The 72,089-nt window shown below is 33.0% G+C and overlaps 1 protein-coding gene and 3 pseudogenes across 1 annotated transcript; 2 read left to right on the top strand and 2 right to left on the bottom strand.

The window, feature by feature from the left end:
* Nucleotides 1-7,142: 7,142 nt before the first annotated feature.
* LOC120200179 lies at nucleotides 7,143-8,619 on the bottom strand (annotated as a pseudogene).
* Nucleotides 8,620-29,999: 21,380 nt separating this feature from the next.
* On the top strand, nucleotides 30,000-32,644 carry LOC120200168 (transcription factor ABORTED MICROSPORES-like). The gene is made up of 8 exons (XM_039201074.1): nucleotides 30,000-30,134; nucleotides 30,499-30,675; nucleotides 30,763-30,841; nucleotides 30,930-30,998; nucleotides 31,085-31,744; nucleotides 31,822-32,109; nucleotides 32,191-32,367; nucleotides 32,459-32,644. The coding sequence occupies exons 1-8, from the start codon at nucleotides 30,037-30,039 to the stop codon at nucleotides 32,642-32,644; spliced, it is 1,734 nt and encodes a 577-aa protein (XP_039057005.1). The 5' UTR covers nucleotides 30,000-30,036.
* A 2,529-nt stretch (nucleotides 32,645-35,173) lies between these two features.
* LOC120204870 lies at nucleotides 35,174-37,877 on the bottom strand (annotated as a pseudogene).
* Nucleotides 37,878-42,694: 4,817 nt separating this feature from the next.
* On the top strand, nucleotides 42,695-46,489 carry LOC120200157 (annotated as a pseudogene).
* The last annotated feature ends 25,600 nt before the right edge of the window (nucleotides 46,490-72,089 follow it).

Genomic DNA, 72,089 nt, shown 5'->3' with positions numbered 1-72,089 from the left:
AAAAACTAAATGTAAAGTAAAGAAATCCTAGGCTATAAATTGTTGTAAAATGAAAGCAAAAACAGATGGGAGATCAAGGAAAATACACTTGTAAACTTCGAAAAGAGAAGAAACAAAAAAAGGTACTTCCTTTCTTTTTCTGTTCATTTGCGTGTGTTTTTATGGGGTAGGTTTCCTTTTATTTTTTATAAAAAATAAAAAAGTCGAGGATAAAAAAGAGAACATTTTTTTCGAAAGATCTTTATCAGATCTAGTTCTCTACGAGGCTCTTTTGAGAAAACGAATCGAAGATTTGAAAAGAGGAGATAATAGGCTTTCGAACGGTGTAAAAATATTTTGGGTTCACCGTCGATGAACGGTAGCTGGCGCCGATACACAGTGGTTGGCGAGGCGGTGTCGACCGAAATCTGGGTTTGGGTTTGAATGTTCTTCGTGTTCAGGAAGAACACGAAGAAGAATTCATAGCATTTTGGGTTTTTGGTTTTGATCTGTTTTGAAGGGAGAAGAAAAATGAAATATGTTTATGAAACTTGAGCTTTATAGCCAACTCGAAACCCGACCCTTTTCACTCCAAGATCCGCGTGTTTTTTGATCGGGTAACGGCTAATTGCAGCCTCGATCCCTCTATTATTTTTAAAAATCCTTTTCATGCTTTAAATTTAATTTTTATTTCTTTTAAATTCGCCACCTGTTTTATTCCTTCTTTTAATTTGGTCCTTCTCTTTATTCAATTCATGTTTATTTAATTATATTTTTAAAGCCATTGTATTTTATGGGTTCTTGATCCAACATTTTTTATTTATTTATTTATTTTTATTATTTTTTATTTCTCTCATTTTTGTTTTAATTATTTAATCTTTGTCTTTGTGTGTACATGATATTGCAATTGATTTTTTAGTTTAATTATCCTTTTTCTTTGCATTATTTATATTACTTTATGTTTTTAATATGTGCGATTTATCTTTGTTCTATTTATTTATATTTTCAATTCCATTAATTTCTATTTCTCGGCATATATATATTTTTTATTTCGTTGTAAATATTATAATTTAATTTTTGTTTCTCTTTCTTTTGATCAATTTAGTACTTCATTTTTAACATCCTTTTGATCTTTTAGGAGAATTTTTTAAATAAATTAAAGGTAAGTAATTTGGATCGAATTTTTACTTTTTAATTTAACTTACAATTTTCTTAATTAAGATAACTGAAAATTAAATTAGTACCAAAAGGGTAGTACAAGGGTGCTAATCCTTTCTTGACTGTAACCGACTCTCGAACCCAACATATTTTTGGTAAGACGCGGATCAGGTAAGAAAATAAACCAAGGTATCCGGTCAGCCTAGTTTTTATTTTAAAAATAAATGATCGGTGGCGACTCTAACCCATTTATTTAAGTTGAAGCCCAATTCCGGGCCCAACCCAAAAGACGACCGCGACAGCTTGGCGACTCCTCTGGGGAAAGGTAAGTGAGTCAAGCTTAGGTTAATTTCCGGTTGTCTTCTTAGGTGAAAATTGTAAGTTTAAATTTTAAGTAAATTTTCCTATCCTTATTACTTACCTTTGATTACTTTTCAAATAAATAGTTGTACTGACGTTTTTAATGATTTCAAATTATTAAATATTTTCATCTTAGGCTCTATACCTGAGCTCCAAACATTTTCTTAAGTGGAGGTGAAAGTGACGCCTTCATGGGAATTTATTCTCTGTATAGGCCTAGCATGTAACCTTCGGGATTCATATACCTTAAGTCTTCGTGTGAATTTATTCTCCGTATGGACATAAGGGAATGTATCCTCTCGAGTTTAACTTGGTCCACATGAGCTTGTAATGGGCTTAGGACTGAGGGTCTAACAAGCCCAAGGGAGCACCAGCAAGAAGAACTCGAGTATCTTCTTTAGAACCTAAACCAGAAGACTACAGGGAACTAGAGCCCACCCCTAAAATCCATTTCAAAACCTTGGATGCTTGAATTATTTCCTACTTTACTTTCTATTCAAAACATGCAAACTAGAAAGATATGTGGTTAAGACTTGTTCAAAACCAACATGCAGGATAGAGATCATATCCAGGTAGGAATAATAAGCATGTGGGGTAGGACTTTTTATTTTCATTATTATTTTGATTATTATCTTTATCTCACTAACTTTTTTTCCTTTCCTTTCCTTTTTTTTCTTTTATTTTATTTTTTATCATTTACATCATTCAAAAAAGGTGTTGATACACAAAAACGTGTTCGTTAAACATAAATAGTTTGCATTAATGGACAAAGGGGTTGTAATGCAATAGGTGAAAAACGCAGAGGTCCGACTATGGTCAGAAATGACTCAAAAGGAAAAGAGAGATAGTCTGCAAGGCAACCATGTGTCAGATTGGGTCAGCTATGATTCTGTCATCCTTAAGCAAAACAATGTTCAAGAACTGTGGAGCATTTAGGACAGCTAGAAAAGTGACCAGAAGCGGAGATTCTACCAGCGGTATGGTTATATCGCACTTCTACTATATGTCAAGACATACGAGCCCCTAATTCGAGCCTTAATACAATTATGGAATCCGAGGTACAACTATTTTACATTTAACTACATCTCTGATGCATTGTGAAGGAATCATAATAGACCAGACTTACACCAAGCACATCAAAAGTTAATTTTTCAAAAATGGGATGACAAAGGTTGCAGGGGCAGATGAGAAAAAGGTTACTGAACTAAAGAGGTCCCTTCAAAGACAACGAGAACATGATGGCAAAATGATAGCTGAATTGGAGGCCATTATTGAAAAATTCAAAAAGAACAAGCAATTGAACTTTAGATAGTCCCTTTGATGGAGGATTTCAATGGTGTTTTTATTGGGAAGAGGTTCAGAAAAGGATGAAAGCCAAATATGCAGTCATTCAAGACTTCTTGGAATAAGTACAAAAAGCAGCTCGTCACTTGCACAGTTTAGCAAGAGAAGCTGGAGTGGTCTGACAGTGTATTCAACCAGTGACAGATGAAAGAAGAAGACTAGTCAACTTGTTAGAAGTTGTTCGAGGTCTAGAGGACTTAGTAAAATGTACCTTTAAGATGTTTTTGTCTCTTAAGAAATAACACTTTTGTCCCAATAAAGATTATTTATAAAAATAGACGGGTTTTTAGATCAATGCCTCGAACATTTCATGCATCATGCATTTATACATATTTTGCATTTGTTATTTTTCTTCATTTATTTACATTCATTTTATGTCTCATCAAAAAAAAGGAACAAACACAGGACATATTACCCCAAGCATCGGACACACCTCATCCTCACAATACTCGTTCAAAGAAGAGGAAAATGGAAGCTGAGATTACTCAACTCGAAGAGAATATGCTAAGGTTACAAAGGGGGCTTGAAGAAAAAATAAGTCAGAATAATCAAATCACTTTGGAATCAATTACTAAAAACCAAGAGTCTTTGGTTGATCAAATTGTTGCCAGGCTATCTGGCTTGAATCAGGCAAGCGCGCCTGAGGCAGGGTCATCTGAAGGGGTAGCTATGTCACAAGCCCCACAAGTGGTTATTTCACCTGGAATCTTACTAGGACTACAAGGGGACTCATCCACTACAAAAGAGAAAGCCTCGTCTGCTGTAAAGGTACAAACTTCTGTACCTAACCCTAAGAATAATCCAAATGATTACCATATACCGGATTTTGATTAAGAATACAAGGCAAAGAAAATGGAAAAAAAGATCAAACTGCTGGAAGACCAGATGAAAGTGGTTAAGGGGGACCATAATAATTATGGAGTCGATGCTCTAGAGCTCAGTTTAGTCCCAGATTTGGTGCTCCCACCAAAATCAAAGTCCCCGAGTTTGAGAAGTTCGATGGGAATAGTTGCCCTTCAACTCACATTACCATGTTCTGTCGAAAGATGACAAGATATGTAGGAAATGACCAACTCTTGATTAATTTCTTCCAAGAGGGTCTGTTCGATTCAGCCATCCGGTGGTACAACCAGCTAAGCCGATCTCATCTGGAAAGATCTAGCCAAGTCATTTTTGGAACAATACAACCATATAAATGATATGAGACCAGATCGAGTTATGCTGCAAAGTATGAAGAAAAAGCACAACGAAAGTTTCAGATAATATGCATAGAAATAGAGGGATTTATCTATGCAAGTTCGTCCACCTTTGGATGAGAAAGAAACTAGGAAGCTCTTCGTGCAAGCACTGAAAGCTCCTTACTTCGGGAACCTGGTTGTAATCACATCGGGAAATTTTTCTGACTTAGTGATGGTCGGGGAGATGATAGAAATGGCCATAAAATAAGGTAAGATCGAGGGAGGGGAGGTTAGTAAGAAACCTCCTATGAAGGAGGGGGATGGAGAGATAAATAACATCAATGCTTTCAACTAGCAAATGTGTTACGATCTCCAACTCAAAATCTACCACAGTTGTACCGTCACGTGCTTTTAAACAAGACTCATGTGAACCAAGAAAATAAAGAGAGAGAGAACATTTTGATCCTATTCCCATGACTTATAAGGAGTTTTATCAACAACTTTTTGACGCACTTGTGGTGTCACCATATCCAGAGAAACCTCTAAAGCCCCCATACCCCAGGTGGTATGACAAAAATGCACACTGTGAATCTCATGGTAGTGTCACAGGGCATACTATAAAAAACTGCCTCACATTCAAAAGGATCGTACAAAGATTGTGAAATAATAATTAGATCCACTTTAATAACTTAGGGGCACCGAATGTTGCACAGAACCCTTTGCCTAACCAATAAGAAGGTGGGGTTAATACAATTGTTGAGGAAATGAACAAGAGGTCAAAACAAGTCTCCCCTAGCCTGGGTATGGAGATAGATGATGAAAGCAGGGTTTCTTGCACCGCATCCTAGCACATTAGATCGCAAAGGTGGCAGTCATTGTTGTTATCACAATAAGGATGGACAAGATGTATAAGAATGTGCCGAATTTAGAGATTTGATATGGCTAATGATGGACATAAAAGAGATGTACTTTTATGATAAAAGCGAGAACACTCTCGAAGCGGATGTTTGTACAACTGGAGATGGATCCGAAAAGTGAATGTCGCAATCAAGGAACATGGTATCTTGGGATGAGACAAGAAGAGATCATCATTAATATACCACACAATTGTGTTGCCTATGAAACAATGTCTTGTTTGAATTTACCTTTTATATGCTTGAACCTTTTTTAAAAATAACATTTCTTTGAGTAATAGAGAATTATTTGAAATTCAGTGAATATCAAGTATAATGAAATGCACATTTTTGGGAAATGAGGTTATAGCCTTTTGACATATGCCGAGATCAAATTCTTTTAAAAAAACAAGATCCATATCTTTTACCCAAAAAAGAAAAAAAAATGTTATCTTACTCGTACAAGTATGGCAGTAGACAAGATGGGGCATCTCCGATGCGTGACATTACAAGACCATTTTAGTTTGTATGTCTATTAAGGATGTTCTGTGACGATATACAATTTTCACAAGTGGAATGGTGGAATAAACAAATTTAACTTAGATTAGTTTCTTAGAAATTGAGCTCTAAAGATGAAATTTTCTGATTTTCACTAACACTCGGACTATAACAGATTCTTCCTTAAAAACTTAGGAAATCGAAAAAATTAATGTGATAATTTTAACAATGCTGGGGGCACTCCGCTGAAAGTAGTAGGTTGTTAATCTTCGGAGGTAATGTCTGAAGTAACTATGGTGGTAATGTCTGAACTTTATGAAGTGAGTTTCATTTGAGTTTGTCAAGTCGAAGACTTTCTGACACTTGAATCCTTTAACTAAGGGTATTATACTAAAGTAATAGCAATGTTAAGTTCTCTAACTTTATGAATACAAGTACATTCGGATCATGACACTAGTATCTATGTGTCGAGATGAATCTCCCAGCAAAATCTAAAGTGATGACAACAAGTTTAACAGAGTATAATTTAAAGAGAGACAATAAGGCCTGAAATAAACATGGATTCAAAATTAAATTTTGATAAAAGATGGATTAAGAAAGTCAAGAAACATCTGTTATAGTTGACTACACAAAAGCACCTAGAGTTTTTGTTTTTAGATCGATATTTCGGCGCTATCTTTGCTTAAGGAGTCTGCGAAATAGAAATGCTCTCTAAAGGGGTCGTACAGTAGAATGTATCAGTTACGCTATTTTGTTTATGTCCTATTTCAAAATAATGAAAATCAAAACCAAATCGCATTGCCTTCCTCATATCACTCATGGATTTTGACACTTGTCAAAGGGCTATAACTTTTGAAAACAACTTGTGTGATTCGTTTATTTGATATTCAGTGAATTGATACTTTGGTCCAATTACTCTGACATCATTTTTATACCAATCAAACCCTTTTAAAAAAAGAGGAGATAATCTCAGACAAGACATAGTTTCTCGAAAGTCGGTTGAAGGGCCTGAAACCATGTGAGGCATCTCCAGGTTTCCAATCTCTTATCTTTCTACCACCTGTGCCTCTTGAGGTGATTCCTATCAAAACAAAGCTTGATGCTGAGAAGAAAAAGTACATATGAGCAATACATATGGTTGTTTTCTCCAGCACAGTCTCTCTTTACTATGAAGATGTTCGTCCAGTAAGGTGCAAGATACCTACAACAATGTGTTGGTTGAAAAAATTCAGCCTGTGATGACGATAAATTCATTCACTATCAGGTCCCTTCGGAAAGAGATGCCCTATCAAAGAAAAACAACATGAATGCAAGCTCTGATGATAATGACATCCCAAATGAGCGTGAAAAGAGAAAGCAAGACGCTTAACGAAATTTAGAGTAAATACATGATTTGTTACCAAGATTCCCATGCAAGAAATTCAAAATACTCTACAAATACAAGAAGCAGAGAACTCACAAGAAGCACTGAGATTGCTTGATGCATTCTTGTTCGTCGGTCTTTTTCCATGACAATTAGAATAATTTTATGAACATTGGGGGAGGTAGCCTTAACTGAAGAAGTTGCCATTTAAGCCTCCAGGCCACGTAAGGTAAGAAAATAAACCAAGGTATCCGATCAACCTAGTTTTTATTTTAAAAATAAATGATCGGTGGCGACTTTAACACATTTATTTAAGTCGAAGCCCAATTCCGGGCCCAACCCAAAAGACGGCCGCGACAACGACGTGATTCATTTCTTAAAAATAATTATATTTTTATGTTGCAGATACAGTTTACAACATCTTACCGGGTTCATCCCAACCCCGACGTAGCCCTTGGCGGATGTTATTGTCGTCGATATAAACACGATAAGGCCGACAACAACACCTATTATGGAACAAACCACGACTCGTCCCAAGTGCCTGGCCTGGCGTTTATCAAAAGCAATCCATATGGAGCCAAAGAGAAACACAAAGGTGCAAATTATCTCAAACCATAGCGCCTGGCTCATTCGGAGACCGATAACAGAAGGACCGGTTGCACTCGGGACAACAATTGTGAGTGTGCAGCCACCAAGAGAAAACGTTTGCTCAATGTTGGTGTTTACCACAGCTTGTAATGCAAGTGCCCCCAGTATGCCCCCAACACATTGAGCCAATATATAAACCACGGCGCGCGAAATCGAAATAACACCGGTAAGCGTCGCGGCGAGGCTGATGACAGGGTTAATGTGGCCACCGGAGATGGATAACGTAGCTAGGAGGAGAACTGTGATGGTGACACCAATAAGAAATGACATTATAAGGTGGGGCATATTTGTTTGTGTCTCGTAGGACTAGATGACTATGGTGTCCATTGCTAGGGGTGTAAACGAGCCGAGTCGAGCTCGAGTATTGGTGAGCTCGACTCGACTCGAAAACTCGCGAGCTTAAAATTTTTAAGCTCGACTCGAACTCGAAATCCTGAATGAAAAAAAATCGTAAACTTAACTAGATTGAAGCCTCAAAATCAAACTCGAACCTGAATCTTAAATACATAAAAGTCTTACTGTATTTTTAAAAAAATCAACACATAAATGTTAATATTATTAATAATTTATTTTTAAAAATTAAAATATTAATATATTATATTTTCGAGCTGCTCACGAGCTTTTCGAGTCGAGTATCAAACAGCTCGTTTCGGCTCGTTAAGAATTCGAGTCAAGCTCGAGCTCTAGTCGAGTTCATTCGATCCGAGTATTTATCGAGCTTTAACCGAGTTGAACTCGAATATCTCGCGATCTGTCTCGTCTTATTTTAAGCCCAATCCATTGCAAACACCAACAATGCTGTTCCAAGGAGCTCTGCCAAAGATGCTCTCCAAACCTGACAATTCAGTAGCTCTGTAGGATTAGACAACAATTTAAATAACGGTATGCTATCAGTGGAACAACCCCTATAAAACGATAATAATATTGTCTGAAATCGTTATTGCACGATTACGATCTTAGAGAAAAGCTCTTGGAGGTATAAAATATTGTTCAAGGTTGTGGGATTTTGCTTCTTCTCATGATCCACAACTCTCCTTTGTTCTACCCTGCAAATTTATTGGAAGAAAGGCAATTTGATCTTCTATATAGTGCAAAAATTGTAAAGAATTAGTAAGGCTTGCCTTGGTGTGGGGACAATAGTTCCAGTGTATACATTTTCGTCATCTTCAACAGCACTGATATTTCCATTTCGGGTCATCTTCGGTTTTTAGCTATCTTCCACCAGATTTTGCCTTGAATCTATCCTGTATATATAACCAAAGCAACTGTAACTGCATGAAATCTATACATTAATTATGTAAACATAGCTTTATCTTTAACCACTTAATTGGTGCTATTATCCCGCTGTTTATTTAGTGCGTGTTATCTCGGCTTGCTTTATAGCTTTTCAACCATAAAGATGTTGCCTTTTAAGATACATATATAAACTGCTGTTATTGATCCTTGAGGCCAATGAGAACAGATTCGAGCTACTAGTGAAGCCAGCGAGGGCAAGTATCTTGAGTAGGGTTTTAAATTAATCGGGCTTGAACAAATAAGGTTGTGTTCATGTTCGTTTGTTTTTTAAGGTGTTTATGTTCGACTCGTGTTGATTTAAAATTTTAAAATTTTGTTTATTTATTTATTTTTAAAAGTGTTTATGTTTGATTCATTTAGTGTTCCTCAACATGCTTGTTTCATTTAGTGTTCCTCAACATGCTTGTTTATATGATCACCACATATTCATTTATATAGCATGAGTCCCCTTAAGCGTAATTTGGTTTACAGAATGTAAGATTACCTTTAAAAATAAGACTACCGGAACGTTACATTATTTAACATATTACCAGGAATATTATATTATCTTGTTTGGTTTATTTGGTAAGAATGTAAGATTACATCGTTTAATTAAAAAAAATATAAGATAAGAAAAATGCATGCTTTATCAAATTGTCCTTGACATATATTTTATTTTTAATAGGTTGAATTCTCCATATTAAAATTAAAATATTTACATGAAAATTCATGTAAAAATAATTTTCTATTATTTTTAATTTTTTATAAAATTTATACACAAATAACTTAATATATATTTTTTATTATTTTTTATTTTTATTTCTTTGAAAGTGCAGAAACATACTTACACAAATATAATTATGTGTTTATTTTTACATACCAATATATTGAGAGATGTACATACTTACACCGATGTGTTAATTGTTACAATTTTTATTTTTGCTACTTGTATGAGTTGTACAACAAAATATTATATGAAATTATTTGAAAAAAATTAATAAAAAACATGAAAAAAATATAATATAGAAAATATTTTTTGACATTTAATCTTAAAAATTAAAGAAAATAATATATATATAAAAAACAAAACTTGAATCAAAGCACATGATAAATACTAAAAATAGAATAGAATATTTTTTACTGTTTATTATATGCATTGTATTATTTTACAATAAATATTAAAAGAATTTAGAACCACAATAAAAAATAAAAGAAACTTATATCAATGTAATTATACACAAAAGGAAGAATCATTTTAAAATAGTCTTATTATTTTCGGGGCATTCATGTTTTAAAGAAAGGGAATTATATATTAGCTAAGAAAACAAGTGAAATGACATTCTCGAGAAAAGTTTAAAAAAACTATTTAGGGAATACTTTATTACCTCTAAGGAGGTGTTTGGATGGGAGAATGTGGGATTTTCGGGGGAATGTGGGATTTTCATGGGAATGGAATGCACATTCTCCCGTTTGGTTAGCCCGGGAATCTCATTCCCAGTAATATAAGATTACCAATAGTGGATTTTTGGGGTATATTACCGAGAATGTCATTACCTCCATTTCCTTAGGTATTGTTGGATTACCGGTGTTTTGGACTAAAATGCCCTTAAATTTTTATTTTTTTTCAAAAATATCATTCTTCTGTCATTAAATAATAAAAATTCTACGAATGTTAAATTACAAATTTATCCTTAAATTATTTTAGATTTACAAAAAAAAAATCTATAATTAAAATTTTTATATAAAGTTCAGGGGTTAAAATAAAATTTTACCCTTTCATTAAATCTTTTTTTATATTTTTAATTTTGTAAAAAAATTATATAAATATTATAAATTTAAATTTTTAAAGAAAATATATAAATATTTTCCAACTTGTAATATTATACAAATATATAATAAGGACAATTTGGTCAAATATACATTCCAATAATCTTTTATTCCTTTAACCAAACACGGTAATCTTACATTCCTGCTAAGTCAACCAAACACAAAATACAACATTCCCAGTAATCATATTCCCTGATAATCTTACATTCCCACTGGTAATCTTACATTCTGTGAACCAAACGCACCCTAAAGAAATTTTTCTAAATTAAACATAAGTATATGATTTCGGAAAAAATCAAATTATTTCTGAAATGATTTTTTCTGCGAACCGCCCTCATAGCAACCAACACTTTCTTTGTCTTTTTTTATTTGCAATCCAAAATAAATAATGAAATTACACTACCAGTCTTTAAGCTCTTTAATTTTCACGATTTAAACCTTATGAGCTTTCGGAAATGGGATTGCCTGATAAGTTGGGAGAGTGCAATTAATGGGAAGTTGCCACATATTTGGTTGGGAATGGCTGCTCTATCCTTTTCTAGCAATAAGTAATAGTTAGCTAGTAGGCAGCATAATTAAATTCCAACCATAAATATGAAAAATGCATCTATATACTTATTTGCAGAACTGGGCTTCGAACATGATTGGGGTTTTCGTTTCATTAATTAAACTGATCATGACAAGCATTCTCAATCGCGGCAATTGCAAGGTTTAGCTTGAAGTTGTCATGAAGAAAGAATTTGTGCTAAAGGATCTAGTGGAAAATAAGATAAATAATTAACACTAACATTTTATTTTTTATTTCTCTTTTATTTTTGTTATTTAATTTTATGGCCATTTAATTTTCTACCCTTTGCTTTTTTTATTTATTTAATTTCAATCCTTTAATTTCATTAGTTTAATTTTATGTCTTTTTATTTTTCCCTTCATTTCTCAGTACTTTAATTTTAGTCTTTTAATTATTGCGCTTAATTTTCTGTTTATTCTTTTTTAGTCCTATGAATATATATATATATATATATATATATATATATATATATATATATATATATATATATATATATATATATATATATATATATATATATATATATATATATATATATATATATATATATATATATATATATATATATGCATGTTTCATATTTTATCACATTGATTGCCTTATTTTGCTATCTTGCATTATTTATGATTTTATTTTATTTAAGTACTTATATTTGTGTGATAATTATTTTTGGGTCTTTGCTTTTTATTGTGTTTATATTTTTGCCATTCCAGTTTAAACTTTCATCATCTAGCATGATTAATATAATTTGGATTAATTGGCTTAATTTCTTATTTTGGTCAAATCAAATTATTTAATCTCGAATTCTTGTGAGAAATTATTATATTCTTTTTATTTCAGTTGGAAAGAGAAATATTCATCCTAAAGTTGTAACACCCCCAACTCGTATCCGACCCGGATCCGAGTCCGAGGTGCCACATTGACTTTTCAAACTTTGACTCTTAAAGAAAATCATGGAAATTTTAAACTTTCATTAAAATAGATGTTGTTAATTTACACAAATTGGACCAAAACAATACAAAATCAATCAGAGCATTAGTAATTCACAATTTTGTTACATGCCAACACACTATATACAACCAAATACCTACATTCAAATACAATTCTGATCTGATCTGTGGAAAAGAGAGTCTGGCCTGTCTTGCTCATCTTCACTTTACTTCTCGCTTTCCAAAACCAACGTGTGAAACACTCACACGCTAAGTCGATGACTTAGTGAGGCATAAAACACGTTAATTTGAACTCTCTACAATCACTAATGAATGAACATTTCACAATTCATATCAAAGTATAATACAACATCATATGTCAATTCATATAACCAATTATAAACATGTACACATATCATCATTATTCTATTCACATTATTGTCATTATCACTATCATTAATCCATTTAAAACATATAATTTGATATGAATCCTTCAAGAACTTCATACTATACTTTTCACAACCAAAATGTATAACATCATATAATATATCTTTATTATATTTCTTTGTTTATCCCATGTAAACTTCTGAGAACTACAGGTATGTGAGTACATAGAGGTTGTGCACTATGTTGTCACCACAACTCGTATAATTCCAACTAGAGGCACTGAATATTTGTCCCGAATGACCACAATGTCCCGAAGGACCACTACTTAAGAACCATATAAATAATACAATGGACCAAATAAGTGTACCGAAGTACCACATATATGTTCCACATAATTACATATATGTCCCGAAGGACCACGTAGAACCCTCGACTCTTGGCATGCCAACTATACCCCTAGCTCTCATGACACATAACATGGGCATTATCATTTATATCATTTCATATATTCACATAGACACATAATTCACTTTCACATTTCACGTGTCTTATGTCACATAAATTGGATCATATATATATATAATCACGTAGATCACTTTACACAGTTATATCAACTTTTCATGCCATTTCACATTTCTTATATCTTATTATTATGTCTTCTCATAGACATATATTCACATATTCCTATAGTTCACCATTTCATCACATAAATATGTACTCATTTGATTTCACATATAGTCTCGTAACTTATCCTGTATAAATCATATAACATTCTTCTAACTCATAGTCATATATATATACTTATATCATTTTCTATACTTGTATTCACATGGTTTATGTTCTTCTTCTCATAATTACATATATCATATTTAATGTCATATTTCATATATGTATATAATAACTTATATAATCTCATATAGCTTAAGCTGCATTCCCTTATATTTACCTATATCATGTAACCTATGTCATACTTATAGACACATATCATTTCTATTATTTCATTTATATATATAAATCTAATCTATTTACTTAGTTCAATTTCATATAACCCATATGTCATAATTTTATTTTGGCACATGAATCTTTCCCTTATAGCTTATCTTATAAGTTTGTATCATCATTTATGTTCAAGTCTCCTAATTAATATACTATTCTCCTATCCTTCTATAGGTAAATCTTGTTTAGCTGATCTCACTTTTCATTTACTCATACAATTCTATTATACTAATTTACTGAAACACTCACACAATTATGTACTTGTACAACTTCGGTTCCTATTATTTATATAACCTTTACATTTGTTTACCTAATTCATATTAATTCTCATGAACTAACATTTATCATATTCTCTTATTATTACATAATTTATTTACTAAACATGTATTCACAATCCTTAAAATCATATAACTTATATCATTCACACATAGTCACCTATTTCAATATCACATGGTTTATATCATATTCACACAACATATATTCACAACAATTATATAACATATACAATATCATACATCACATATACACATATCAAACACATGCTTATAGTCATGGATTTATGCATTCTAATATAGGAAATAGACTTATCGCAAGTCTTATTTCCATTCATCCTCATATAATAACTAATACTCACTCACCTGGCCTCACTAGTCCATATCGAACCCTTATATCTTCTCGAAAACTATTACTTGTAACTTGTCATGACTTTGCTCTAGATCGATATCTACACAGTCATGTATACATATTAACATTCTAAATACTATGATTCGATCCTTGATTTCTTAAACTAAAAGAAAGATCTAATTCCATTTTTCCTTTGAAGTGTATCGATACTCAATATAGGATATCGATACATTCCTTCACTGGTGTATCGGTACACTGCCTGTATATCGGTACACAAATTACATTCGAAGTTTTCATTTTAAGGGGTATCGATACACACCTGAAGGTATCGATACCATTTGAATATTTTACTACATTTTCTTCTAATGTATCGGTACCTATTGAATGGGTATTGATACATCCTAGACCAGAATTACATTTTGAGCACAAAAATCACTTTATTCTAGCTCAATTATGCCATATTTCAACCCCTTTCACATCCTTAACTTACATACACCTACTTAAACCAATTAATACTCATTCAATACCTCTTTGACTTCAAAATCCAATCCTCTAGATAAAATTCAATAATCATGCTCAAATTTCAACATGTTCTAAATCCTATTATAACATTTCATATTCCTTAATTATATTGATGACAAGTCAAATTTAGCCTCAAACTTCACTTACTAACTCTTTTCCAAGATTTCACTTTGAATTCTCTAATCTTCAATATTTCATAACTTGTTAATCTTTGAGTTTCAACACACCTTAATATCTCTGTAAGCTTTCTTACTATTCCAAGACTAAAATCCAACTTTAAAACGAAAGAAAATCTTAACTAGAGACCAACTTACCTTATGCATGAACCCACGGTGGAGAGGAATAAGAATCTGAAGAAGACTCTGGAGAAATTCTCTCATTTATGTTATTTAAAGGGGATAATAAAATATTTCCTTTGAAAAGACCATAATACCCTTCCAATAATCCAACTTTGATATCAAGTCCCAAACAAAATTTTCAAAATAAATCCTTAAACTTTTCAAAATATTCTAATTGAACCACTAAACTTTTAATTCTTACAATTTGGCCACTGGCCCTGTTTTTGGGATGTTACAAATCTCCCCTCCTTTAAAGAAAATTCGTCCTCGAATTTTCATTGCACATATCGATAAAACCATTATCTAGATATACCTTCAAATTTCCCATGTTACTTTCATTACTTTAATCTTTCGTAGTTGCAATTAATAACTTGTCTTTAATTTCCAAAGAACTCAATCTAATTATTGTCTTTTCACTCCTTCAATTCTACACTTTCCCTTGACCTTTATAAAATCCATATAATGTTACTCATCATGTAGATAGTAACATCAATTCTTATCACTCAAAATCATAAATCAATTAATTTCCCCATTAATCTCTAATTACCTTATAATAATAACCAAACTTTTATTTCATTATCAGTTGACTGTCTCTAAACTTCCTTAATACGTCCATTTGACCGGAAACACAACCTTAAATCTTCATCGAATATAATTAAACGTATACTCTACGGGATTAAACAATCTTTTCACCTTACCTTACATAGTTTTCTTACTTCTATATCGAACTTATAACTTACACTTCCATATAACCTTGGTCATACTTATTCCTATAATTCACTTTTTCATTTAATTTTTTCCTTATCCATTTACTCTTCCACATATCTAAATCTTCTTGTAACATAGATCATATATTTTCTTCAGGCTCTCATACTCTTTTCATATCACTTATACTCATCTCTGATTATCAATCTTTATTACATTTTCATAATTTTTATAATCCATATGAAATGTAACTTGTAACTTGTAAAGCTTGATTTTTTTTCCTCACTAGTCCATACCGAACCCTTATATATTCTCGATGACTATTACTTGTAACTTGTATTGACTTTGCTCTCGATCAATATCTACACAATCATGTATACATATTACCATTCTAAATACTATGATTCGATCCTTGATTTCTTAAACTAAAAGAAATATCTAATTCCATTTTTCCTTTGAAGTGTATCGATACTCAATATAGGGTATCGATACATTCCTTTACCGGTGTATCGGTACACTGCCTGTGTATCGATACACAAATTATATTAAAAGTTTTCATTTTAAGGGGGCATCGATACACACTTGAAGGTATCGGTACCCTTTGAATATTTTTCTGCGTTTTCTTCTGATGTATCGGTACCTATTGAATGGGTACCAATACATCCTAGCCCAAAATTACATTTTGAGCACGAAAATCACTTCATTTTAGCTTAATTATGCCATATTTCAACCCCTTTCATATCCTTAACTTACATAAACCTACTTAAACCAATTAATACTCATTCAATACCTCTTTAACTTCAAAATTCAATCATCTAAATAAAATTCAAGAATCATGCTCAAATTTCAACATGTTATAAATCCTATTCTAACACTTCATATTCCTTCATTATATTGATCACAAGTCAAATTTAGCCTCAAACTTCACTTACTAACTCTTTTCCAAGATTTCACTTTGAATTCTCTAATCTTCAATATTTCATAACTTGTTAATCTTTGAGTTTCAACACACCTTAATCTCTCTGTAAGCTTTCTTACTATTCCAAGAATAAAATCCAACTTTAAAACGAAAGAAAATCTTAACTAGAGACCAACTTACCTTTTGCATGAACCCACGGTGGAGAGGAAGAAGAAGCTGAAGAAGACTCTCGAGAAATTCTCTCATTTCTCACGTGCTTATGTTATTTAATGGGGGAGGATAAAATCTTTCCTTTGAAAAGACCATAATACCCTTCTAATAATCCAACTTTGATATTAAGCCCCAAATAAAATTTCCAAAATAAATCCTTAAACTTTTCAAATTATTATAATTGAACCACTAAACTTGTAATTCTTATAATTTAGTCAATGGCCCTGTTTTTGGGATGTTACAAAAGTATTTTAGGGATAATTTTCTCTTCAATTGAAAATATTAGAATATTTTCTATTTCTTCTTAGAATTTTTCGTTAAATAAAAATTGTATGGTTAAATTTGGAATAATAAAATCATAACATAAATTTATATTTGAATTATTAGATTTCCACTATTAGAGATAATTTATAATTGATGGGGTACCAATTTTGGGCATTGTGCGGGTGCTTATCCTTCCCCACGTGTAATCGACCCCAAAACCCCTTTTTATTACTAAAATTGAATGAATTTTTGGTTACACGTAGATAGGTGTATCTTTTAAAACAACGTTTTCTTAAAAACTCTTTTGAAAGGCGGTTTATGGGTATTCAACCTACCTGACCAAAAAGGTCGATGGTGACTCCAAAACATTTCTTTTACAAAAATTGATTTTTTCACAAATAAGTCGAGACACGTGGTATCATCGAAAATTGGTTACGACAGCTTGGCAACTCCGCTGGGGTCGTTGGAGGGTCAAGCCATAAATTGATTATATAGTATCCCTATAGATTAAAATTTAGAATTCAGTTTTATTTAATTCACGATTCTTTTATTATTCTTTTATTTTATTTTATATCATTCTATACTAATGTTTGTATTTGATTGATTTTCATATATTAAAATTTTGGATTCACTTTAGTTCAATTTTTGTGTGGTTGTTTGTCAAAGGTTTAAGAATTTCTCTTTATACACAACACGTGCATTGCATAAACATAAGCTCTATACTCGAGCTCTTTCCCCTTTAAGTAGGAGTTAAAGCAATGTCTTCGTGAGAATTTATTCTCCCTACCAAACCTAGCAAGTAGCTTCTGGGGTTCATATGACATATGTCTTCGTGAGGATTTATTCTTCGTGTCGGGCATAGGGAAATGTGCCATCTCGAATTGAACTCGATCTGCTTAAGCCTATAATGGGTGAGGATTGAGGGTCTGGCTCACCCAAGGGGCACTGAAAAGGACAATTTGAGTATCTTTACACATAGAACCGAAACTTTGCATATAATAAACTGTAGAAACCCACTCTATCTAAGAACATGTCGAAACTCTGTCCATAGGTACCCAAATAAGTGTACACAAAGGAGAAATAAACACTAACTTTTTGTCTTTTAATATATTCAATATATTATTTTGAATAAATGCATGTGAACTAGAAATTATGTGGTTAAGGTTTTAATTTCCTCTATGTCTTTTATTCACTGTATTTTATGGTTCATCTACCAGTTGAATTTAATCTTTTCATATTTCACTAACCTACATTTTCTCTGTTTGATTATTATTTTTCTAACATCTTTACCTTGTCATGTTGCTTTATTTTGTGCATAAATCTGCTGTTAAATCCCGAGTAATTATCAAATTAGAAGCTTTTAAAACAACAATGCCACTCGAAGGGGTAGATATTTTATACCTGCTTTGACATACTAGGACTTTGCGAGTTCTTTGAAAGTTGTTATAGGATAATTACCTTGGAATTAACACATGTTTCATACATATCATGTCATATAAGGTATTGATTCCCGAGATAATAATCACATTAGAAGGCTTTCAATACGGCAATGTCACTCGAAGAGGTAGAGTAGAACTGCAAAAATGCATCATTGGTCCAGAGGGGTGCTCTAGGAAGTAGCTGAAAAAGGTACACCAAGTCTGAATACATGAAGCTCAAATGATGCAGTAAAACAAGCTTTCCAAGGGTTCTACGACGATGTTGATATAACTAGCTGAAAATAAATAATATGTTTGAAGTCATCAAGAAACAACGATAACCAACACGAGACAGTGGATGATGGCAGTCGCATATGGTCGCTCAACAAATGCATTTCTGGAAAATAAGTTGAAGAGTTGGAATTTTCCATCAAGACAAGGATAAAAGAAGATTATTTTCTTGCATATTCGATCAAACTTGAAGAAGTCGACCATTGAGATGTGATTTGTAGTTTATGTCTTCCTCGGTGTATTAACACATTGTGTGTTCCTTGAAAGTTTTTTTGTGACAATTACTTTGGAATCAACACTTTCGTTGCATTTGCATTCGCATCTTTGCATCGTTATGTTCGCAGTTTCATTCTTACATTATGCATTTGCATTTTTTTTTCAAATTTTTCTACAAGTATTCGATCATGAAAAATCTGAAGTAATTCGTGGAGTATCCCATGATAGAAATTCTAAAAAATAAATTAGAACTAACTTGGTCTTCCTAAAGAATGATAAGAGCCATGAATGAGATTTTAGCACGTGTTACTATAATTGAGAAACTCCAAGAGTAGCTTATCAAGACTCAGTAAGAGATCATTGATCGAGCAAATAAATTTCAAGATGAGTCAAGAGAAAAAATGTCTAAATTGATGCATATGATGATTATTTTGATTCATGAGGAGAAGCCACTAGAGGATCCTGATGTAAAGACTATGAATGAGAGTAGTGGGTTGGAAATGACAACGATAGATGATCAAGAACCTGATAAAGAGAAAGGTAACTTGAGCCATCTCTAAAAATCAGATGTGGTCTCAAGAGGCATTATTGAATTAATAGAAAATGAAGAAGTAGTGAAATGTGAAGGTCTTCTTATGAGTGATGGATCTCACTTAAAGAAGAGAGACATAGAGGAAGCCTAAATACCGATAAAGAAAGCTATTAACTATCAGACTCTTCCACAATGGCCTCCGAACGAGAAATGGTTCTATAAGGAGATTTCTTTGATAAACCAGACTAAACTCCCAGAACGTTTAGCTAAGGTTTCTAGTAATCTTGAAGGAAAATTTCAAGATCCCCTTGAGCGAAAAATTAAGAGATCCAAGGAAGAGAAGCAAAAGGCCAGAATTCAATGCCCAAAAATTTCATTCTCAATAGAGACTATTGTAGTCAAGTTCTGTGAAGATTACATGGTGCACGAGAAGGAGAAGGGAAATCCAAGCAAGAAGGTTTCAGTTGATGTAGTCCAAGACTGACCCGTAGGATTGGGAATAAATTGGTCAAATACAATCCTCAAAATATCTCAGACACATGTATCAGATTTTCTAATGACAAGTGGGGCATTAGAAATTTCAAAGAGTCTGAAAAATACTACACCAATCAATGCGACAACTGATTCTCAAAACCCAACTAAGACTATCATCCCCAAGAAGAATCGTTTTGGATCCAAATTCGGACCAATTTCCAACCAGGGAAAAAAGTTAAAAAAAATAAGAAGAAGAAAAAAAGGTTAGCCTAAAAGAATATGACAGTCTTTTGGATCTTACGAATAATACCTTCCAATTCGAAAAAGTTAATGATGAATCACGCTTGGTGGAAACAACTGAAAAAGAAGAGACACTGAAAGAGAAAGAGATGCAATCACCATTTTGCCTGAAGATGGTGAGGTTGAAAAATTTGCAATAAAATCTGACCATGTTTTCCTGAAAAAATAACTGAACAATTAGACTAAAGAAGATCTCCTTGTAGTTTTTAGATGAAATTTAGAGTAATACTCATAATTAACCCTTATATTTTTTTCCCGCGAGCATTAAGAAATCTTTTGTGAAAGGCTTCTATGTTAATTCTACTTTTTCTACAATTAAATATGTTTTCCTTCATTTCTCAAGTGACAATCATTTTATACATTTTTCATATACTTTGTCATTCTTTACATTATTTTTTGATTTTTTTATTATTTCATTCATTCCATACAAATGTCTATTACTCTTCCAAATGTATATATTCATTTTAAATTTTCTTTGCATGCACCCTAATCATTAATAACATGAATATTTCTGAACTTTAAGCAAGAGATAAATTTCGAGAGCCCTGTGTTTAGTAGAAATCTATGAGTGCAAAGATGAGGTAGAATGTGATGTTTCTAACAAACTATTGAGGCTGGTTAAAAAGGAGGATGAACATATATTATCTTACCATGAAGAAATCGAGATTTTGAATGAATGAAGAAAGAAGAGAGATAGATATTGGCACCACTTTGTGACATGAAAAGCTGATAGAGTTGCTTCAAGATTCCAAAGGCATCTTTCCTTGATCTTATCAAAACATGCCAGTATTGAATACAGATGTAATAGTGGTACAAGTTCTTGATAGCCTAAACGTCTTTAAAAATTCATTGAGATATGTGTTGAATCTTCATGATGAGTTGGGAATGAATGAAAGATCCATTTGTTATTTTAGTAAGAAGTTCATTGATCACAAGATCCAATACCTGCCAATCCAGGAGGCATGATGTTCTTTGGAATGGGCTACCAGAAGGCTTAAGCAATATATTACTACTTGGTCAATCTCTAGACTAAATCAACTAGAGTTTTTGGTGCAGTCACCAACATTGACTAGAAGAATATCTCAATAGCAAGTGTTGTTATCAGAAGCTGACATTGTGTATATAGACAAAAGACGATAAAAAGGAATGCCATAATAGATTCTCTAGCAAGATGAGCATTAGATGATTATGATTCCATGGGTTTTAATTTTTTAGATGAAGATTTATTGTGCATCTTTACTGAAGAAGAAGTATGTGACGAATCTTGGAAGCTTTAATGGGTCATCCAAAGCTTTGGGATGAGAATTTGGGCAGAGGTGGTTTCTTCAAAAAATGTTTGTTATCCTTGCGCTATCATACCAGAGCTCTTTTGTACTAACAATGTGACAAAACTTGAGGCTTGCTCTTTGAGGATAAGAGCAATCATGGAAAGAAGGTGTCAGTGCTTAAAGTATGTGGAAGTTCCTCAATTAGAAGTCTGTCAACTATGAAGATAGTGAGAATTGCCATATAAAATTATCCTTCATCGTGTATATATGTCCAACTTCAGTATGTACCCTGATGAGGTGAAACGTTATTTCTATTTGGTTCTGAAATAAAAATAGTCTTACTCATCGCAATTGAGATTTTGTTACTTCAAGTTTAGACAAAAGTGGAACTGAGATGAAACTGAAGCACGATGTGATCAGTTGAACTCTTTTGGAAAAAGAGGTTGAAAGTTATTTGTCATGGACAAAGGTGTCAGAGACATTTAAGTGCATTCATATTGTCAAACATATATACATAATTCTTACATATTTTTCAAGAGAAAAAAAAGACAAAGAAAATTCATGATTCAAGCCTCGAAATGAGGGAATTACGTTCAAAGTTGTAGAACCTTAAGAATTAAGGAACCCCATCCACAGAACGATCATTATTTTAAAGCGATACATTTTACCCAATCAATATGCATTTTTAAAGAAACTAAGGGGTTGTTTGTTTGCCTCTTAATGGAACCATTCAGCACTTAATGCTGAACCATTCAGCATTCAGCGCGTTTGTTTTGCACCTCTGAATGATTCAGTGTTGACTAATTCAGCAAAACAGTGCTGAATGATTTAGCACAGAAGTACATTCTGAATGATTCAGAGCCATTATCAAACAACATGTCACATTCAGAGCTAATTCATACAGAGCCTCTAAATCATTCAGCATTTGAATAATTCAACGCTTAATCATTTTGAAGTAAACAAACAACCCCTAAGTCTGATTTTTAGAGGTTTCTTGATATGATGTTTTCAAATGAATTTTAAAGAAGCTAAGTCCAATTTTTAGAAATTTCTTGATAAGTTCTCCACATGAGTTTTTTTTTAAACTAAGTCTGATTTTCAGAGGTTTCTTGACATGATGTTTTCAAATGTATTTTAAAGAAGCTAAGTCTGATTTTTAGAAGTTTCTTGATAAGTTATCTACATGATTTGTTTTTTAAAAAAAGAAGAAGATAAGTCTGATTTTCAGAGGTTTCTTGACGATTAATCAACCAATATGATGGTTTTAAAAGTTTTTAAGAAACCAAGTTTGATTTCCAAAGTTTCTTACTTAGTAAGTCCTTCGGGCCATTAGTAAGTCTTTTGAACATGATGATTAAATCCTTCAGGTCATCTTTTAGTCTTTCGAGCAAGATGATAAGTCATTCGGGCCATCCATAAGACCTTCATGCATGATGTTTTCACATGATTTTTGAAAAATGAGAAAACAATTTCCAAAGTTTTCTCATTTAAATCTTTTCTGAAAATAAAATTTTTGAAAAGTAAGAAAAAATTTTCCAAAGTTTCTTACTTAGTAAGTCATTTGGGCCATCATTAAGTCTTTCAAACATGATGCTTAAATCATTCGGGTCATCTATAAGTCTTTCGAGCAAGATGATAAGTCCTTTGGGCCATCTATAAGACCTTCGGGCATGATGTTTTCACATGAGTTTTGAAAAATGAGAAAACAATTTCCAAAGTTTCTTACTTAGTAAGTCCTTCATGCCATCAATAAATCTTTCGAGCATGATGCTTAAATCCTTCGGGCCATCTATAAGCTTTTCGAGCAAGATGATAAGTTCTTTGGGCCATCCATAAGACTTTTGGGCAGAATATTTTCACATGATTTCCAAAAAATGAGAAAACAATTTTCAAAGTTTATCATTTAGTATTTTCAGAAAATGAAATTTTTGAAAAGTAACCAATTCAAAGTCCTAAAAAGGGAGAGGTTCAGATGACACTCAAGTCGAGGCAAATTTTCATATTTGGTGGCTGCAAGACGAGTTTCCATAAAAGAAATTGATTTTCAAAGATTTTCTTGAATTCCAAACCTTCAGATTTGATCTTCACTGAGGAGTAGTGGAACAAATCTACCTCAATTTAATTTTCCCTGAGGAACAGTAGAGTGAATCAACGTTTCTTGATCTGATCTACCCTGAAGAGCAGCGGAGCATATCCTTTTCTCAGATTTGATCTTGCCTGAGGAGCAGTGGAACAAATCTACCTCGATTCAATCTTCCTTGAAAAGCAGTGGAATGAATCAATGTTTCCATATATGCTCTACCCTGAAGAGTACTGGAGTAGATCCCTTTTTTCAGATTTGATCTTCCCTGAGGAGCAATGAAACAAATCTGCCCCAATTCAATCTTCCCTAAAAACAGTGGAATGAATTAACGTTTCCAGATCTGATATACCCTGAAGAGCGGAGGAGCATATCCCTTTTTTCATATTTGATTTTCCCTGAGGAGCGGTGGAACAAATCTGCCTCAATTCAAACTACCTTGAAGAGTAGTGGAGTGAATCAATGTTTCCAGATCTGATCTACCCTAAAGAGCAGCGGAGCAGATCTCCTTTCAAACTTCATCTTCAAGAATCTCTCTTGATCTATTGTTCATTTCAGTCTCACTTGAGACAAAATTAAATTTCCAAGCACAGATTCGACCGGACGAAGACTCATTATCTCTTCGTTTTTGCCCTATTCTTGTTAACACAAGAATGTGCAAAAAAGGGCAACTGTCGACACCGGTTTTTATCTGGAGATCTTCTTAATATTATTGTTATTATTAATTATTATTATTTAATTATTAATTATTTTAATTTTTACTTTTATTTATATTTATATTTATTATTTTTATTTCTGCATGCCTTTATAACAGGCCTAACTGGGCCCAAAATTAAAACCCAATTACAAGTGACCCATTCGTCCCAAACCGACCCAAGTCCAACATAGCATACCCAAACCCTAGCCTAATAGAAATATTTAGGGTTTAAAACCCTAAGTATCCATGTCTCCTACCACCACCGCCAGAGCAGGCCGCCACCAGTGAAGTCATCGTTGTTTCACTTCCTCCCCCATCATTGTCTACAGTAAATGAAATCATATAAAAAATCAAGAAAAAAAAACAAGCATAATCCCAGAAAATCCGGGGCGTTCAAAGCCCCGATTTTCCTCACTTAATCCACACACTATTCAAGCCATCATCATCTCTCTGCCAGTAGTGTTACCAAACAAGTAAAGGGGGAGAGATAAAAGGAGGATTTAGGGGGTTTCAAAAAAAGAAAAGGGGGTTAAAAAAACAAAGAGAATAGAAACAAAAAAAACAAAAAAATGAGAGAATAAAAAAAAGAAACAGAAGAAATGAAATAAGAAAAAAGAAAAAAAAGGAAATGGAGAAAGTTACCTCGATCTTCATTTCACTGGCGACTAAGGGTTTGGATCCAATATCGAAGGTAGATTTATTTTTATGTTTTGGGTGTTTCTAGCTAGATTGTGAAGGTGGGTTTGATTTGGGTGTTTGTATGTTTAGGGGTTTGAATATAGGTGATTAGGGGGTCACCGGTCCCTTGTCGGAGCCACCGGTCCTTGTCGGAGCCACCATAGTAGGTGGCCGGAGGGGAGGCTCATCTCCCCTCTCGGTTAAAGGAAATAAAATGAAAAAGGTGAAAAGGTGAAAAAATAATTGAGATGATAAACAAATGGATTAGGGGTTTTTTAAGGTTAAAATGAGTATATAAACTCACCAAAATGACGTCGTTTCCCCTAGTCCTCACCTGTGTTTTTCAAATTTTAGAGGTTAATAGCACCCTAGGTCCCTCGTTCTTGTAACTTCTTTATTTCGGTCATGAAATGAAAATGGGTTAATGTTGTGTTCGATCCTATATATCTTGCCATATTTATATTTTAGTCACTCTCTATTATGTTAATATTATGGGTTATAAACACAGGAAGGGTATTGTGCTTCGTAATATATCATTCTAGTCGCTATGTGTTTTATTTATATGTTTGGGTTAAATATTTGATTTAAGTTGTTAATTTAAGATTTATTCTATTTTAGTCCTTCATTTATTATATATAAGAAAATGCATTTTTTACTTTAGACCCCTTTTGATTTGATATATAGTTATTTTGGTCATTGTTAATTTAATTTTTTTTCCAATTAAAATGCTAATGATAAATGTCTTATAGGCCCTCTATATTTTCCATTTGCTTTAAATTTGGCCCTGTTTATTTATATATGTATTTTTTTCATGTGCTTTGATTTTTTTTTACAAGTTGTACTGTATTAAATATGTCTATGTATATTTTCATTTGGAATTTATCATGTTTACTTAGTTATATTTGTGTATACGTATATATTTCTTTTATAATGTATTTTAATTCTGATATTTATTTACGTATATTTATGCGCATGTGTTCTTGGGTATATATATATTATGTACTGTTCGAAGGTAGGTATATTTTTATTTTTTATTCAAAAATTTTTATGTGATTTAATACATTTGTATTTTATTTTTATTAAAAACATTATTTTTAATGTTTTAATATTTATAAGATCTTCTGTTATTAGACTCACATATGAAAGACTTCTGAAAACCTTTGGTGCCCTTCTAATGATTACTCGATTCGATTCAAAATAATTTGACTAAGGGTAATATCCGTTAATTTTAGAATTGTTGTGAAGTAACTGTCTTAACGTATAAGAAAGTTACTTTCGATAATTTTAAAATTAAAGTGTATCTCATTAAGTGAAAGGAATAAAATTGATTACATTTAAAACTTGGGACTGAGAAAAAAATTATGTTCTTTTAATTAAATTCATCGAGAAAAGATTATTAGATCGGATCTAAGGTCCCGTCTCGATGTATTTATATATATTGAACATCCTTATTTTCATTAAAGGTTGGTAAAATAATTAATTAATCGTATTTGTTTGATATATGAATTTAATTTTCGTTTGATTTTGTGTATGTTTTAATATGATTTCAAAAATAAATAACACTTGAATTAATATTGAATTTTAGGATGAAATAGTAATATTTCTTTATTTCGATAGGAGTAATAAATGTCTACTTTAAGGCATGAGAGATCATTTTTTCTCTATAGGAAATAATTAAATATCACCGTTTTTCATCTTAAAATTCAGATAACGTGTTTTAAAAAGAAAATTTTAAATTTAATTTGTTTTATTTTATTTTATTTTATTTATACATTTGAATTTAAAATTAATAATGAACTTTAGAAATGAATTGTAACATTTCTTTATTTCGATTGGAGTAAGGAATTGACTGCTTTAAGGCATGAGAGGTCGGTCCTTCTCGATAATAAATAATTAAATATTATTGTATTTCGTTCTAAAATTCAAAGAATATAATTTGTATGAGATCTTAAATTAAATTAAACTTGAATTCATAAATTTCATTGCAAAGATAACTATTAATCGACTATGTAGCGATTTAGGGCGCTATGGGAGAGCTAATCCTTCCCCACGCGCAACCGAGTCTTGAACTCAAATTTTTGGTAACGCATACCGTAGTTTGTTGTTTTAATTAAAATTAATACTTTTATTAAAATGACAAATATATTTTTGGGTGCCCAATCACACCCTAATCAAATATTAGTGGCAACTCCTTGAACCATGTTTTATTATTAAAAGGTCACCAAATTATTTGAGACGAGATCTTTTAAAAATCACATAATTTAAAAATTAAAATTGGTTTTTTTAAGAAAGATCGTTTCGACACTTTTTTTAAAAAAAATTAATGGTAGTCTGAGTTGGAAATTAACCTACTGACTGAGATATGATAAAGTCTGATCTAATAATCTGAAATGACTATCTTATCTCAATCAGCATGTTAACGTTCAGCTCATACGATCATTTTTTTTAATGGAAATGACTAGTTTTGAACATAATGAATAGTCGGGTGACCGTTTTATAACTTTTAATAGTTGATGGACTCAACAAAATAACTCCTTATAGTCAGAGGGTCATTTTGTAACTTTTAATAGTCGGTGGACTCAACAAATTATTATCCTATAGTCAGGCGACCGTTCATATACTTTACCCTAAAAATTATTGATGAACAATCAACAATAGGTTGGTATAATAGAATGAAACACTAGATCTTTAACAAGGTCAGGAGTCTAAATTTTGACTATTATGAATGGAGTAAACTGAGTTGGGAGGGTCACCCCTATAATGAATCATTGCAAAATGTGATATGGACTAGTCAATTGGGTAAAGTATACAAATGGTCACTGAACTTTTCAAATACTTACAGTTAAGTCCCCCAACTTTTAATACTTGCAATACAGTCACCAAACATTTAGTTCATTTGCAATATGGTCCCCAACGTAACGGTCGTTTCACTGCCGTTAGGGTAAATTATATAAATGGTCACTGAACTTTTTAGGTGCTTGCATTTAGGTCTCCCAACTATTAAAACTTGCAACACGATCATCAATTACATTCTAAACCCCAAATTCCAAAATACTTCAATTACATTCTAAACCTCAAATTCCAAAATATTTTAATTACATGCCCAACCCCAAATTCATAATTCAATCTCAAAATATGTCATAACAAATTGAACTTGAAACAACAACCCTAAACTCTCAAAACATAACCCTAAATGCTAAATTTCTCCACCAATTTTAGGTCCATAACAATAAGTGATTATGTTGGGTTTAGGATTTAAAAGTTAGATTTAACCAACTATAAGTGAACAATACTCAATTCGATTTGAAAAAAAATATTTTTCGACTTGAATTGATTAAAAAAATTGATACAAATTGACTTTGAGTTGTAATTTCATAAATTCAACTTAAAAAAAATTCAAGTTAAAATCGAGTTGTAAAATACAACTCGAATATCTTAAAAATTTTAGTAATTAGTGGATTAATTTTAAAGTTTGAGTCAACTCCCTTGACTTTGTGCGATATATGTATATCACATATGGAAAAAATATGAAGAAATATATGTATTGTATATGGTTAAAAAACTATTTAAATTAGAATCAAATAATATTATAGTATTATAAATATTTCTAATTAAATTTAAACAAAAACTCGAAAATTCAATTCAAATCGACTTGCTTTAAATTTTATAAACTCAAATCAAAAAAAAATTGGGTCAACTATTTTATAAACTGAACTGAATTACAATCAAATAATATTATAATATGATAAATGATTAAATTTAAAAAAAAAACTCGAAAATTCAATTCAATTCGACTTAAATTTTATAAACTCAAACCGAAAAAATTCAGTCAACTATTTTTATAAACTGAATTGAGTATTTAGGTCCAACATAACCCTAAACCCAACATAATCACTTATTTTTCACTTATAATTGGTTAAATTTTTTTGAAACGGATATGTTTTGAGGGTTTATAGTTGCTTCTTCAAGTTTAGTTTGTTATGGAAGATTTTGAGAATGGATTATAAATTTGGGGTTGGGCATGTAATTGAAGTATTTTGGAATTTGAGGTTTAGAATATAATTGAAGAATTTTGGATTTTGGGGTTTAAAATGTAATTGATGAGTCTATTGCAAGTTTTAAAAGTTGGGGGGACCTAAATGCAAGTGCCTAAAAGTTCAGTGACCATTTATATAATTTACCCTAACGGGAGTGAAACGGCCGTTACGTCGGGGACCATGTTGCAAACGAACTAAATATTTGGTGATTGTATTGCAAGTTTTGAAAGTTAGGGAACCTAAATGCAAGCATTTGAAAAGTTCAGTGACCATTTGTATACTTTACCCTAGTCAATTAATAGATTGAATACAAATAGTTAAATTAAAAAAATTATCGAAGAACAATTAATAATTTCCTCCAAATGGGAATCAACCAGGCTCTTGAGATTTTTTGCCCTAATCTGAACGCAACTGGCAGAATATATAGCTTTCTTTAATTAGTTTAGTTCGAAAGGCAAAGCAGAAGAGTAGTTGAGACACGAGACAATCAGTAACCATAAGCAAAAAATCAACAAACTTATAAAGCAGTTAGTTAAAGTTTTATACGTAATCTTAGGTCATGCAATATTTGCTCCTTCAATATCTCTCTCATTTCTTTACTTTAATTTATACACTTCAAATATATATACATATATTTTATGTATATATGTGATGTACCAAGTTTGAACTTCTTTCTCATGCAAGCACTGCATTTCACCTACCGAATAACAAAAACAAAACAAGCTTTCTTTCTACATATAAAAATAATGCGATATTGACAGAGGGGTTCATTAAAAATTGAGTCTTTCTTCAATTTAGGGTTTTAAGATCTTGTTCTTTCCTTTAATTTAAGGATGAGGTAAGTTTATGATTGAATTGGATGGTGATGCAGTTAACCATTGCTATCAACTCCACCTTGTACCTATCTTTTGGTTTTGTTCTTTGTTTCTCGTATCCGTATCGCAACATAGATTGGTTGTCAGTTTTTCAACAAAAGAAGCTGGCAATTGCATGCAATTTCCTGATTTTTTTCTAGAATTCAACACCCTTTTGCTTATGAACTTCATTGAAGGTCATTAGGATGAACATGTTTCAAAACCTCATGGAGAGACTAAGGCAGCTGGTGGGTCCTAAAGGATGGGACTATTGCGTTCTCTGGAAACTGAGTGATGATCAGAGGTTAGAGTTTAAATCATGGAGTTCTGCATGCATGTGATGACAATAAATGCATGCATGCATGCATACATACATACATACATACATACATACATACATACATACATACATACATACATACATACATACATACATACATACATACATACATACATACATACATACATACATACATACATACATACATACATACATACATACATACATACATACATACATACATACATACATACATACATACATACATACATACATACATACATACATACATACATACATACATACATACATACATACATACATACATACATACATACATACATATGAACCCATGTTAATGAACGTTGTTTGTGGGGGATTTCTTCAGGTTTATTGAATGGGTGGATTGTTGTTGTGGTGGAGCTGAGAGCATTGAATGTGGCGGAGAGCTTCAATTTCATGTTACTTCAGTCCTTCCATGCAGGGATGTGATGTTTCAGCATCCTAAAACCAGATCCTGTGAATTGCTTGCCCATCTTCCTTCTTGCATGTCCCTTGATTCTGGGTATTGTTTACCTTAACGTTTATCTCTCTCTTTCATTCTTTCTCCTTCTTCTTTTATGAGTGTTTTTTATGAGTTTACACTAAACAGAAGTCATGCACAAGCCTTGATTTCAAATCAACCCAAATGGTTAAACTTCTCTAATAATTCAGATTCAAATGTTCTGGAGGTTAGTAACTAATACATCTTCAAGCCTTATTCTTCAATAATCTAGAAAAAAAACTAAGCTCTTTGATCTTCTTACAATCTTTTTGCAGGATATACTTGGAACTAGGATTTTGATTCCAGTTGCAGAAGGACTGGTTGAGCTTTTTGTTGCCAAACAAGTATGTAGTTTTTGTTTTTTTTTTTTTTCTCATTGGTTTCAAGCAGATTATGATGTTTCAAGCAAAATTAAATGTTGTTAAAACAGGTATGCGAAGACAAAAATATCATGGATTATATTGTGACCCTCTGCAACATCTCATTGGAGCAAATCTCAATGATGAATTCAAGTTCCATGGATACACATTTGAATGTACTTGGATCCCAAGCATTGAATGAGTTTCATTTAAATCCTCTTTCAAGCAATGAGAATGATGAAATGGATTCCATCAATCATTTCCAACCGCCATTGGCGACGACACTCGAAACTTTGAACCTACCATATGACATCTCCATTGATCAGATTCGATCGACAGACACCCTGCAGCAGTATCATTATCATTCAGAAGATAAAACCAACCATATGGATGCATGCGTCGAGGGGTCTCATGATGTATTCATTTCAGACAAGGTTGTTAACCCACACAAGGATATTGGACTTCAAGAGATGGATCCGTTGAATTCAATGATGACCAATGAATCAATCGTCATCCAAGGGAATGAAAAGGACTCCATAAAACAAGAGAATGGACGGTCGGATTCGATTTCGGATTGCAGCGATCAGAATGATGATGAAGATGATGCAAGGTACCAAAGGAGAGCAGGGTCCAAAGGGCAGTCCAAAAACCTTGTCGCTGAGAGAAAAAGAAGGAAGAAGCTTAATGAAAGACTCTATGCTCTTCGATCTTTGGTTCCCAAAATCTCCAAGGTACTTAATTATCAATTTTCCTATGTACCTTTAGACAAAAATAGATATGTTTTGACATGTATTTTCATTATTGTTAGCTGGATAGAGCTGCAATCCTTGGAGATGCGATTGAGTTTGTGAAGGAATTGCAAAACCAAGTGAAAGAACTCCAAGATGAACTTGAAGAACATTCGGATAACGATAATGGTGCTAAGAAACCAGGCACGAATGGAGTCCATAAAAAGTTCCAGTCTGAGATTTTCTTACAAAATGATCAAATCCCTGTATATTCTAACCCTGAACATGATAAAGGACCACATAGCTTTCCTGTCGGAGCCCAAAACCAAGATGTGGACCTATGTACACACAAGACACAGCAAATGGAGGTAAAATCAAATCAAATACATATATATTCTCATCCGTTTGTTGGTGTTTAAATGATAATTTAAGAAAGACGGGATGTTTAGGTACAAGTTGAAGTTGCTCAAATCGATGGAAACCAGTTTTTTGTTAAAGTTTTTAGTGAGCACAAACCAGGCGGATTTGTGAGATTAATGGAGGCTTTGGATTCATTGGGGTTGGAAGTAACAAACGCAAATGTAAACAGCTTCAGAGGCCTTGTTTCAAATGTTTTCAAAGTAGAGGTAATTCATTTCAGAACATGGATATATATATATATATATGTAGTGCATATAAATTTACGAGATCGACTAAAATTTACCCTTCTGGTGGTAGAAAAAAGACAGTGAGCTGCTTCAGGCTGATCATGTGAGGGACTTGTTGCTTGAGCTAACCCGAAACCCTGCCAAGGGGTTGTCCGAGATGGTGAATGCATCGGAGAACAACGGTGGCGTCGAGTATATGCACCACAATCAGCAGCAGCACAACCAGCTCCATCACTTCCCAAAGCAATTGGCATGATCTTTCATCTTTCTTTCTTCAAGCTGTGCATGAGAAGAGGGACTTTGGACCTTTTGTATCCCTTTAGCTTATAATATATTTATGCCGTTTCATTAGGAAAAATTCCTAGAATAATATGCTTGATATAAGCATTTCAGTAGACAGATAAGACCACCAATGGTTGATCTGTTAGATTAGTTTTTATGTTAAGGTTTGCTGAAAATCACTGAATCAATCAAGGAACTTAAGACTAGCACCAAATCACTGATCTAATGAACTATTCAATTATATGTTCTCTTACAAAATTTGGATTGGCTTATGAATTAACGTAACCTGAAAAAGTGTTCTCCTAATTGGATCAGTAAATTTAAAAAAAAAAAAATTCTCCCAATCGATTCATTAGTACCCATCCAAACCAATTCTGGTCAAGCACTAATATATTTTGACACGAGTATGTTACCCTCTTTCCAAGAGACATGTCTAATATGATGTGTCGTGCCATCACTTTCAAATTCTAGGATCTTCCATTTCCTTTCCGGTATGAGATTAATATTCACTACCTCTCCAAGGTATTTTTATCCACTCAATCTTGTGACGTTCTCGTCATGGACCAAGATTAATCCTTGGGTCTAAGATCAATCCCCTTTAACCCATTAGTATTTTTCTTAATTTAATCATCAATCACATTTAACTTGAATATTATTTTTTTCAATCGTTTATCAAATAACGAGTTTAGTGTAGTGTTGATTTATCCACAGATCTTAAGATCAATCCCTTTTAATTAACCCCATTAATGAGATGATAAATTGGTTTGATTAAAATTAAAATGAAAGGTAAGTGATCTAATTGCTATTTGTTTTTCAATTTCAGTGGTCAAATTAAAACTTACCCATAATTTAGTAACCAATAGGGTAGTTTGCCATAATTTTATTATTGTTTTGGGCCATTATGGGCTAACGTTTTTATAAATTAGGGTAAAGTACACAAAAGGCCCTCCGACTATAGGGCCATGCTTTGTTAACTCCCTCATTATTAAGAGTTACAAAGTGATCTCTCGAGTATAGAGTATTGCTTTGTTCAGTCCCTCGACTATTAAAAAATACAAAATGGTCACCTGACTATTCATATATTTCAAACTTGTCATTTTCTGTTAAAAAATTGATGGTCGTTTAAACTAGACGTTAATCTACTAACTAGACTATGATAAAATTATATTTTAATTATGTCTACTGGCATCGTCGTTACTTTTAAGCACTAACTCGATGGCATAATGTTTCAAACAGTAGCTCGATGACATAATGAAAATGAAGACTCGATCCATAAAATACACCTTAAACGATTATGTGATCACATTTTATCGTATCCTAATCAACAGGTTAACGTCCAACTCAAACGACCATCAATTTTTTAACAGAAAATAACAAGTTTGGAATATATGAATAGTCAGGTGACCATTTTGTATTTTTTTTAATAGCCGAGGGACTCAACAAAGCTACACCCTATAGTTGGAGGATCATTTTATAACTTTTAATAATTAGAAGACTCAATACAGTCGGGTATTATTTTTGTACTTTATCTTATAAATTAAGAGTATTGTTTGAAACTTTAAAGTAAAGTTAATAGAGGCAGACCTTTTTTCTTTATTTATTTTTTATTTATTTTGAGAACTAAAGGGTATACTAATGTTAAACTAAAAGACAGCAGTCCATGTGGGTATAAGAATTGAAATTAAGGTTTTCAATATTTTTAGGTTTTTTAAGATTTCAAATATATATATATATAATTTGAAGTTTTTTACTTCAAATAAAACTTTCAAAATCATATAAATGTAACACATGTTATTTAACAAAAAAAATTTAACGATTGTTACAATTGAAACACTTAAAATAATAATATTTATAACGTTAGACACCTAGATTAATTAAAAAATAGTTTAAGCACCTAAATGAAAAATGGTATAATTTGCACATTAAACCTAAAATTTATATACTTCTTTATATTTCTTACTGATAATCTAATTATGCACCTTATGAAATTTTATAATTCAACACCCCTAAATTTTTAGTATAAATTCTTAAGCCCTAAATTTTTAGTATAAATTCTTAAGCTCAAAATCGTGAGTACATCCCTTGCGTGGCAATGTAATTCTTAACATGTGATATCAGAATCGGTTTACCTCACCTTAGCATGGATCTAGAGACATGGGCAGTCTTCAAACGTGCCACATTCCAAAAAGGGGCATGGTCACATATGGTTCTCATAGATGCGACAATGTGCACGACGGTTTGCTCAATAAAATAGAGCAAATACAAAATGCATATCATTCTTTACCCTTCAATAATATGACAAGGTAATATATATATATATATATATATATATATATACAGGCGACTGTAATCAAAATTATGTACCCTTCACATAGTTGTAACGAGTTCTGCCACCACCATAACTCCAATTCTCACTACCACATTACATTTAACAATAATATTCACCAACTGGGTAACTTCAATGGTAAACCAAAGGACAAACAGTTATAATACTTGCCTGCAACAGTACTTGCTCATGAGTTAGGAGAGAGCTTCCTATTTCTCTTCATGACATTCTTCGTAAGAGCATCGGATAACTCTCTTCTTCTTTTGCAGTTGCTCTTGACGGTATTCTCTTTATTATTTATATTGTTGCAGTCCACAACTTCAGAGCACTTACCAGCATGTCTTAATTTGTCTTGAACAAAAAACTTTATTCTCCACAAAAGTTAATTCACTCTGTGAAATCCGAAACAAAAGGGAATACACATAAGTAGCTGCTTTGCAGCCTTACAAAGACATAGTAATGTATATAGAAAAGACGAATTATTAGAGACTCATTATTGGACCAAAGCATTTACCTGTGCATCTGTATCAAGATCCACCTCTTGGGCTGTTGGTTGAAAGCCTGAATTGTTCTCAGCAACTATCAAAAGAGCCTTACTAATCTTTAGGCGACAACCGGGTGAGAGCCATCCCAAGTTTTTTTTTCTCTTCAGTTGACATTTTTCTATATGTGGTCTGTAGTTAGCATTTATAAATACAAACTCAAATGATCAGGCATGTAAAAATAGACAGAAATATGTACAAGTAATACTTTAGGCAGATATATTTACAATGGAACTAGCCCAATAACCTAAATGTGATCTTTATTCTATCAACAAAAGTCAGAATTATGGCACCTCTACCAAAAACATAATAATATACATCATTTACCACAATACACTAATAAGAAATGTAACGGACTGTTTGAAAATTACCATAAAATCTAAGGCTGGTTGAAAATGAAACGGACTGTTAACTCTCTCACCATAAATCGTCAAACCATTACCACAAAATGCAATTAAAAACTAAATACTAATGATGTGAAGATTCGGATGAAGTTATATAGAAGATCAACTCCCTCCCTCCCACACCCTGAAGCAAGCCAATTGATAATATTCATAAATTTGTGCCAAATACACCAAACTCTGCATTATATATCTTCAAACAAACCTGCATTTCTGAATGACTATCTGTCTGAGTTTCTCCAATTGCAAATCAACCTCACAAAGCTGAAAGAATTGACAATAATATTGTTCAGAGTTTATGGATGAGGATTAGTAAAAATAAAAATATAAAGGTTAGATGCATTCTTCCAATTTATTTTTCCTATGCAATAGTCTTGTTATTTTACATACTTCATTGCTCAACTCTTTGGCCATGTCAGCATGAACTGCCCCTTGTGTCAGCTTCACATCTTGCTCTGCTTTTGCTTCCTCCTCGACCAGTCTTTTCTCCTGCATGTAACCTTAAGCAAGTGAACTTACACAACATGCTTGAAGCAGGATTAAAAGACTACTGAAAACAAGTATACATAAATCATCAACCATTTACCGGTGGAAGGTTCCCACACCCAGATGATGGCTTACCTCCTCAGCCACTTTAGTAAAAAGTAGCAGCCACTTCTCCTCAAAATTTTCCAATAAAGTTTTGGCCATTATGTGAACATCATGTCTTTCATCATTGTATTTCATGGCATTCTTAAAAACCAATCTAACATCAGAATAAATTTCACGTACATTCTTGTACCCAGTACAATCCTTAGCCTCCATCTAGCTTTTTATTGTACTAAAGTCCATAGGCTTCTGAACTACCTAAAATGCACAAACTTGTGATGCATCAGCAAAAGCATACATATTAAGGAATAAATAGATTAAACAATCAAAATTTAAGAAATAAAGATTAGTGAGCGGTCTTTATGTACGTGTGCACAAGAAAAATTGGTACAGTGAATTTCTAAAGCAAGGAAAAGAGTCGAATATAAAGGCCAACAAAAACAGAAAGTATGTCTTATAAATGAGAAAGCCAATCAGAAACTATTGAAACAATCAATAAGCTTTACCTCATAATAGTCATGCAACCTAAGACCTTCGACGTCAACCGGATGCATAAAAGGATGTGCCCATTTGTGCTGAGTTATCTGAAAATGGGAGGTACAATTGAAATTAAATAGAAATTATGAATAAGAATCAGCAATGAGGCTTACATTTTAAAATGCTGACCTCATTAAGTTTCAACAAAAATAGTTTAATTTTGAGGCAAGACCGCATTATTTTTCATGCAATTAAAGGAATGGGAAGTGTATATTCAAAATTTTATTGATCTGCAGCAAATATAATAATATTTAAAATGAAAATTCTCTCTCATTTTTTTTTTGAGGGTGGAGTCCAACATAAGAATAGGCAAAATATTCCCCGTAAAAGAAGAAAAATGATTCAGAAAAGAGAGAGCAAAGATAGAATGGTGATGAAGAATCAAGCTCCAGCATATCCTGCTTCTGGCTTAAAGGGTAAAACTTTCAAAAAGACATTTTCCATGTCAACCATCTGTAAGAGAAGTTTATACATCAACCAAATAAAAGAAGCACCTGACATTCTTGTAAGACCAAGACAACGTCTTACAAACAATATTTTAAAATTTTCTGATAAAACTTAGCTTTCTTTGTCCTCGCCTAGGTACAGATTAATAAGTTTTAATCAGAAAATTTAAGAAAACATATCAGAACAAAATTGAAATCTATAAGAAAGAAGGAAGAATACAGAGACTTTCAAGATGGTGGAACTGGACCATATGATCAAAGCCTCTAAATAAAACAAAATAATATTTATGCTTACCTGCCGTAAAACTGTGGCAAATTGGCGCATAAGTTCTTGCATTCTCTTCATAGAAGCAGCTTCTTTATGTGATGCTTCATAAAAATAAAATTTAGGTACTAAACATGTAGTTTACCCTAAAATAAATTTAGATAACAGAAATATTTGTCTAGTCTTAAACTTTGATATTTTGAATTAGGTTAGAATATGCTTTAAATTCCAGCACTCTTTTGTACATCTCTACTTTTGTTTCCTACTTTCATTTTAAGGGTTTATGTCTACAACATTTTTAATTTTGAATAGACTTGATTTAATAACAAAACTTTTACGATTTTAATAATTTTAAGTCTCAGATTTTCGGTGAGTGTAGTCTTTTTAGGTTTTGATGTCAAGTATGTTATTCCAAATTAGTTTCTAATAGTAATTTTGATGTCTGAGGTTAAATGCATGAGTGGTTCAATTAGAGCAATGTTGGATGAGAATTTAATGTACGATAAGCTTGTTTATGGTATATATTTCTAATGAATTGCTTGTATGTTGTTGTTAAATACCATGAACTATGCTTAGTATGTTTTTAAATGTAAGTGGTTAAGTCTTTGAAACTAAACTCCTAGATATCTATATGATGAGCATGTGTGAATGGAGTTTGATGTGTAATCTATACCAAGAATGGAACTTAAGACTCGAATAAGATATACTTTGATGTGTAATCATACATAATGTTATATTGCCTTTGAAGATTAAATTGAGTGTTGGATACGTATGACATGTCATAGAGTTCATTTGAGTTTATGTACAGATTTACATATGATTACGATTATTTTGGCAATGTTGGAGGTATGTTTGTAATCGATCTTTAACGATGTTGGAGGGTATTGCCATTTTATGTTCTGATTTGATGGTGCAGTAAAGATTCGAGTATCTATAGTCACTTATGTCCATTGGGCTTAATGTTGAAATAAATCATAATTCAATTACTTGTTAAACAAGAAAGACCATGATTATATGATATAGGTGAAAGAAATGTCATTTAGTATGATTTGTTCATAATTCAAAGTCAATTATATGTTTATTGAGCTTAGTTGTCATCCTCAGTGTTCATTTATTGTTTTAGATTACACCACTAAGTTATATAACCTTATTTAATTTGTTTAATGTCTTTGCAGGTAATTAGTATTGGTAGGAGATTGCACAGTAGGAGTTATAAGTCACTCGAGAACTAAATAATTTAAGTGTTCTTTTGTTTAAACTATTAGAAGGTGCCATATGTATTTAAATTGTAGTTTTGGGTACATATGTTTATAATTTAGGTATGTTTTGTAAGTAAGTAGTTACGTTATCTTGTGTTGATTTCTAAGTGCAATGATGGTATCTTGTGTCGATTTCTAATGTTGTTTAATAAGTAACAAAATGATCTCTAAGGACTTTTAGGAATGTTTTTTTAATTAATCATTGGTATTCGATCTTTTGATCGAATAATCTAGATCGAGTACTTCAGAGGCAAGGGCGACCCTCCCAACTCAGTTTGCTTCATTCACAAACGTCGGAGTTTAAACCTTTAACCTTGCTTAAGGAATCTAGTGTCTCACCACACTAGACTAACTGGTTGTTGATCTTTTAGGAATGTTTTAGCTTGATCAATGATACAATTGGATATTATTAATTTATAAGTTAGTCCCTTAACTTTTGAATAATTACATTTTAATCCTTAAACTTTAAAAAAATCGATTCATAAATCATTGATATTGTATAACATTGATTTATTAAGGATGACTATGCTTTAAATGAATCATTAAATAATTCCCCAAAATCCTCCATACTTATAAGTTAAGCTATAAATTTTTCTAAAGTTCAATTTGGTCCTGAATTTCAAGGTTAAAACTTCTAACCGTAATTTTGGGTGTTGACAAATGAAGTTGGTGCTTTATTTATAGGTTTGAGAATTGGACTCATATGTAAATATTATGATTCTGATTTAAGGAGCTTAATGCATAATTATTCAAAAGAATTTATGTCATGATCCATTTTTCGGTTGACTACGTGACTTTGCTATAACATTACTACAACATACGTGGTCATAATTACAATTTATGTGATTAATAATCCTAGTTTAATTTCATCATTATTTCACATCTTGCTTATTAGATTTGTTAAGTTATGTATTTCATTTGCATTTTAATCTCACCTAGTTGCTTCCTTTTCATTTACACAATTTACTAAATAATTCAACTTTCAAAATAATGGTATACAATTGGTTTCTAAAATCAAGTTACACATAATCAAAATATATAAGGAGACGATACTCTATTCACTACTATATTACTTGTTTGGTTGCCTGAACTTGCATATATTATATCATTTTAGTTTTTTTAAGCCAACAATAGTGATTAAATTGATATAATTTAGGCTAAATTATTAAAATACATAGTTGTGAAGAGTAAAACTATTGTTATATCAAGTTAATGGTTAGTGTCTAAAATAAAATAAAAACATAACATGAGTGATAACTTTTTTAGTGGTAAAGTATACAATGTTAGAGATAAACGATAATATCTTTCATTATCTTATCTCTAATATTTGAATGTATTTGAATGAAGCTATTATTTTTCTTATGTGATAACTTTCTAGTGGTTGTTGTATTCTAGGACTCTAAGTGTATATATTTCTTCACTGTTTGCTTTAACTTGAATGATTTAATACAACTACTTTACATGGTATACAGAGCAAAGTAGACTTACTCTACTTCTATTTCCTGGTCTTTTGTCTTCTCCTGCTGTTTTTCCCCCTTGCCTATCAGCTGTCATGGCCACCACATCTACGGTTAATATAGCGCTCTTAAACGCACCCACCCACTTTCCGATTAAGCTCACCGTAGCCAACTTTTTTGTTTGGCCTCGCCAGGTTGAAACTACTCTTATATGTCTTGGTTATGGTCTCTCGACTATAGGATACTGTTTTATTAAGTCTATCAACTATTAAAAGTTATGAAATGGATTACAAGTTACAAAATGACCACCCGACTATTCATTATGTTTCAAACTCGTCCTTTTCTGTTAAAATATTGACGACGGTCAGAGCTAAACGTTAACCTACTGATTGAGATATGATAAAAATTTATCTCATAATTTCAAACGACTACCATATCTCAGTCAGCAAATTAATGTCCATCTCAGACGACCGCTAATTTTTTAACGAAAGAGATGAGTTTGAAACACAATGAATAATCGAGTGGCCATTTTGTAATTTTTAATAGTCAATGGACTCAACAAAATAACTCCCTATAGTTTAGCGACTATTTTATAATTTTTAATAATTAAAGAACTCAAAAAAATAATATCTTATAGTCGAGGTACCATTTGTTTACTTACCCTTTTCTAAAATAAGAATGAAATGGCCAAATAGGTAATTTATCCCTAAATTAATTATTATTTTATTATTACACACGCATAGCATACCCGGTTATTAAGTACACTTCAACAATCAACACTCTATGAATACACATACATGTCCATATTGCTTAAAAAATGGAACGTAAACTGCATTGTTGTGACGCGGTTTCTCGTATGAATGCCATATGGCACAAGCCTATCTAAACCTAAACCGACAAGCATGGACGACTTGGAAAGGCCTAACGTATCCTGAAATTTTTAAATTATTTTATATTTTGGATTTTTTTATATAATTTTTATTAGTAATTTATTTTTATTCTTAAAATTTTATAAATAGTCTCTCAACAAAAAAAATTGTGTTTTCTCTAACGTTTTCCTATAGTTTTGTTTCTTCGACTCTAAGGTGGTGTTTGTTTTCACTGTGCAAGCTCTTCAAATCATTTATGTCTGCGTTGCGCAGACCACGCGTAGATATTAGGCTTCGCAGACTGTTTTTTTTTAGAAGACAGAAGTCCTTCAAACGTATGCGCGAGCTCTTCTTGGTGCAGACTTGGTTTTATGTCTTCAAATGTCTTCAGACCTCTTCAAGAACAATTATAAAATATAGTTATTTATTAAAATAATTTTAAATAATTTAATAAGGTTATTTATTTTAAAATAATTTATTTTAAAATAATTTATTATAAAATAATTTATTTTAAAATAAATTATTATAAAATATGGTTTGATTTATTTTAAAATAATTTATTTTAAATAATTTATTAGTATGAATTGATTTATTTTAAAATATGGATTGATTTATTTTAAATAATTTATTAGTATGGATTGATTTATTTTAAAATATGGATTGATTTATTTTAAATAATTTATTAGTATGAATTGATTTATTTTAAAATATGAATTGATTTATTATTGTAGTTGTATGGATTGATTTATTTTAAATAGTTTATTAGTATGGATTGATTTATTTTAAAATATGGATTGATTTATTTTAAATAATTTATTAGTATGAATTGATTTATTTTAAAATATCGATTGATTTATTATTGTAGTTGTATAGATTGATTTATTTTAAATAATTTATTAGTATAGATTGATTTATTTTAAAATACAGATTGATTTATTTTAAATAATTTATTAGTATGTATTGATTTATTTTAAAATATGGATTGATTTATTTTAAATAATTCATTATTGTAGTTGTATTGATTATTTAAATTTCAGTATTGTAAAACTAAAATTATTTAAATCTCAGTATTACAAAACTCTTTTAAATTTAAAAAATCAGTTTATTTATATTTCAGTTCATTTTAACAGTCTGCAGACGTTAAACAACAAACAGTCTTCTTCTTGCAGACTGCAGACTTTTGGTCTACCTCTTCTGCTGCAGATGCCCGCAGATGTAGTCCGCAGACTACAGACATTTTACCTCTACAAAATCAAACACCACCTAAGTTCGTCTCACCTTAAAATGCTCTCATCCCCCAAACCCCTAAGCAAAACTGATCAAAGCAACTAAAACAGAACACCCTCTAATGTCTTCTTCTCCAAGAAAACCTCCCTCTCTTACCCCACAAGCCGATCTTTCAAACCTGCACAACACTTCTCCATCTTCATCTTCTTTGTACCCTTCCTTGGACATGAAAGGTTTATCCGAAGATGCCACCCACCAAGATTCTGAAGAACAACTCCTCCTCAAGGTCCCTGGTGCCATCGTCCACCTTATCGAACAACAAACCAGCGTAGAGCTTGCTTGTGGTGAGCTCTCTATTGTTAGCCTCCTCCAAGGCGGCAACGACGTAGCCGTTTTTGCTCGTGTCGGTGATATTATTCAATGGCCTTTGGCTAACGATTGCTGCGAAAGGGCAGGAGCGCTTGTTGAAGGATCTGGATGGACTCTTGGAGACCTACAGTTGTTTCTCGGTGCATGAAGTTAAAGGCATAGAGAACTGGGATCCCTTGGACACGAGAAACGTGGCGCCTGAAGAGTTGGATAGGAAGGAAAAAAGGGACTTGATCGTGGGAAGTTCAATGGCATATTGGACGACACTAGCGCCCAACGTTGAAGACTATAGCGGGTCTTTACCAAGGGCAATTGCTTCAGGGTCAGGGTACATTGCCAAGGGAGTTTTGTGGTGCGGTGATGTCACTGTTGATAGGTTGAAATGGGGCAATGAGTTCTTGACTAAGAACATGAAGCCAGGTTCAACCTCAGAGATCAGTCCAGAAGCCTTGAGAAGGATGAAAAGGTAAATATTTTTACTTGACTCGATCGAATACTCATGTTTAAGCGATATCATTCTGGTTGGGTTAAGAAGTTAACAAAGATGTCAGAGGAAGTGGCTTCTGGAACTCTCGCTGGAGTGGTGATAGTGTCCAAATTCTTCACAGGTTCAATTATTAACTCCAAAGTCGGGAAGAAATTTTCAACCTGCTGCCTGGGGAAATCGTTCTTGCTTGCTTGGATGGATTTAGTAAGTTGTTTCCTCTCATCTTATAGGAACTCTGCAACATCATTTTCTTACACTTCCTTCCCTTGTCCACTTTAGATAAGGTTTGTGATGCTGTTGAAGTAGCTGGAAGGAACGTCATGTATACCTCATCTGCTTGGACTTGTTTCACAAAGGTATGTTATTTATTTAAATGAGGGTAAACTACGTATTTAGTCGCTTAATTATTCTCACGGTTCCGTTTTGATTGCTTAACTTTTTTTCCTTCAAAATCATATATAATATTATGTTTTAATTCTATTTTTGTCATTCAATTAATTTTTTTTGATAAACTACGTATTTAATTATTCAACTATTCTTGTGGTTTCGTTTTAATCATCCGATTATATTTTTACCAAAATCATACCTAATGTTCCGTTTTGGTCACTTGTCTTAAAAAAAACATTGTTGCTAATGTAAATTTTTTTTATTTTTTTCAATGATGACATGACATTACTTTATAGTGTGACATGTTAGTAGTTCTATTTATTTTGTAACAAGGGTAAACTACTCAAATAACTATTTAACTATGGGGTCGGTGTCAATATGAATATCATATTTTTAATTTTGGCAATATGACCGCATAACAATTTAAGTGGTTTCAATGTAGCAACTTGCCGTTGAAAACAAACAGTTTAGCTAATGTAAACCTCTAACTCATCGTTAGTCAATAGCAACCACATCAACTATGTCGTTTGTTTTTAATAGCAAGTGGCTACATTGAAACCACTTAAATAATTATGTGATCATATTGTCAAAATTGAAAATATGGTGGTCATATTGACACCAACCCCATAGTGAAGTGGTCATTTGAGTAGTTTATCCTTTTAACAATGGGTAACCAAAACGGAATAAAATGTAACGTTAGATATGATCTTGATAAAATAAATAGTTGAGTGATTAAGACGGAATCGTGACAATAAATGGGTGACTAAATACATAGTTTACCCTTCAAACTAAAAGTTGATGATTTGGGTATCTGACTTTGTGTTTGGTAATGTCTGTAGGTATGGGGAAAAGGCTGGAGAGGTAACAAATGAAGGGCTTGATGCTGCAGGACATGCAATTGGGACTGCTTGGGCAGTGTTCAAGATAAGAAAGACTCTTAATCCCAAGTCTGTTTTCAAACCCACAACACTTGCAAAGGCTGCTGCACAAGCTAATGCTACTCAACTCAAAGGCCAACAAAATATGAATATTATAGTATGATCTTTAAACATATAAAAAAAGTTTGTATCAGAGGATAATTCATAAAGGAAGATTTGAGTTTAAGTTAGATTTCAAATATGAATGATAAATTTAGGTATATATATATATACAGGGCCGTGGCTGAGGGTGTGCAGGAGGGGCGACCACGCAGGGCCCCCAAAAATAGGGCCCTGAAATCGAGTATATCTATAGTGGCGTTTTTTCAATAAACGCCACTATAGATGGACCCATTGCGGCGTTTATAAAAAACGTCACTATTATTGTGGCTTTTATTAAAAAACGTTACTATAGATGGATTTATTGCGGCGTTTATAAAAAACGACACTATTACTGCCCCAAAATCGAATATATCTAGAAAATAGGGGCCCCTTTATAAGAATTTGTACAGGACCCCCGACAACCTAGCCACGGCCCTATATATATATATATATAAATTGTTCGAATCCAGATTACTTAGAGAAACATGTCATCTTCTATAATTTGGATCAATCTTTTACTATTATACCATTCTTTGATTTCTTGTATGGGCTATTGAATTGTTAATTGAGTTTTGTCACGATATATGTGCTCGTGGATTCCGTGAATATGGCGTTTTAGTGTGACCTAGTCAAGGTAGATATGATAATATTTTAGGTTGAGATCCTAAATTACTATAGATTGTGTAATTTTTTTTTGTTGTTAATCATAAACCTGCCACAATGTAACTTTTTCGGTTGCAGTTAAGAATGTTACAAATTTTATAACTTTTTAAGTTGAAAATCGACTTAAATTAATTTTTAAATTAGGTTGTCCAAAACAGAATTACCTATTATATTTTGATAAGTGTACACACACGATTTCCAAAAGTCATATTTATTGTCAACAAACTTTAGAGCGTGTGATTAAAATCTCTGTTGATATCTCTCCTCTTTCTTAGGTTATGGGTTTAATACATATTAAGAATAAAATTCCTCGTGTCCTCTCCTTTGTAGGAATCGTTCAAAATTCATATTTGTTGGCTAAATCTTCATTGTCTGGGGTAATCAAATTAAACGGAACTCGGTTGATCACTATGTTGTTTTGAAACTTTAGTCCCCGTAAATTTTATTTATATCCAATATCATACCTTTATACCCAATAATTATGTTATGATAGAAACAGATAATTATTCTAAATCTGATGCTAAGTGTTAAACTTGTAGGTGGATGAAAGGACGATCCATTGGGTGAAATGGGATATTTTGTGCAAACCCGTGTCGAGAGGTGGCCTTGGTCTTATAGATAAGAGGGTAAAGAATCGAGCTCTCCTAAGCAAATGGATTTGGCGCTTTGGTTGTGAAAGGGATTGTTTGTGGAAGAAAGTCATATGTGCAAAAAATAAACAACATCCTACCTCTTTAGCGCCGAATTCTGCAGCAAGTAGGAATACGTCTTGGATGTGGAGGTCGATAATTAAACCTTTGTCACAGGGTGACAAGATGTTTGCAAAGAATCTTTGTCCTGTTTTAGGAGACGACAAATTTATAGATTTTTGGACTGATTGCTGGTCAGGTGAACTATCTCTTAGACAATTGACGAGAACCAAATGTTTGACATCTTCATTGCTAGAATTGCGTGGTGATTCAAGTGTAATTGGCTAAACGATGTTATCTGTGTTAATAATTTTATTTCTGCCCTTGCTATGGTCTCGATTCGCACCGTGATCGGGGAAAAAGACATCGCTGTCGCAAGCTCTAGTATCGGGATTCTTAAAATTCAACGTCGATGGAGCGGTTTCAGGCAGCTTCGGAGCAGCGCGGATCGGAGGATTACTACGTGACGAAGCTGGAACTATTTTGATGAAGTTCTCAAATCTGTGCTCGTAGATTCAAAGAATGTGCATTCTAAAGAATACAGACGGAAGATATAACATTACTATATAATTTGAATATTTAATTAAATTATGGATTAAAAATATTGGTTTTAGTAATTAAAGTATAATAGGGTTCCATAGTTTTTATGAATATTATAGTAAGAGTTAATTTATTTAAATTACGAGTTAAAAAATAATATTAAATATATATAAAAATTAGGTTAAACTATGTATTTTGTCATCTATTTATTCTCACAGTTTTATTTTTGACCATCCGCCGTTTAAATTAAATAGGATTACTGACATGATAACTTTTTTTTCAATGATGATGTGATATTGTTCTATGATGACACATCGATATTACTATTAATTTTTTAAGATGTGTGATCAAAATAGAATTGTGTATGATTAAAAAAATAGTTGAATTATCAAAATGAAATGGGTAAATTACAAATTTTGTAACTGAACTTTACTCTCTCCTATTTTACTCACTGTACTTTAAATCTTTTCAATTTCCTCACTAAATTTAATACATTGAATTTTTTTTGTCACTCGGTCGTTTTCTCACTAATAGCACTATAAATGAGTTGTTATATAGATGCAAAACGACATTATTTTTTGGTGAAAATATTTTTTTAAATGACATCGTTTTAACGCCGTTAACTATTTAACGACGGAGTGACAAAAAAAACTTAATGTATTAAGTTTAGTGAGGAAACTGAAAATTTTTAAAGTTCATTGAATAAAAATAAGAGAGAGTGAGTAAAGTTCAGTGATGAAATATGTAACTAACTAAATGAAATTAGGAGAATATATTGATGAATAAATATGTAATATACCCTAAAAATCATGGGTTAGAGGAATTGATTATAATAATTAAAGATGTAAAAGGGTTGATATTGTGAAATAAAAGAATAACGAAAAGGTCTCACCTCAAAAGTCGTGCATGTGATGTTGGTGGGAGTTGAATTTAAATTTGAGTAAGATGGAACAATTATTAGCCTATTGATAGAGAGTGTAGCCATAATTATTAATTACTTGATTGTTTTCTTTCGCAGCAAGTGAGGAAAAGGAGAGGAGGCAATATAAAAAAATCTCAATGGAAGCTTCTAGTGTCTCTACCTAACACCTTTGAAAATAAAAAAAATTTACTCAATTAAGAAAAGAAATAAAGTGACGAATCTTTACAATTCCTCTTTTTTTATGTTTAATGATGTTGATTAAAATATATGCATGGATGACATATTTTTAATTATTTGACAATTATTTTTGTTTATTTCTTGTCCAGAATTAGATTTGACATTACTACGACTGATCAAGATGACGTTGATTTGTTATCATGTTGATCATTCCTTATTTGGACCCTTAGATTTGGATTTGAATTTAGATTTAGATTTGGATACGCGATTTACATTTGTGGATAGTTTTTTCATGTCGTCCGACTTTGATTTATGGTTTGTCAATGGTTCTTTAGTAGCTTGATTCCATTTTATGGTTCGTTTGTTGATGTAGTCATATCTATTTGTACCTACATTTTGTTCGAGTTTATTTGGTTAGATTTTTAACCTTTTCCTCGTATGATCCTTATATAATCTTAAGTTGATAGTTTTCGTGTGTTAATGATTAAAAAAATTATATTTATTATGTGTTTAGTTTACATTTATGGTTCTAAATATTTATTGTAATTCAAATATTTTATTTTTAATAAAACTACCTATTTCCGTTAAAAAAACGATATTCATTTAGTACATTGATGGGTTGGATTAAAAAATTACCGACTATTCTTAAATAATAAAAAAAATAAATAAATAAATAAATAAATAGGACATATAATTGTTTCTTAATTATATTTTTTAAATTAAAAAAGTATATCCTCTATCAATCAAATAACAATTTAAATTAAAAATATAATTACATGTAAATTTTTTAATTTAATAATTTAAGCACAAAAAGTTATGGGTGTTTTTATTTGATTTCCGTGTTTTTTCCTCGATAGTTTTGTTGTGCGATGAAAATTTTAAGATTAATTTATGATAGATTTTAACTTAAAATGTTACATTGTATGTTTTAAAAAGTTATATAATTGATAATAATTTTAGTTATAACCAAGAATATTACATTATGACGGATTTTAACCGAAGATTTTACATTGTCTATTCTAAAAAATTATACAATTGATACCGAGAATGTTACATGAGTTTCTTAGCAGTAATTTTTATATTGCAATTATAATAGCTATGCAATTTACATGATTTATTATGGTTAACGTAATATTTTCTTTTTCAATGTAAAATGTTACTCAATCTATTCTAAAGAGTTGCACACTTAATAAATTTTTCAATTACAATCGATTACAGCTCTTTTGAGTCTTATATTAATCAATTATATTTTAAACTCTCCTTATTTCTTCCTTTCATTTAGAAACTCTATTTCATTTTGTTAAAAAAAAGTAATATTACTATTTTTATTTCAGATTATATTATTTTTGGAATTTTCTTGGGGGAGATTTATTATAATTGAAATTCAATAAAGAAACATAATCTTATTTGTTTGTATTTTGGTAAATATTTGTTTGGTACAACATCCATAATCAGATAGTGTTATTATTGCTATTTTTTTATTTATAATTGGAATATGTGATATAGTTGTTCACGAAAGATACCAAGCCATCCCCCGATGAAAGCTTAAGCTTAACGATTTCACTTTGTGTTTGGTGACACAAAAAGAAAACAAAAATTGTCTGTTTTTTTTTTCTTTGGTTTGGTAAGAGAATTCTTTTCCATAAAAAAATAAACCAAAATAAGTGAGTTTTTTTTTAATAAATTTGTTTAAATCAATTGTTTGTCTTTCGTGTCAAACATGATTGCATATTCTTTGTTTTAAAAAACAAGTTTAAATTTGGGTGCAGCGACGGAACTTGGTGGTAGGATTCATGGGGAAAATTTAAAATTTAAAAAAAATAGAGGTTTAAATTATTATTTTTTAATTTTGAAGGGTACATATTATATATTTTTTTTAAAATTGGAGTCTAACTAAAATTTTTGAAATTTTAAGAGGCTTAATGAGAATTTTAAAAAATTTTGAGAGATGTTTAATTAAGAATTTTCAAAAAAAAAAATTTAAAAATCAATATGAATTTTTAAAAGTTTTATGGAGGCCAAATTAAATATTTTAAAAAATTTAAAGACCTAAATTATAATTTTTCAAATTTTGGGGATTGTAGTCCTCAATAGCCACCATTGTGTTCCGCCGTTGCTTGGGTGCCGGAGAAAATTGCAAATTAATCAAAGAAATCATATTTTCTAAACATATTGAGTGATTATAAGATAGTATATATTTAGAATCATTCTTAATTATTGACAATACACATACACACCTACAAATATAGTTGTTTGAACCTCAAATCTTTAGAGAAAACAACACTTTCATTTATCGCCGATGTCACTCAATGAATTCTTGAAAAAAATATAAATGTGATTTTTTTGTTAAAAATATAAAAAAAAATTACTAGTAAATAGGACACTAAATATCAATTATTGATAGATAATTTATCATAAAAGAGGATCGAATTATTTTGTTGTCATTTAGTATTTGGATTGAAATAATAATACCAAAGATTCGAAGGGTATTTAGATGATATCATAATAATATTTAAATTGAAACATAACCGTGACATTGTGAGTCTCAATCTCACCTAATATAGTTTCTAGACAAATAGTTCTAGTAGTAGTAGAAGTTAAACATATTACTTATCGTGATTGATTCAAGTGATAATTAGTTTAATATCGATTAAGTAAAATAACGAGTTTGAGTCTTTGTGTATACAAAAAATTCATGTTGAGAGACTTGCCCACCCAAACTAGGTGTGCGACATGGATAAATCCATATTAATCAAAGCAAAACCTTAAAATCGAGAGGGCAATAAAAAAATTAAACTATTTTATATTTATAATAAATTTTTGTTTTAATTTAGGGTAAAGTATAGTAATGGTCACTGAACATTTTGAAGCTTGCATTTAGGTCCCTCAACTTTTAAAACTTGCAATACAGTCACCCAACATTTAATCCACTTACAATATGGTCCCCGCACCAATGAAAATTAGGGTAAATTATATAAATGGCCACTGAACTTTTCAAGCACTTGAATTTAGGTCCCCTAACTTTTTAAAACTTACAAAACATTCCATAATTTCATTCTAAACCCCAAATTCTAAAGTAATTCAATTTCATTCTAAACCCTAAATTCCAAAATAATTCAATTACATTATAAAACCCAAATTCTAAAATATTTCAATTTAAGGAGGAATATACTAGATTATCTTTAAGAACGTGATAGCATTTTAATTTTTTTACTTTTGTGAAGAAAAAAAATACACTCCCCCATCGTAAATGTAAATTTAGTGACCTTCAATAATTTAAATATAAAAAATGATTATGGAAGAAATTGAATAAAAAAACACAATCTCTCAATGAAAAAATTAAGAATCAAAATCCCCAATTGACATCCTTATAATTTTTATTTATTTCAATTATAATTTAGTTTTTTAATAGTTTGATGTGATTATAAGATAGTATTTATTCAAATTTTTTAATTTATTAATAATATAGATATACCCTACAAACACAATTGTTTGAATTTAAAACTTTTAAATAAAATAACATTTTTTACCTATGAAACCACTTAACGAGTTATAATATAATTTTGTTAAGTGTATTAGAAAATTAAAAAATAGATCGTACTAGAACTAAAAGAATACGTGACCATGAAATAGAAAGTTTACGTACGTTACGAAAATATGACACAAACCCCATCTCTTTTGAGTTTATTGTTATCATCAACTTAGGGTATATTATATTAAATTATTGATTTTTTATTTTATTTTTGAAGTAGTCAATTTCAGTGTTTATTTTTTATTGTGTTTTTTATGATTTTATTAAATAATTTTTCTACAAATAATATTCGATGTAATAAGTAAATAAATATTTAATTATCATGGTAATATTTATATTTTAATTATAATAGAAATAATATAAAAATAAAATATATTTATACATCGTTACTATAATTAACATAACTCATATATAAAATTTTGACTCTGCTATTTATGTAGTCTTAATATTTAGAGAAAATCGCCTCAGTGACCAAAAAAAAGTTATAATATACGATTTTAACCAACTTTTTTTGGATTTGCCAAAATGACCAACAAAATCGCAACGCGAAATAAAAATCGCAACGCGATCCCCAGAATCGCAAATCAGTTTCCAGAATCGCAAATCAGTTTCCAAAATCGCAACGCGATTCTTGAAAATCGCGATGCGATAGTACAAATTCGCATTGCGATTTTCCAAAATCGCAACGCGAATATGAAAATCGCAACGCGAACACATAAATCGCAACGCGTATCCGTAAATCGCAACGTGTATCCGTAAATCGCAACGCGTATGGGTAAATCGCAATGCGTATCCGTATATCGCAACGCGTATCCGTAAATCGCAACGATAATACATAAAATCGCAACGCGTATCCGTAAATCGCAACGCGATATTTAAAGCGCCATTATAATCGCTACGCGTATTTTATTTTCAAATTACAAAAAGAATATTAAGACAAAATCCCGTAATCGCAACTCATAACCTAAAACCTAAAATCACAACTCAGTCCCATCTCCATCTCTCACTCTCTACGGCGAAGAAATCCGTCCCCATCTCCGAAGATTTCCGTCCCCATCTCCGGCGAAATCCCTCACAACCATTCACGGTCAGAAATCCCTCACAATATTCAGAAATGGAAAATCAACCTCCGAGGGTTAGTTTTTTTAATTATTTTTATTTTGAAATGTTTGCATTATTGTAGGTTTTTCATATTGAAACTGATGATAAGTTTACTGGTCATTTCAATAATAGATTAACCATTTCACTTAGATTTCATTTCGCGTTACGATTCTGTCGTTGCGATTTTCATTTCGCGTTGCTATTCTCTCGTTGCGATTTTCAAGTTAGTATTTGTCTTTGTCTTTGTTCTGTCTTTTGGTTGAAGTAATGCAATCCATTCAAGTTTCAATTTGCAGAAGAGTCGCAACGAGATAAATGAAAATCGCAACGAGAGAATGACTGTCGCAACGAGAGAATCGCAACGCGAAATGGAAATCGCAACGAGAGAATCGCAACGCGAAACCAAAATCGCATTGCGATTTTCATTTCGCGTTGCGATTCTCTCGTTGCGATTTTCATTTCGCGTTGCGATTCTCTCGTTGCGATTGTCATCTCGCGTTGCAATTCTCTCGTTGCGATTTTCATTTCAACCAAAAGACAAAACAGTGTTGCAAATTTTAGTTTAAAGAATAAACTACTACTTTTTATGTTTATTGTTTTTGGTATATCTTCACAGTGTAGTTTTTGATATATCTAACTTGGTATGTTTATTGTTTTTGTAGAAATTTTTTTCGGCTCAATTGACCTTGAGAAATAAAGTCAGCCTGGCCACTACAATTGCAAAGAAGCTTTCACCTGCTCAAAGACAATTGTTTGAGGAAACCTGCTTCGGGCCATGGCTGAGAGTACAGCATCCGGGTGGAGATGCTAATTTGACCCATTTGTGGCTTCAGACCATGACATCAAATCTACCCGACAGTATACAACGTGGTGAGGAAGAGATATGGTTTCATTTTCCACCAGCGTATACTTGCTTTGGGCGGAAGGAGTTCTGCTTAATCACTGGTCTACGATTCGGACACGATGATGTAGGCCGGTACACTCGTCATATCGCCCGCCCATCATGGTTATCCCGGTTTTTTCCGGATGAGTCAATGGAGAAGCCGAACCTACATGTCGACGACCTGAAGAAATTATTTAATAAGAAAGCTGGTTTCACTCGGATGGAAGACGTCGATGTTGTCCGAGTATGCCTTCTACTACTTGTGTATGCCGGCTTTTTAGGCAGAGAGGCCAGACAACCTATTCATCGGGAGCTAATAATATTGGTAGAGGACCTGAATGCATGAAATCTGTTTCCGTGGGGTTCGTATATATGGAAAGCTACCTGGACTAAGTTGTCGTCTGCCTTTGATGACCGCAAAAGTTTGCGGGGCGATGGGTCCAAATACACTTTGTCAGGCTTTGTTTGGGCCTTTAAGGTAAGAATTTCTATATAATGTTTCTAAAATTATAATTAATTATTTAACAATTACTAATTTTGTTATTATATTGTTTGTAGATTTGGATATTCGAGGCTTTCCCCAGCATGCGTACATATGCAATAAAAACGTCAAATGATATTCCCAGGGCTATTTCCTGGAAGAGGAAAACTCTGTTGGATTGGGAAGACTTAATACCATATGCCACAATAAATAATGTAAGTTAACACAAATACTTTCATATAATATAAACAAGTTATTAATAGTAGACGTTTAACTTTGTTTGAGTTTTTATATTTTAGGAGGCCAACATTCCATTACAAAGACTGACACCCACGGAGGAAGAGCTTGCCACTGATTGGTGGCAAGCTAGTCAGAATTTTTTTGATGGCACGGATGATGAGCAGCATCCACTTCCTCCAATTCGAGAGCCATCACCTCACCTAGAGCCATCACCCGATCGACCCGACTATACATCTCTAGAACGAGAGCCATCACCTATCCCGTCACATCATCGAGCCTCTTCTCCACCATCACCTCATGATAGGCGACCGGCAAAGATGCCACGACTCCTATCTCCCTGTTCTCCACCTCCACCTCAACGGGATGAGTCAAGGGAGTTACGTGATGAGGTCAATGCCTTGCGTGAGGAGATCGGTACTCTACGCGATAACGATGGTGCATGGCGTGTGGAGGTGTCAACTTTACGTGGTGAGGTTGCCGCTCTACGTGAGATGATAGTATCGTTGCAGAATGAGGTTCATACTCTACGCAACGAGGTAAGTTTAAGATTTTCCATATTTAACTTAATGATAAATTTACTCGTAATTTCACTTAGATTAGCCATTTCACTTAGATTGCTTAGTAAATTTGTTCGGTTGCTGCCAATTCTGCTAAACTGTGTATTCTTTAACACTGTGAAATAGTATTTGTCTTTGTTTTGTCTTTTGGTTGAAAGTAAATTTGTTCGGTTGCTGCCAATTCTGCTAAACTGTGTATTCTTTAACACTGTGAAATATATTTGTCTTTGTTTTGTCTTTTGGTTGAAAGTAAATTTGTTCGGTTGCTGCCAATTCTGCTAAACTGTGTATTCTTTAACACTGTGAAATAGTATTTGTCTTTGTTTTGTCTTTTGGTTGAAAGTAAATTTGTTCGGTTGCTGCCAATTCTGCTAAACTGTGTATTCTTTAACACTGTGAAATAGTATTTGTCTTTGTTTTGTCTTTTGGTTGAAAGTAAATTTATCCATTCAAGTTTCAATTTGCAGAAGAATTTATAGTTTACTTTCGCAACACGAAACTTAAAATCGCAACGCGAAACCAAAATCGCAACGCGAAATGAAAATCGCAACGACAGAATCGCAACGCGAAACCAAAATCGCAACGACAAGATCGCAACGCGAAACCAAAATCGCATTGCGATTTTCATTTCGCGTTGCGACTCTTTCGTTGCGATTTTCATTTCGCATTGCGATTCTGTCGTTGCGATTTTCATTTCGCGTTGCGATTTTGGTTTCGCGCTGCGATTTTAAGTTTCGTGTTGCGAAAGTAAACTATTTCTTCTTCTGCAAATTGAAACTTGAATGGATTGCATTACTTCAACCAATAGACAAATCAAAGACAAATACTAACTTCAGGGTATTAGTTTGAAACATATTTTCTTTGTTATCTGATGCATTTGTGAACTATGATAGAATAATGACTTGGGTGAATACAATGCAAGTTTGAAACATATTTGTCTTTGTTTTCACTGTTTAAATATCATGTCTGTTTATTTACTGATTTTTGTATTTAATTATTTAGCGGCCCGATAGAGTGGATGCTTTACGTCGGGTTATGCTTGCACGACGGAGTTCACGCATCAGACAGCGTGCACGTGCTATTAAGTCTCCGTACACCCCAATAGTGCGAAGACACCGCAAGAAGAAGCCCGACTCGCCTGTCATCCCTCAAGAGTCCACTCCTATCGTTGAAGAGGCCCCCCATATCATTCCTCGAGAGTCCCCTCCCACCGTTCAAGAGGCAACTGTCATCGTTGAAGAGGTCCCTCCCACCATTCCAGAGCCCGATTCACATGGGGTAATATATCGAAGTATTGAGAAACCCCCACCGGTTCCGGACATGATGGATGAGAGTTGGCTCTCGTATGAGTTACCGGCCAGTACCATACCGGTATCTGAAGAGGAGAGGGAACAACTACCGGACACAATTTTGGATAACACCCTTTGGGCTAAGACCGCAGTTGATTTTTATCTACATGAGCGGAGCAAGGGGTGTTTCACTGACATATGCAAGCTCACCGATGATATCTTTTTGTTGCTTGAACGGCCTTGGTGGGGCGTATTATTAGGGGTCGAAGACAATGGCTATTTCGATGGGGGGGGTAAGTCTTATATTTTTCTTATATTTCAATTTGATTAATTTTTTTTTTAAATTTATGTAAGTCACTAATATATGTCTTTTTTTGTAAAACAGCATATCGATGCGTGGGTGACACGTCTTCTAATAATAAGAAAACTTAAGAAAAATAAAAATATACGATATACAATAATGCCGACGTCTTTTCACGCCGTTCACTTGAAGAATGCACGAGATGAATCATTTGATTTGGGCAATGGACAAGCTAAACTTTATCCTGCATGGTGGGAGGTCGATAAGGTTAGTATTTATTTTAGATTGAGTTTAAAGGTTTTATGAAATAAGTGCGCAAATGAATGAATTATTACTTATGATTGCAGGTGTTTATCCCTGTTTTGGAACGTAAACATTGGATTCTCGTCGAGCTTCAGCTCCCATCCCTTAAGACAATAGTGTATGACAGCATGATAAATTACATATCATTGGCTGATTTAAGAGATGTTATTAAGGGATGGAGCTCTCATTTGGCTAAATTCTTGGATGCGATCAATTATTGGACTCGTTCTGGAAACAAGAAGCCAAAGAAGCTCAATATTACAGTTATTAGAGACGAGACCGCGCCACAACAAACGAGCGGAGCCAGAGGAGATTGTGGTCCTCTCGTATGCTTGGCGTTGGAGCGTTTGACGACGGGAAGCATCAAGTATCTACCTCCCACCGATAGAGATAAAGCTGCAGTAGGCTTGTGGTTTCGGCATTATATGGCTAAATCGATATATACGAGACGCTGCCTACCTGCATCCGCGTTATAAAAATGTCCATAAACAATTGGTAAGTTTATATACTTATAAATGAAAATGTTTGGTTAAGTAATTAGAATTCAATAATTTGCGTAGAAAGTGTTGTTTGAACAAATGTTTGGTTTCTGCAGGTTAATCTCAGAAGTGAACTGCGTGAAAATGATGTCGAGCTGCAAAAGTTGATTCAATAGTTTAATTGATTGTTTTTTGATTGTTTAATTGATTTGTAAAAGTTGATTCAATTTTTGATTGTTTAATTGATTTGTAAAAGATGATTTGTAAAAGTTGATTTGTGTAATTGATGCGAACATAATTCTTATTTGTGCTTGTTTAATTGATTGAAATGTAATGGTTGATTTTGTTGATTTCAATCTGCATTATGTTGAAGGCAAAAATGACTATCGCAATGCGAAATGAAAATCGCAATGCGAAATGAAAATCGCAACGAGAGAATCGCAATGCGAAATGAAAATCGCAATGCGGAAATGAAAATCGCAATGCGTTTATAATTTCGCATTGCGATTATCTCGTTGCGATTTTCATTTCGCATTGCGATTTTCATTTCGCATTGCGATTCTTTCGTTGCGATTTTCATTTCGCATTGCGATTTTCATTTCGCATTGCGATTTTCATTTCGTATTGCGATTTTAATTTCGCATTGCGATTATGTCGGTTCGATTTTCATTTCGCATTGCGATTTTCATTTCGCATTGCGATTCTCTCGTTGCGATTTTCATTTCGCATTGCGATTTTCATTTCGCGTTGCGATTCTCTCGTTGCGATTTTCATTTCGCATTGCGATTTTCATTTCGCATTGCGATTTTCATTTCGCATTGCGATTTTCATTTCGCGTTGCGATTGTATTTTCCGTGTTGCGATAGTCAAATGCATGCCTAATAGTGATAACAACTGAATAACAAGAGTTGGTTAAGTCAAAATGGTTGGCCTGAGTCATTAATTCAACTGAAAATGTTAAAAGTTCACACATAAAATCCACATAATACAACGTTTGCATATGAGCTTTTGATGGCAACGTTTACATAATACACATAAAATGTTAAATGTTAAAACGTTTACATAATACAACTGAATAACAACGTTTACATAATACAAAGTTCACACCATATGAGCTTTGGATTTTGATGAGGATCCATATTTTGGTAGAGGAAAAGATGATTTTGATGGCACTGGTGATCCACATGTCAACCTTGTATGACCACTTTCCTTGCACCGACTACATGTCGATCTCTTCTTCTCTTCACCCTTAGACGGTATACGATCGTGACTTTTTGGTCGGCCAGGTAGCCTTCTGTCCATGGCTGGTGGCAAAACTGTTTGTAAGTCATCTGGTATGTCCCACTCAGAAGGATGTGGAATAGGGTAGACAATCTCGGCATAAGTCTGTCGATAAACTTCTGTAGTGTAGCAATCCATAGCGTATGCGCTTGAATCATCTTGGTTTAAATGAAGAGCAACTTTTATAACATGGCCACACGGATAACCAGATGTTTGCCATTTCATACAACTACACGTCTTTGCATTTAGATCGACTAGCCCATTTAAGTTATTATCCAGTACTTGAAACAAAGTGTTTGAACATGGTTCAACTCTCCATGACGTTGACTTCACAACACGTTTCGTTATCTTTTTTCAGTCCATGGTGTAACACGATGTTCCAATGTTCCTGTAAATTTAAATAAACAATACTTAGTAAAATATATAAATATGATAAGTTACGAATTCAAAGAAATAATACCTGCATGGTTTCTTTCTTGTAGTACCACTGTTGAATAGAGGCTCGAAAAAACTCCATTAACATAGTAATGGGTAATTTCCGGGAATGACGACTTAGAGCGTTGATTGATTCTGCACTATTAGACGTCATGAAACCATATCTTGCTCCAAGTTGATGTACTCTTGACCATCTTTCAAACCCGACATCTTCTAGTGTTTGAGCACACTGAGGCAAAACACGTCTTAAACAATTTATATGCTTATTGAAATCCACTTCCCGATAAGCTTTTACAGCCTTCCAGTATGTCCATTTGTGCTTTTTTATACCAGCAGACCTTGATTTTAGATTTCTATACAAATGAACACCACAAAGTCCATGAAAAGCATCTGGGAAACACCTTCTAACAGCGTTGTCAATTGAGTTTGCCCTATCGGATATGATTGTCAGATTGCTAATAGGACCTATGCAATCCCTAAGATGCCCCATAAACCATGTCCATGAATCAGAGGTTTCAGATTTGCCAACCCCGTAAGCTATTGGCAATATCCCATTGTTAGCATCCATGGCTACTGCTAATAAGTTTACTCCAAGGTATCGACCTTTCAAATGTGCTCCGTCAACTATAATAACTGGGCGCATGCAAGTAATAAACGAACGAATCTACAAAATAATATACACAAGAAATATAATCATTTAAATGTGAAATGCATGTAACTAACAAAAATGAGTCAACAAAATTATATTGATTTACTAACCGTAGCACCAATGGCGATAAACAGCAACTCAAAGCGTCCATCTCTATCTGTTTTGATATGAGTTACCGACCCAGGATTTTTCAGCTTTAAATTGTGACAATAAGCCGGCAGTTGGGCAAACGATGCTTCTGGCGACCCCCTCAACAATTCCAAGGCATAACATTTGGCTCTCCAAGCTTGAGAATATGATATACTAATCTTGAACCGAGCATTCATGTCAGTCATAATTTCATGTCCCCGATATACCCTGCCATTCAAAAACATTAACTCAGCCAGAAAACCACCCAACACCTTTTTGTTTGCCTGTCTATGGTGAGGAAAAACTTGGGTTCTTGAACATGTATGTTTATCAATAAAAGTCCTAACTTGAAACATTTTGCAATCTTTTATTCTCTTTGCAATCATACGCCACGTACAGTTTTTGTCAATCATACACCTTGTTTCGAAACGATCTTTGCTTGATTTGTTAACTTTTAGTTGATAGCCATCTTCCACACATTTCGTATATAAAGCTATCTTCAAGTCTTCCTTTGTATCAAAACAATCATCTTTCTTGATACGAATAACTTTTGTGTAACAATCAACTGCTTTCTTTATCAACTCTTCTTCCGGTATCTGAAGTAATTCTGGCATATTCCAGTTATACGCCCGTGGCATTTTCTTTTCTTCGGGGACTTTTTCTTCTTCTTTTTCTTCTTCAGGATTATATGAATTACAGAATGGATGTTCAACATGTTCATTCACAGTCGTAACTTCCTCCTCATTATCATCAACATTACATTCTTCGGCAACGGCTGTTTCATCATCAAAATTCGGGTATTGACCAATATCAATATCATTACACGCATGGTCTGTTTCTTCTTCTGAAACATCATCAAAATCCGTGTATTGACCAATATCAAAGTCCGGATATTGACCAAGACCAAATTCGAATACTGACTAGTACTCACAATTTTTTCTGTTGGCTCATCATCGTCTAACTGGTCAATACGAAAACCGGAATTTGGTGCTGAAAGTTGATTGGGATTTGGATTAGAGAAAGGTTGTGGGTTTTGAGAAAAACTTAGTTGATTACTACCCGCTACTGACCCAACAATACTACTTCTAGGTTCAACAACATACAATGTAACATCATCTTGTGAAACACTAATGTAAGCAATGAATCGTTCAACATCTTCATTGTCGGTTAACAAATAAACTTTACCATTTCTCTGATAAGATAGCCTAAATCCACTTAGGGGCTCTAAATTCAATTTATTTGAAACACGTAGCATTAGAGTTTCATAAGTTAACTTTTGTAAAGACAATTTTAGTTGAAGATTTATGGGTAAAGGCATATATTGTAAAACACCATTAACATTATCCCATGACCCTCCAAAACACAAATCTATCCAAACATGATCAACATTAGATGATTTCATGGTTGTAACTAAACAAACGAGATGCGAAACTAAGACCTGTTGCCGGATGGGGAAGGATGTCGTTGGATATAGGAACGGATGTCGCCGGAGAGAGTGATAGATGGAAATGGAATGAGTTGCGATTTAGGGATTTAGTTTATGATTTCAGTGTTATATACCCAAAATTTCAGTGTTGTGATTTACAGATTCTCGTTGCGATTTACGGATTATCGTTGCGATTTACAGATTCTCGTTGCGATTTACGGATTATCGTTGCGATTTATGGATACGCGTTGCGATTTACGGATTATCGTTGCGATTTACGGATACGCGTTGCGATTTACGGATACGCATTGCGATTTACGGATACGCGTTGCGATTTACGGATACACGTTGCGGTTTACGGATACGCGTTGCGATTTACGGATACGCGTTGCGATATACGGATACGCATTGCGATTTACCCATACGCGTTGCGATTTACGGATACACGTTGCGATTTACGGATACGCGTTGCGATTTATGTGTTTGCGTTGCGATTTTCATATTCGCGTTGCGATTATGGAAAATCGCAATGCGAATTTGTACTATCGCATCGCGATTTTCAAGAATCGCGTTGCGATTCTGGAAACTGATTTGCGATTCTGGGGATCGCGTTGCGATTTTTATTTCGCGTTGCGATTTTGTTGGTCATTTTGGCAAATCCAAAAAAAGTTGGTTAAAATCGTATATTATAACTTTTTTTTGGTCACTGAGGCGATTTTCTCTAATATTTATATGAAATATATAAAATATATTAACATGTATGATTAGATATAAAAACATACACAAATAATTAGAAATATATTTATTTTTAAATAAATGAATTATTATCATATATTCTTACTATTGAAAAATTTTCATGTCTTTAAATTAATATTAAAAAATTATCATATGTTTTAAAATATAAAAAGTAAATTAATTAATAATTTAGTGACATTGGTGTCGTTTATAAAAAAAGACAGAAATTGAAGTATTTTAAAATTTGGGTTTTAGAATGTAATTGAATTATTTTGAAATTTAGGGTTTAGAATGAAATTGAATTATTTTGGAATTTGTGGTTTAGAATGAAATTGAGGATTGTTTTGTAAGTTTTAAAAGTTGAGGGACCTAAATTCAAGTACCTAAAAAGTTTAGTGACCATTTATATAATTTACCCTAATTTTCATAGGTGCGGGACCATATTACAAACGGATTAAATATTGGAGGACTGTATTGTAAGTTTTAAAAGTTGGGGACCTAATGCAAGCTTCAGAAATATTCAATGACCATTACTATACTTTACCCTTTAATTTATGAGATTAGGTTGATTTACATCAAAGTCAACAATGAAACCTCCACATCGTCCCATCTTCTATCTACCAACTTCATATGTTGTTTTCTTCTCTACTTCCCTACCATATTTCACTTATTTATTCGGATTTCATAATTTGATAATATTCTCATCAAAGAAGCGAAATATATTTTAACTTATCAATCAAATATGGTAAGAAAATTAATTTTGTTAACGAATATTTTATTATTGATAACTAATATATTCATTTTTAATAAATATTTATATAACTATCTAAAATTAATAAGATTGTAATAATCTTTAGTCTGTTTATTTTTGGTCTATTTATTCACGATATGAAGAAATCTCCCGTTAAAGTAATGGGGGAATACTTATAGAAATAAAAAATTTATTATGCGTCTAGGATGCTCAAAGGTTGTAAGTTGCACCTATCACTTATTTCTACATTTATAGAGAGGTGGAGACTAAAGACACATGTATTTTCAATTTCCGTGTGAAAAAAGTACAATTGTTTTAGAAACGTACAATTATTTTAGAAGTTGTTTCACTTTAGTTAGATTTTTCGACGATGATTGTGTTGTGATCGGTAGGAGTGGTGCATACTAGGCTGTTATGTGCTAACACTTGCTTTGAAATGTACCAAATGAGTATAATGGTGATCAAAACTCTATGAATTGGTCGGTATAAAACTTTTAACAAATTAGCTGAAGATAGTTGTAAATATGAGAGAATGATATATGCAGTGTGTATATTTTGAGGATCGCTTAGGGATTCTAATGCTTGATAAATCTTGCCATCAAATACATTTAACGTGGTTGTAACACCTTTAAATATTTTAAAGAAGCCGACATATTCGGTTAGAGATTGATAATTTGGACATTTTCTTTTAGAGAAATGTGTAAATGATCGAACCGTAAAAAAATACTATTGGCAAACATCTACTTCTTCTACAATTGTAGACGTGGTATCTGTCGACACTCGTTTTCATTCCGACTTTATTATTATTATTATTATTATTATTATTATTATTATTATTATTATTATTATTATTATTATTATTATTATTATTATACTAACATATACTATGCTTTATATTTTACAAATCCAATACAATCCCAAAATACAAGTCCCAGCTCGCCAAAATCAATGGCCCATCTGCAGCTACCCGTTTCGGGTCTAGCCCAATAACCTGAAGCCCAAGATGAAACCCACTCGTGAGAGCCTGAGCCACCTAGGGTTTTCTGAACCCTTCATTTTCTCTTTGTGCAGCCGCCTCCCAGCCATTGGATTTGATTTTAGATCCAACGGTCTAGATGTTACAAAATTAGGGTTTTCACCCTATGTTTCCACCCGCCTCCTCCGCCACTCATCATGGGTCATCCTATCTGGACCCGTTCATCCTATCTGGACCCGTTCAACAGTCCAGATCAAACCAATTAGATCCATCGCCGTTTCTACCAATCTGTTGCCACCGTCGATTCCAATAACCGCGTGCAAGGTAACCCTGACACGCCAACCTTTGCAACAAGAAAATGATATAATAATGTTATTTTGTCAAAAAGGAAAAGAAAAAAGCTATAACAAGGGTTATAAAACCCCAAATGATATGTTGTAAAAGGGGTTCTCTCCCTTCGGTTTTCAAAAAAAAAACATTTAAGGTATATTTTTTTGTGTTCTTTAATTCTAGGTTTCAAATAAAAAAGGCGAGTAAAAATAATAACCTAGGTTTATGAAGAAAAGCAGAAACAAGGAAAAAGGCTAGATCTATTATATGTGAAAGGAGTCAAGTCGGGGACTGTTCATCTTCGCGGCGGTCGGAATGAGAAAAGTCGAATGTTGGGGGATCTTTAGGGTTGTTTAGGGTCTTTTTAGGGAGTTTTAGCCCTAGATCTAGGTTTAGAGATCTATATCCGAGCGTTTAGGAGTTTTTGGATAAGTTTTGGAGCTCAAACCATCGTGTGTGGTGGCCGGAACAATGGCCAGACGGCGATCGGGGGAAGATAAAGGCGACCACCAGTTGGCCGGCCAAAGAAAGGAAGAGAAAGAAGAGAGTGTCTAAAAGATTTTTTTAAAATGGTTTAAAATAAAAAAGGGTTAAGTTGTATATATAGAAGAAGTTAGGGGAAATCACGCTTAGGTCCCCCTAACTTGCACGTGTTTTTACAAAATAGTCACCTATAGGGTTAAGTTGTATTTGTCATTTTAAAAAATATTCATTTTAAATAAAACAAAAAATTTGCGGTCTGCGTTACAAAATAGTGCCCAATCACACCCTAACCAAATATTGGTGGAGACTCCTCAAACCACGTTTTATCATTAATCGATCATCAAAAATTATTTCGAGATGAGAACCTCTTTCCCTTTTCGAAAACCGTTTCGATAGCTTGACGACTCCATTGGAGACTTTTTTTAGAGAGTCAGGCCATTAGTCAACTAGTTAATTGACTTTGCAAATGAAAATTACAAGTTTGTTCTAATTTGATTTTTGATCCCTTGAATGGTTTAAATAAATTTCTCACTCTTGATTTGATTAACCATTAAATAGTTGTACTGATTTGTTTGTTGGTGTTTTCAGAGAAAATGATTGTTCAAGATTTTAAGTTTAATGTTTGGTGTTGTTTGCTTTGTTTTGATTTTCCTCACATACTGAACAACTGCATTTGCATAACATGAGCTAAAATCCTGCTTCGCCCTATTTAAGTTGGAGTGAGAAGCTACTCCCTCTTGTGGTTTTCACCTTCGTATGGGATAGTGAATTGCTCATGGGGCTCAATCCTTATGGTCCTCATGATGGTTTTCACCTCCGTATGGACATAAAGAGGTGTGCCCCCTCGAATTGAACTCGATTCGAAAGCATGTGATGGGCCAGGATTGAGGGTTCAGTAGCCCAATAAGGCACCAACAAGGACAATTCAATGACCTCTTACTTTAGACCTGAACCCAGTATATAGTAAACTTAGAACCAGATAGAGCCTTACCCATATCATAAGAATCCCATGAGGAGAGTACACAAGGAAAAGCCTTTTTGAGCCTTTTATTTTTTATAGTATAATTTTAATTTTTGAATAAATGTATGCGAACTAGAGATCATGCGGTTAGGTTTATTTTTTCAAACAAGCATGCGAACTAGATGACATGAGGTTAGGATTTTCTATAAACAGAACATGTGGGTAGAAATCTTGTTTGGGTAGGATATGCTAAATGATGATTGGTTAGCTAGCATGTGGGGGTATGTTTTTATCGATAAATTATATTATTCCCGATTAATTCCTTTATGATTACTAACTAATTTTCTCATGTATTTTGTTTTATTTTATCTCATTTTTGCAATGTACTATTCATTCTATGGTGTTGATCCGTAACCGATGTCCATATAGAAGGCTAGTAATATGGAAGAATGATTCAAAAAGAGGTAAAAGATAACGCAGACGTTCTGAGATGGTCCGATCAATTATAGCTAACGAATGGAGACAGTTTACAGCTTGGGTATGTTTCAAATCCGATTGGGTACACTCACATCAATGTCTGTCAAAATGACCTAAGCGAGTTTAAAGATATTTGGGGAAAGTGGGAATCATCCAATAAGCATATGTTTTATCAAATCTATGGTGACATCTTGTATTTCTTAGATGTTCTGATTGATCGAAATTTGTTTAGAGCTCTGGCGCAGTTCTGGAACCACGCCTATAGCTATTTTACTTTTGTCTGAGTGGACATGACACCTACCGTAGAGGAATACCACACCTTGATTAGTTGTTTGAGATTTCAAGCAGACAAAGTGTACACCAAGCCATCAAACACTCATTTCTTCACAAAAAAACTACTTTTATTGACTGGTATGAGTGAATATTGGGTCGTAAGAGGCATCAAGAACAAGAAAGATAGTGAGTACATTACCTGGGCTGCTCTGAGAGAAGTGATTGATTGTCATCCCGAAAAAAGAAAAAAAATTGATCTGTTTGCTCTGGGTTAATGGGCTAGTCATATTCCCGAAGGTTCTGAGGCACATTGATGTATCAGTGGTTGACTTGTTCGAGAGACTGGACAGACATGTGAATCTCGTTACGGCTATCTTGGCATAAACGTTCCATTCCTTGAATTCTTATAGACGAAAAGAATAATGACGCTTCATAGGGTACACTGGATCCTCAATCACTTCAAACACGTCAAGAGGGCACCTGGTCGAGTGTTTCTAGATGTATTTTCACCTTTTGAAGGATTTCCTCGAGAATTGCCTGGGGGTTTCACTAAAGAGAAGTGGACAGTTATTTTCAAAGATATTTGATACAGTGATATATTGTGACGTGCTTCATGGAAAGTTTCCTCAAACATACTGTATAGATGTGGAGAAAGAGATTAGGTTTCGTTGCCAGGCATATGTGGTTCTGTGGGGTATGCTCCGTTACTGGTTTTCAGGCAGTATGGATCAAGACAGTTTGTTCTGGCAACTTGGGATTTATCCAGGTCTGAGTTCACATTCAGAGGAGAGCAGTACAAGAATAAAGTTAAAGGGGTTGTTGATGCATAGAAGCATACTCGTAGAGTACATCTCTTTACCTTCAACTTAAGGCTTTCACAAGAGTACGAGGAGTGGAGAAGCAACAGAATTAATAATAATATCCTGATGGTCAGTCCTGAAAATACTCAACCTATGGAAGAACATCTCAGAGTGGTACCGTCTCTGCTAAAACTAGCCATGCTTATTTTAAGGCCGAAAGGAAATAGTGGAATGAGACATTACAGAGATTGGAGGATGAGATGTACCAGAAAAGATTAGAAATCGATATCCAAAAGAGTCGAGCTGATCGAATCAAAAAGGTAGAAAAACAACTCAGATTATATTTCGATGATCTCCAATTATCTTACCAACGAATGGTCAAAGCTCAGATGGCCACTAGCTCAAGTAAGTCTCCTGCTAAATAGAGACAGGAAGTGGCAAGTTAAAAAAATTGGGGAAAACAATGAAGATATTAAGCAGAGTAGACATCAGATGAAGCTACTTTCAAGAAAAAAGAGTGCACTAGAGCAACGACTGTAAGAGAGTCGGGACATAACGAGAAATTGAAAGGTAGAATCTTGAGTTTAAAGACATCCTTGAGATGGTACCAAAGTCGAGAAAGTAGTTTAAACCGTACAAAAGTTAAAAACTTGAAGAAGCATGTGAATGAACTAGAGGCAATGGTTCAAGATTTTCAGAGAATGACAAATGAACTGTCGATAGTCCCGTATGAAGGAGTTATAAAGTGGTGTCATCATTAGGAGTAAGTTCAATGAAGGCTTAAGCAAAGGGATGACCTCATCATGAGCTACCTACAACATGCTCAAGGAATGGCTCAATACCTCGTTGACTTATCGCATGAAGCTAATATGTAAGTGAAGGATTGGAGCCCGAAACTAAAGAAGCTCAGAGGATTTTAGATTTACTAGGGCACATGCAGCAGTTAAGAGAGATAGCTCAGATTTATCTATAATAGGTTTAAGCCTTGTAACCCGACTTCATTTCTAATATAAAAAGTTGTTTTAAGGAATCGTTCCAGAATCAACACCTTGTATTGTATTTATATTGCATCTACATTGAATTTACTTTTCGCATTGCATTTTTTCATTAATAGTCATTTTTTCATATTCATTAATAAAATCCAATATTAATAAAAAGTTTGTATGGCAGAATACTGGACATTTCTAAGCATATATACCATACTCAAAAAAGACAATGGACGAGAGAATTTCCCAAATTGAGATGACTCAGCTCGAAATGCATGAGAGTTTCAAGAAAACTCAAGAGGAGATGCGTGAACATATGCTGAAAGCTCATAATGATATGATGGAAATGCTGGCAAGTATGTTGTAAGAAAAGAATACAAGTCATAAAGAGACTTCGATTGTCGGTGCTACTATGGAGGAACCCGTGTATCCCCAGGCTTCAAACCAAGATTTGATTATGGAAAGGCTCCTACTGTTGGTTCCTCCGAATAACCCTTATATCCCATTGGCTTTACACCACTGCATGTTAGGGCACAGCAGGCAGCGACTCTCAGCCAGGAAGAATACACATAAACTTGTCTGATACTTCTATAAATCCACACCCTGTTGAAGATGTCCTAGATTTTGATCAGGATGGAAAAAAGAGACGAGTAAACAATTTGAGGAGGAATAGAAACAACTGAAAGATGAAATCAGATCCATGAAAGAAGACGCTAGCATGTATGGGATCGATGCCAATGAGCTAAGTATGGTTCCTATTTTAGTGTTGCCACCCAAGTTCAAAATTCTGGATTTTGAAAAGTTTGATGGCACAAGATGTTCTTCTGCACAAATTACTATGTTCTGCAGAAAAATGATTGGCTACGTGGGGATGATCAACTGTTAATCCACTGCTTTCAAGAGAGCCTAGCAGGATCAGCCATCTGTTGGTACAATCAGTTAAGCAATGCTCAAATTAAATCCTGGAAGGACTTGGCTAAAGCTTTTCTAGAGAAGCATAAGCACGTAAAAGAAGTGAGGCCTAATCAAATCATGTTACAGAGCATGGAGAAGAGGTCTAACGAAAGGTTCAGGCAATATGCCAGAAGTGGAGTTATATGGTTGTACAAGTTCATCTGCCGCTTGAGGAATACGAAACTAACATGCTCTTTTTAAACACTCTGAAAGATCCAATCTTTGGCCACCTCATAGGAAATTCATCTAAGAGCTTTGCTGATGTGGTCACAGAAGGAGAGATGATTGAAATGGCGATCAAGAGTGGGAAGCTTGATGGAGGAGAATCTAATAGGAAACTGCCAGTGAAAAGAAATGATAATTAAGTTAGTAATATGAGGAAGTATGACTTCAACAACATTACTGTGACTCAACCTCAAGCCACAGAGTCATTTATCCAGCACCGCCAGGCTTCGTGTAAATAATTGAACTGCATAAGAATTACCTATAGTTTACAAAACTTTTTCAGATTAATACACAAAAAATTTCCCTATTATCTAAAACCTGGGGAAATAAGTGATCTTTTGTAAAGGGTTAATCTACTTGTTTTTAAATATTTAATGAAAGATGCATTCCTATCAATTCAAAAAGTGGCAAACATTATCCCATGCATATTTTTTCATTCTTTATTTATTATGTATATATCATTTCATGTTATTTTGATATGGGATAGATTATTTAGTATGTGTGTATATATATATATATCCTCCCGTTTGTTATTCTTTTAGGATTTGTGGTATCAATAGTATGAATGATGATGACTCTATCCCGAAGATAGATTTCGAGCTGTTCATATGTCACGGGGAAGTCGGGGGTTATGATAATGATGAGGAATGTGACTTACTTTTTAAACTGCTAAAAATGGTAGAGAAGAAAGATAAACAAATTCTTTCTCGTGAAGAGCCCATTGAAATTTTAAATCTGGGATCAGAGGAAAATAAGAAAGAGATAAAGATTGACACCACCCTATCTATTAAAGGATGAAAAAGTCTGATTGAGTTGCTTCAAGATTACAAAGACGTGTTTCCTTGGTCATATGAGGACATTCCAGGTTTAGATACAGAGTTAGTGGCACACAAATTACTGATAAAGCCAGAATATAAACTGATACAACAAAAACTCAGGAGGATGAGACCCGAAATGCTGTCAAAATTAAAGAAGAAGTAAATAAACAATTTGATTATAGGTTCTTGAAAGTAGCCAAGTATTCGGAATGGGTGGCAAACATTGTTCCAGTACCCAAGAAGGAGGGGAAAGTTCACATGTGCGTTGACTACAGAGATCTTAACAAGGTCAACCTGAAAGATAATTTCTCTTTGCCACACATAGACACCTTGGTGGACAATACTACTGGAAACTCTCTATTTTCATTCATGGATGATTTTTGCATTATAATCAAATAAAGATACATCCTGAAGATATGGAAAAGACTACGTTTGTCACCATGTGGGGGAACATTTTGCTATAAGGTGATGTCATTCGAGCTAAAGAATGCAGGGGCAACCTACCAGAGAGCCATGGTAACACTGTTTCACGACATGATGCATAGAGAAATAGAAGTATATGTCGATGATATGATTGTTAAGGTCAAAACAGAGGAAGAACACATTGAGAATCTAAGGAAACTTTTCCAAAGATTAAGAAAGTGTCAGCTAAAACTCAATCCAAGCAAGTGTACATTCAGGGTAATGTCTAGACACTCTTGGGGTTTGTAGTGAGCAAAAAAGGAATGAAGTAAATACAGACAAATTCAAAGCTATTCAGTATTTACTACCCCACAAACACAAAAATAAGTTTGAGGATTCCTGGGAAGATTAAACTACATCACCCGGTTTATTTCACAATTAAACGAGAAGTGTGATCTTATTTTCTGCCTTATCTGTAAAAATAACCCACGGGTATGGAACGATGATTGCCAAGGAGTTTTTAAAGCAATAAAGGGATATTTTTCAAATGCTTCGGTCTTAATGCCACCAATCTCAGACAAACTATTAATTTTTTACTTGTCAATATTCGAGAATTCAATAGGGTATGCTTTTTATTTGTTTTATTTTTGCATGTGTTTTTCCATAAGATTTCAAAATAGTAACACTCGAGTCGATATTGAAAATAGTAATTGTTGAAAAAAATTTGATATTTCGATATAAAAAATTAAATGTTATTCGATTTTAAGATTTTCTAATCATTTTCAAATATATATTCAATTAAATTATTCGAATATCAAAAATATTACTTCAAGTTTTTCAAATGACAATTTTAATCCTTACTTAAGTGTAAAGATGTGTTTTAGTCTTAAAATATTTTTGAAACAAATTTTACAAAGTATTTTGAGCCTTAATCGAGCCAAAAATATTTTCTTTATAAATCTCAAACCGAAAAAGGCTGATTACCCAGAGGGTACCGATACCCCCAGAGGGTTTCGATACCCTATGTAAGATTTGGCTCTTAGAAATAACAGAATGCTCAGAGGGTAACGATACCCCACAGGAGATACTGATATCTCCAATCTTATAATGGCCAAAATATTTGAATCTTACACTGCATGTACATATACCCTATGATGGGGTACCGATACCCCCCACACTCTAAGCTGTTTTATTAATTATTTTCACATAATAACGGCTCTATTGACTCCACCAATGATCCCCAACATTCAGAATTGATCCAAGGAGTATTTGAACAAGCTTAGAAGCTATTGATCAACAACAATTAAGAAGAATTGAGAGAGAATCAAAGAGAAAGCATCAAACCCCAAGTTTGAGCATTTTCAAGCCTATTTCATTCAATATTCATCTTTGCTTTCAAGAACACTTATTGTGCTCAGTTGTATTATTCTTGAGTGTTCTTTCTTTGTTATAGAATTGTGCAAACATCTTACCTTGTGAGGTTTTTTCTGTAAGTTTGCGAAATTTGTATTGTTCTCTTTGGGAGAGAGTGTTCTCAAGAATTTGGGGTATAATTCCTGAGGGATTTTTTAAGGTTACTCTTTGTCCTCAAAAGAAAGACAAATTAGTGAATTTATGGAAAGTCCTTAGTATGGATAGCTAAGGTAGTGGACGTAGACTTTGGTTGAGAAAGTTGAACAACTCTAAATCTCTGTGCAATATTTTTAATTTTCTGCAAAAGCTTCCACCGAAATTTTTATTGCCAATTCACCCCCTCTTGGCCAATTCTATCGATGGATTAACTCAATAATTGGTATCAGAGCCTCACTCATTTGAAGGTTTAATCGTCTCTTAAGTCGATTCGGTAAGAGTTATATCGATAATCAAGTCATCAATGACCTCAACTTCAAACCACGACTTCGGTCTTGATTCATTGCCTATCAACAAGCCTCATTTATTCAATGGAGCTAATTATGCTTATTGGAAGAATTAAATGATGTACTTCATTCAAGA

Source organism: Hibiscus syriacus, unplaced genomic scaffold, assembly GCF_006381635.1.
Source record: "Hibiscus syriacus cultivar Baekdansim isolate YM2019G1 unplaced genomic scaffold, ASM638163v2 tig00000340_pilon, whole genome shotgun sequence".
In the NCBI taxonomy this organism is placed as follows: Eukaryota; Viridiplantae; Streptophyta; class Magnoliopsida; order Malvales; family Malvaceae; genus Hibiscus; species Hibiscus syriacus.
Note: the sequence above shows the minus strand (reverse complement) of the source record. Positions and strands in the feature narration are given on the sequence as shown.

What these genes read in the sequence shown, in the direction of transcription:
- LOC120200168 (XM_039201074.1), top strand. Translation starts at nt 30,037, where the DNA reads ATGAACATGTTTCAAAACCTCATGGAGAGACTAAGGCAGCTGGTGGGT. An exon ending in AAACTGAGTGATGATCAGAG is followed by an intron (nt 30,135 to 30,498) that starts GTTAGAGTTTAA and finishes GGATTTCTTCAG; the next exon opens with GTTTATTGAATGGGTGGATT. An exon ending in AGCTTTTTGTTGCCAAACAA is followed by an intron (nt 30,999 to 31,084) that starts GTATGTAGTTTT and finishes TTGTTAAAACAG; the next exon opens with GTATGCGAAGACAAAAATAT.